At 37.1% G+C, this 72089-nt stretch overlaps 1 protein-coding gene across 3 annotated transcripts; it reads right to left on the bottom strand.

The window, feature by feature from the left end:
- Window positions 1-22610: 22610 nt before the first annotated feature.
- Window positions 22611-58456, bottom strand: TTLL15 (tubulin tyrosine ligase-like 15). 3 transcript variants are annotated; one of them, XM_070113102.1, is made up of 4 exons: window positions 58284-58447; window positions 57053-58224; window positions 56764-56977; window positions 22611-23265 (listed from the first exon to the last, which is right to left on the bottom strand). In XM_070113102.1, the coding sequence occupies exons 1-4, from the start codon at window positions 58299-58301 to the stop codon at window positions 23152-23154; spliced, it is 1518 nt and encodes a 505-aa protein (XP_069969203.1). In that variant the 5' UTR covers window positions 58302-58447; the 3' UTR covers window positions 22611-23151. The 3 variants fall into 3 exon arrangements, with proteins under 3 accessions (XP_069969203.1, XP_014099695.1, XP_069969204.1); XM_014244220.3 differs by having other exon boundaries at window positions 57053-58233; window positions 58284-58446; XM_070113103.1 differs by lacking the exon at window positions 22611-23265 and adding an exon at window positions 28412-28603 and having other exon boundaries at window positions 57053-58233; window positions 58284-58456.
- Window positions 58457-72089: the final 13633 nt, after the last annotated feature.

The raw sequence follows: 72089 nt of genomic DNA, 5'->3' as shown, positions 1-72089 counted from the left end.
ATGGTGTTACATGGGAAGTAAGCGTGGTTGTAGTCCTATTTCGCCCATTTTCGCACTATGACATAGAAACATGAAAAGAACGTTACGCACCGAATTTGGTTGAAATCGGTTAAGCAGATCTCAAGATATGGGTTTTCACCTAAAAATGGGCTGTGCCACGCCCACTGTCTAATTTTGAGCGCGGTTCCTATAAAGTCAATTTATACCATCTCAGAGATAAAATTTAATGTCTCTGGCGTGTTTAGTGCTTGATTTATCGCGCTTTTAGTAGTTTTTAACAGTACCGTTATATGGGGAGTGGGCGGAGTTGCCACCCGATTTCAACTATTTTCACACCGTCAATAGAAGTGCTAAAAACATTTGCTTCGAGTGAATTTTGTTATTATAGCATTAGCGGTTTAGGAGATATGCACATTAAACCTATTAGAGGCGGGACCACGACCACTTTTTAAAAAAAAATTTTAACTGCAGATGCCCCTCCCTAATATGATCCTGTGTACCAAATAACAGTCTTGTAGCTTATTGCGGAGCTTAGTTATGGCAAGTTATTTGTTTTTGATTAATGGCGTTTTGTGGGCGTGGCAGTGGTCCGATTACGCCCATCTGCAATACCAACCGTCTCACGGTACCATGAAACATGTCTACCAAGTTTCATTAAGATATCTCAATTTTTACTCAAGTTAGAGCTTGCACGGACGGACGGACAGACGGACGGACGGACAGACGGACGGACGGACAGACAGTCACCCGGATTTCAACTCGTCTCTTCATCCTGATCATTTATATATATATAACCCTATATCTAACTCGATTAATTTTAGGTGATACAAACAACCGTTAGGTGAACAAAACTATTATACTCTGTAGCAACAGGTTGCGAGAGTATAAAAATAAAAACAGAGTATAAAAAATGTCTGATAGGATTTGAACTTAGGCAAAATATTTCACGTTGCAATAATTAAGTATGCTATAGAAGCAGCGCCACAGACGATATTCGAGCAATTTAGTCTAATCTGTGAACGCAAACAGCTATTGGTGTTTACTTGCTTCAAATGTTCATATGTCTATATGTGAATATTCTTGAAATTGCCTTCCTTCATTCGCATGTCCAAATATATTTGCATATATGTACACATATGTACGTATGTATGTCCCTCAATATGCCTTTTGTAAAATATCAAATATCCGCGCAAGCGACAAAAAACGTAGACGCCATCATCGGCCACTAATATTCAAGCGAACTCGCAGCATATTTTCTAAGTTTTTCATATTACAACGACAACAAATTCATTCATAAGGAACGTACGTTTGCTTCAAAGCAAAGTGCGTTCGTTCATAACTCTGCGCCGCGCTATTTTTTCTGTGCGCCTGGTAAACCACATTTGGTTTTCATATAGAATTCCTACGAAACGCGAAATTAAGTTTATAAAATGAAGGAATGAATAAAATTGAATTTGAGTGGTTTCAGTAAAACCAGAAAAATTCAATTTTACAATTTGTATCACTGAAAATCCTACCCATTCCCCTCGCATTTGTATTTTGCCCACAAGCTGCCTTCTCACAACGATGCTAAAAATCAGAAATTGAAGAATTTGTCTGATATTCCCTTCAGAGAGGAAAATTGGCAACATGACCTATTAGCGAATTAAAATTATATTTTAATTTTTTTCATAATATGCACTAGGCATTAAATTATAAAATTTATATAAAATTGACATTTATATAAAATCATTAACTACTTCTATATATTCTAAGCACACTGCATATAGTACTTTTATATGTTTACTTATTATCATTGTTTCATAGTTTCTTAATTTAGCCCATTTTATCTAAACACGACGCTATAAAATTGCAGCCCAATCGGTAATCGCAATATTTCAAAAGAGCATAAGTCAACTTTCAATAGCAAACCACTGCAAAAAAGACAAACGAGACAACATAGCCGACCGTCATTGTCGTCAAATTGTCCATTAAAACAAATTTTGTCAACTCCGCCAGATGCACACAATTCGGCGTCAATATGTATGCGAGCTCATATGTATATATGTATGTTTGTCGACAAAGTCGTCATTTGGTTTTTTTCAACAACACAATGTCCGCGCGAACTCGCCGTTATTTCGTTGGCTTGCCACCATACACTGAGGCGTGTCAAGTGAGGGCTCATAATATATTAATATGTTGCCTAATTTGTATTGAAAAATACTAATGCATTAATGACTTATTGACGTAATATATTTAATAGATTCGTAAAAATATATGTATATACAAATAAATGCATACCTATAATCGTTTTTAAAATAAATTCGATTAATAAAAACTATCTGAAATAATTATGTGGCAGTGCGCCCCTGACCCCTTCTTGCCTGGGATCGTTTAACTTGTTTCTCGCAAAAAGCAAGAATTTAGGACAAAAGTCATTGCTTGTGCGGTGCAAGAAGAAGCAAGCATCAGCGTACCTGTATTTAAGAATGTATGTGTGATTATTACATTTGTGTTAATATGCATAATAAGGAAATATTCAATAAACCTAAACTTATGAACATATATTCCTGAAATATTTTAATTATCTCAGGAAGAAAATTATGCTATTTAAGTAACTGAATTGAGATTAGCTAAAATGTGAAACAATAAAATAAAATAAAATAAAAATAAAATTTCAGTTTCATGAGTTTTAGGATTCGAACGTATACCCCTTCCCGCTTACGACCTAAGTGGAAACGCGGCCGCTTAGCCACCGTGTCATTGTTATCCTTTTCGCATATTGTGTGGTGTATTTTTCTTTTTCGAAGTTATATTTTTCGATGTTCCCTCATCTTTAATTACAAATTAGTACTCAAAAAAATTTCATTTAACATTTGCTCCTTCTCTATTCAGTTACGTTCTCTGGTACAACCAGATGGTACAACCAGAGAATGTTAATGAATAGAGAAGGAGCAAATGTTAGCTGTACTAAAATGTTAATTACGATGAGGGAACATCGAAAACGCGCAAGTTCGAAAATAAAATGTCAATTTACGCAACGAACTGCACCACTTTATAAGCAAAATGTATACCTATACACACATATGCACAGATGTTCTTTGATATGCGCATAAACAAAACTTAAAATAATAAAAAATCCTGCATATCAGGATTTGATATGCGGTTGACTTTATTTCTTATTATTGGCGATGGTACGTAATGTACCTTAATGAAACTCAGAGAGCATCTTTCTTTTGTTAATAATTTTTAATAATAATAAATAATTTGCCAAAATAGATCAAATCGGGTCAATACGGGTAGTCCTATCTCCTATATACCTAATATAAGTTTTTCAAACTTTATATTGTATATTTCGGTCAACATGTAAGATATCTTAATGAAAATTAATTGGAAAGTTTTCTTAAAAATTATATTAATGGTTTAGCGCTGAATATGAATATAAATTTTTCAGACCTCATAACCTCAATATAATCAATTTCGATCCTTGGATTTCCCACATAAACTCTAAATTTAGCCACTTCGGTTGAGTTTATATCACATATACATATCTCATTTGAGGATGATTTTAATATAATTTTCGCTGATGGGAAGTGAAATATAGTAATAAAACTAATATAAGTTAATAAGATAAAAATTTGATTGTTATCCTTTCACGACTGAGTCCAACAATGAATGTTGAATTCTTTTGCAACATTTTTAATATAAAGCTTTGCCATTACCTGAAGGTATTTCCCCCTATTTGATCCTTGCAATTTGCGTAAATGTTCGGTTACATTGGAACTTAGCCTGGTTTTTTAACTTTTACTAAATGTGACTAAAAATATAGAAACTTGTATAGTGGCAATCACTCAGTTATTACATAAAAACGCTGCTCAAAATGCAACTACAGTCAGGCAAAAGGTTGAAAAAGACCTGAAGCATTTGAAACCTTTTTACTCCACCTATAATCCCAACATCGGTATTAAATGAAAATGAAAATCTAATTTTTAATTACAACATCGGATTAAAAAATGAAAATTTATTTCTTAATCCACGATTTATTTGAATTAATAAATTCGCTTCCCTGGTGCGACCTCTGTTTTTCTATTTGTTTTTATTGTTGCTCAACCGATCAATTTTTCTACTTCTTTTTTTTGTTTTGCCGCTTTTTATAAGGTTTCTAAGCAATTTTCGCCCACAATGCTTTCCGTGTCCCACTAAAGGATACAAACGTATTATATACATATACATACATATTTTTTTCTCCGTTTAAAAAATTGGTTTTAATTGTGAAACTTACTTTTTCTGCGTATTAAAAACTATTATCTTGATTTTTACCTAGTTTATTGCAAGCATCGCAATGCTATCTGTTCTACGAAATAACGGAATACACCTGACATATTTAAATTTAGTGCAACATGGAAGTTACATACATGTGTGATGCCAAATGTAAGTATAGTAAAATTTATTTATCTAATACCCACTACTGTTCGAAGTTGTATGTATGTTTTGCTTATAATGTTCAATAAACACAATCGTACTCTTTATGTTTCAACTGTGAAAATGACTGTAAATTGTAAACGGACGCTTAAACATTTTTGTATACTAACAACCCGATTCTACAGGCTTAGTTTTTGAAAATCAATATATGTATGTGTGTATGTATGTTTCGCTTATTATTTCATAACCGCACTCTTTGACTGCTTTTTACGTTTGATACTGTTAACAGTAAAAACTTGGGGCAATTTCGAATTCTATCATTCTTGGTTAACTATGATTAGCCGAGCGCTCGAGCCTGAAATTATATCAGAGAAATTTATGGTATTGTTATCCGTTCTTTATACGTACATAATAATATATCCAGCAGCAAGCAGTTCGAACGTTAAACCTTCTAATTGCCCGAGGAAAGCGGACTTATGAACAAGCCAGAGACTGGTAGAAGAGCAACAGTTAATAGAAGGACAGAGGTAAGATAGAGACTATACAGCTATAGGTGGTCAAACTTTGATCGCTTTGTCACAGTGTCTCTGAATTCTATTGTAATGACGTTATAGTGTCACTAAAAATAGTTACGAATAAATGTACATACAAACATAAAATGATGCTAAGTAGTGTTGAGAGAAGTGGACGTGTTTGGTAAATGTATAGTTTAGGTCCCCCAACTAAGGAGGACTCAAAAATAATTTTTTTTTTTAAATCGGCTTATTTTGACGCGAATATTACAAATCCGTGAGCGGAAATTGAATTTTTTTAATAATTTATGTATATATTGTAACGGATTTCTCGATAAATCGTCTGCCTGTAACTCACTCTTGAGTTCGATCACTGGATTGTTAAATAAAAGTCCCAATTTAATGGCTACACACTTATCTTTATTTCTAATTAAAACAACTTAACACTTATTGCTCGTTATTCGAGCTTACAACTTCTTGCTTATAGCTTAATTGCTCTTATCACGACAACACTCTAACTAGAACTGTGTTTGCTGCACAATCCGGCAGCCCTTATATAGTAAATCTGTAACAAAACATTGCTTCTAGAACATTCTGGCCACTACGAATTCGCTAACTACTTTACCACTAGAACATTCTGGCAACTACGAATTCACTGTCTAGTTGCTTCTGGCAATTTATCGTCGATTCGATTTTGTTCTATCATCCGTGTTCGTCACAATATTTACAAATATATTTAGCGTACTTTGCACATATTTATCAAGTCACTTAGTTGTTGTTCTTGTTGTAGCGGTAAAATTCTTCAGAACTCCGATCAATTAGCTGTAAATTACCAGTTCAGCGAGTTAAACATTTTCTTGTGAAAAATAAATACTGAAGAAATGAAACAGTCACAATTTCTTTCGCGCCCTGATCGGTCCAAAACTGGGATGTTCATAATTCAATCGCGTCAAACTCCTTTCTGTACTGGTGGCCTTCGGCCGCTCTTCAAAAAAATAACCCTGATCGGTCCAACACCGGAGTGTTCATAATTCAATCGCGTCAAACTCCTTTCTGTACTGGTGGCCTTCGGCCGCGCTTAAAAAAAATAACCCTGATTGGTCCAAAACCGGGATGTTCATAATTCAATCGCGTCAAACTCCTTTCTGTACTGGTGGCCTTCGGCCGCGCTTAAAAAAAATTACCCTGGTCGGTCCAACACCGGGGTGTTCATAGTTCTTTTGCATCAAACTCCTTTCAGCAGCGGAAAATAAAAGAATTAATTTTAATGTATCACAATTTTTTATTTTTATTGCATATGTATTAAAAAAATTTAAAAAACGTTTATTTTCGTTTAAAAAAAAAAAAGTATTGAAAAAATTCACTTGCCGCTTACGGATTTGTAATACTCGCGCCAAAATAAGACGATTTAAAACAAAAATATTCATTTTTTAAGGCCTCCTTAGCTGGGGGACCTAAAATATACATTTACCACGTGTGCTTTTGCGCTCTTGGGTTATTGCTGATAGTCCCAGCTTTCCACTGTGAAGCACATTAGTTTTTGTTTTGGACTAAGCCGGAAACCAGACGATCTAAGTGGATTTAGTCTAAAGAAATAGATAAGTACAAATTTGTTTTGTATAAAATCATTTGCACCTACCTGCCCCTTTGTTTAATAGAATTTTTATTAATTTTTAGTTGTATTTACAATTCCCCTAATTTTTGCTGTTATTCACATCACTTATACACATATACTTTTTCCAATCTGCCGTTTTGTTTTGATGTTCTCCGCTTCATTTTCTCCTTTTCGTTTTGCTTTTGGTTTTGGTGTTGCCAATTATTAATAATATAATATAAGTAAGGTTTTAGCGCTAGGGATTAAACATACCCATCGACAGGTGTCCCCAAACTATTCCCTTGATGAGGTATGGTCTCTGAGAGAATCTTTTTCGGAGGAATTCTAAAATTTCGAGAATGAGTGGATAATTAACGGAAAACCATTTTACAACAAAGAAAGCACATTAAAGAACCACAACAACTCTACAACCTTCATCCGCACCAACCAATATCGAAGAAATCCTTTCGCTGGAGATGCTGAAGCAACTTAACTTCAACAGCACAAAAGAAGTAAGCTTAATAGATATGCAACCAGCATCAGCTTAATTACTATTCTAATAGAGATGGCCTTAATTTTTGGAAAACACATTATAAAAGAACCCACAGAAAATCAATTCATCAAATTATCGCAACCGGCAATCGATAGAGTCAAACAAATTTTCGATAAACCCAAAGATTCAAACGAGGTTGTGGAATTTCGGGGGGGAATAGTTAGCCCGCCACACATTAAAAAAATATTATGTGATGCATTAATATCATACGATACAAAGTAATAGGATATGACACCAACCAATCGCTAAAATTGCGACACGTGTAGTACGAAACTGTGGGAAGCGCAAGGTTAGCAAATTCCATCTCCGTTGCAGCTGCAAACTTAGGTTTCGAGTTATATATAATTAACTGTAACTTTCAGTTCAGATTTTTAATTCAACAAAGGAGCATAGCTCCCAAAAATGTTTTTTTATAAAAAACATAACGAAAGTTTTTTAATTCATATATATATGTATATGTATATATATATATATATATATATATATATAATGAAGAGACGTGTTGAATTCTGGGTGACTTGTATTGCGGTCCGTCCGTCTGTACAAGCAGTAACTTGAGTAAAAATTGGGATACATTGATAAAACTTAGTACACATGTTTCATGGCACAATGAGAGGGTTGGTATTACAGATGGACGGAATCGTATTATTGCCACGCCCACAAAATGACATTAATCGAAAACTTACAAAGGGCCTTCACTATGATCCACAATAGGATACAAGATTGCAATTTTTGAACAATTTGGCTAAATCGGTCTACAACTACGCTTACTTCACATCCCTGTACCACAATTTTTAATTCTATCTGATTCTTTCATTTTCCAGTATACAAATCATGAACCAATGAAAATAGCAGGATAAAACTTTGCTCAAATAGTACTTAAAGTTTTCAACTCAGTATTTAGTAATAGTACTAAAAATTCTCATGCCCCCAGATACCGAATATGTGGCCCCAGTTCTTAATGCGATCTTTTTACCGAAAATATCGGTGAGAAATATTATTGAAATTCGGAAGAAATCCTAGTATGTCTGTATGCCAAAAGTGGGTTGAATACAATAACGAGTTAATGACAATACTTTCCTTAGCCCCCGTATACCCGATAGAAAGATTTTCGGATTTCCGGTTGGCTTTATACCGCATACAAGTATGTCGGTCTCTATGTGAGTTATCTTAATGAAATTTAGAAGCGTGTTTTTCTTCAAAAATAGTACATATTTCTACCTAAAATGGATAAAATCGAATGAAAAGTCATATAACTGCTATCAGGATTTTGAAACATGCCCTTATTATTGGCGATTCACAGTGGTTTCGTCGATAGGTCAAAAATCAAAAAATCCATCTAACACTTTTTAGACAAAATGTATACAATTTGCGTCTAAATTGTCCAATCTTCTTATATACAAACCGGGTTTCGTTAAAAATCTAGCGGTACTTTTAAAAATTGAATTAAAAGCCCGAACACGTGTTTATTTTCAAAGAGCAGTTAAGCTTTGGTGAAATATTTTGAAGCACAGCCCACTTCAAAAGAGTCAGGTAATTGTTCAGGTTAACAAATTAAAATTATTTTTAATAGATTTCGAAGTTAAAGGTATTTATTTTATCTTATGAAATTAATTAAGATTAGAATGATTTGTGTGTTTTGTGAAATTAGTGCTTTATGTCAACTATTTGTTTGTACCTTTTTTGTTCGTCTTTTATTTAATATTGTGTTAAAGTTAGATGGAGAAATTCGCGGATGTATTTATAATCGTCAAAATAGTACTGCCTTCTTATTTTTTCAAGGTCAAATTCGCCGTTAGTCATCTTTCGTGCTGTTGTTTTTTTGTTTACAGTTTTCAATGTTCATTTAATTAATATTATTTAAAACAATCCTAATTATGGAATGTATTTGTTTTTAATTTTCGATTTTAAAGACAATTATCAGTGTGTATTTTCACGGCTGCACATTTTTAATTTATAGTGTACAAAAACGAGTAGCAACACAAATTACAGGAAGTGATCGATGTTGTTCAATATGATATCAAGAATAATGGCTACTTACCTGAATTGACAGAACTTTTTAAGCCGATTGGCTCATATGTAAAAAAAAATGATGGTTTTTGGACTCGTTATGATTGCAAAAAATCTTCAATCCTCCAATGCCAATATAATTGACTGAATGTAAAGGAGAAAATTGTATGGAAATCTATCGAAAATACTTATCAGCTAATAACGAAAAGTATTCGTCAGGGTCATCCAAAGGTTGGTTTTGCGTGGTACTCACAGAAAACAAAGCGACGGCTCACATAGCTCACCTGACCGAAATAGATGAGTCCGCTGATTCTGCTTTGCGCAATGAACCTCAAATGCAAAACTTTTTGGCGGCAGATCTCAGTAATGTAATTTCACTCATAATGGAGTCCGCCATGGCTCAAGCAAATATTGGCTTTTGAAACCTCGTGAATAGCAAAACATCCTTTGATTTATTTCCAAGCTATTAAAGCATAGAAAAAAAAATTATATCCATAGAATATTTCTGTAGACGAATATCATGGCGAAGTCGAGCTGCAAAGTTTATTAGACAATACAGCCTCCAGCATATTGGAGTTTAAAGGGAATGAACTCGAATCAATCACGGGTGATTCAATTGAAATTTACATTAATTAGAAAATGGGGATTTGATGAAAGTACGGGTCATAGTTAGTACAAACGAAAATTGTCAAATAATGATTTAGAAGACAAGAGCTTTATTTGTTACATCATACGTACCTCTCCAACTAATTTCAAAAGGTGACCATACAATAATTTGGAAAAGCCCCGGCCTTCATCAACATGTTCCGTAGACCAGTTCGTTTTCAGTTTCAAAAAGTGGTTAAAAATCGATAGCGTTAAAACTTTAATAATACTTTAAAATTTGAAAATGATCAATACAACTTTTGGTAAGTTGTACAATTCAACATAAGATGGTTTATTTTTTATTTTTATATTCAAGATTTTATCAAATTGTTAATTCCTGTTTTTTGTTTCTATTGTTTTTATACCCTGAACAGGGTATATTATGTTTGTCACGAAGTAACACCCAGAATTAAACGTATACATAAATGATCAGCATGACGAGCTGAGTTGATTTAGCCATGTCCGTCTGTCTGTATATATACAAACTAGACCCTCAGTTTCCAAGCTATCGATCTGGAATTTTGTACTCGTCCTTTTCTTACCAAGAAGCTCCTCATTTGTAGGAACGGCCGATATCGGACCAGTATAGCATATAGCTGCCATAAAAACTAAACAATCGGAATCAAGTGCTTGTATGGATGACTATAGCATACAGCTGCCATATTAACTGAACAATCGGAAACAAGTACTTGTATGGAAAACTTTTTTATTTGACGAGGTATCTTCACGAAATTAGGCATAAATTTTTTTCTAAAGCAGCAATGTATTCTCCGAAGAAATTGTTTACATCGGATGACTATAGCATATAGCTGCCACAAAAACTGAACGATCGGAATCAAGTGCTTGTATTAAAAACTTTTTCATTTGACGATGTATCTTCACAAAAATTGGCATGAGTTATTTTCTAAGGCAACACTGTAATCTCCGAAGAAATTATTCGGATCGGATGACTATAGCATATAGTTGCCATATTAACTGAACGATCGGAGTAAAGTGCTTGCAGGGAATTTTTTTTTATTTCACAAGGTATCTTCACGAAATTAGGCATAAGGCAACAAATTACTCTCCGCCGAAATTGTTCAGATCAGATTACTATATCATATAACGGCCATACAAATTGAACGACCGGAATCAAGTTCTTGTAAGGAGCCTTTGTATTTGTGAAGGTGCAACCAAAGTTAACGTTTTTATACTCTCGCAACCAGTTGCTACAGAGTATAATAGTTTTGTTCACCTAACGGTTGTTTGTATCACCTAAAACTAATTGAGTTAGATATAGGGTTATGTATATATAAATGATCAGGATGAAGAGACGAGTTGAAATCCGGGTGACTTTCTGTCCGTCCGTGCAAGCTGTAACTTGAGTAAAAATTGAGATATCTTTATGAAACTTGGTAGACATGTTTCTTGGTACCGTGAGACGGTTGGTATTGCAGATGGGCGTAATCGGACCACTGCCACGCCCACAAAACGTTATTAATCAAAAACAAATAAATTGCCATAACTAAGCTCCACAACAAGATACAAGACTCTTATTTGGTACACCGGATCACATTAGGGAGGGACATCTGCAGTTAAATTTTTTTTAAAGTGGGCGTGGTACCGCCGCTAATAGGTTTAATGTGCATATCTCCTAAACCGCTAATGCTATAATAACAAAATTCACTGGAAGCAAATGTTTTTAGCACTTCTATTGATGGTGTGAAAATAGTTGAAATCGGGTGGCAACTCCGCCCACTCCCCATATAACGGTTAAAAACTACTAAAAGCGCGATAAATCAAGCACGAAACACGCCAGAGACATTAAATTCTATGAGATGACTTTATAGAAACCGCGTTCAAAATTAGACAGTGGGCGTGGCACAGCCCACTTTTAGGTGAAAACCCATATCTTGAGATCTGCTTAACCAATTTCAACAAAATTCGGTACATAACGTTATTTTCATATTTCAATGTTATAGTGCGAAAATGGGCGAAATCGGACTACAACCACGTCTATTTCCCATATAACACCATTTTCAATTCCATCTGATTCTTTCACTTTCCACTATGCATATCAAGCAACAATGATTATATCGGGGTAAAACTTTGCGTGAATACGTTTAAAGCATTGATTTTCAAACTAGTGGCGAAGACATGTACAGGGGGGCGCGGGCGGCGGCGGTTATCACTCCGGTCGCCCGCGCATACCTACGGCACGCACCCATTGTATAAGCCTACAAGTAGCCAAAGAATCAGCTGTTTTCCTATGTGTGTGAAACAGCCGTGATCACCTGATCGAATATGCCTTTTTTTGAGACAGAGTTTTAAATAAAAGGATGTAGTTTAACAATTTGTTTATGAACATGTATTTGTAATGCAAATAATAATGAAAACTTTCAAGAATATTTTCGAAACAAAAGATTATTATATATTTATTGCTTTTCCTCACCACCTCTGAGGTTGCAATATAGACGCGTTACCGAGCTTTTTTAGGTGTTCGGTTCCTCAGGACTAAACCGGTAACTAAGAATTTAAATATTCAACAGACAAAGAATTTTCACTCACAAAAACATAAACATGTGAGTTAAAAAAGATAAAATTGGAAACATTTAATAATATTTCAATACAATAAATACTAATTTAAATAATACTATGCAAATTTAATCTTTAGGAATGAAAACAACCGAAAAATGTTGAATATGGAATGAAAACATTCTTAAAGTTATAAATTTTAAAACATGACACGGCAACACACTATAGCAGATTTCTGTCATTTGGACGTTTTAGTAGTAGAATATTGGTTGGCAACCCGTACAAAGTGTGACTTTAGTAGCAGAATATTGGTTGGCAACCCATACCAAGTGTGATTTTAGTAGTGGAATTTTCGAGGCAACCCGTACAAAGTGGGATATTTTTGCATGTGTTTAGTGAAAATCTTAGGATTTGTTACTTGTAGATTTATACAATGCACGCACCTCACTCCCCGCCATTGTATAATGCTACAAGTAGCCAAACAATCAGCTGTTTTCCTATGTGTGTGAAACAGCCGTGATCAGCTGATCGAATATGCCTTTTTTTGACACAGAGTTTTAAATAAAAGGATGTAGTTTAACAATTTGTTTATGAACATGTATTTGTAATGGAAATAATAATGAAAACTTTCAATAATATTTTCGAAACAAAATATTATTATATATTTACTGCTTTTCCTCACCACCTCTGAGGTTGCAATATAGGCGCGTTACCGATCTTTTTTGGGTGTTCGGTTCCCCAGGAGGCCTATATTCACCCATATAATATATACACTTCTAAAACAATCTACTTTTCATAACAATTATTCAGGTACATGAATCAGGTACATGAATATTAATTACATTAACAATATAAGTTGAAATATTCAACTTGATTTGAACAAAAACGAAAATAAATATATAAAAATCAGGTACAATTCAATTGTATTCATGAACTTGGTACACGAAAATACTTAGAAAACAAAAAAATATGTAATAAGCGTACAAACCTAATCACAAAAATTCTCATTTAAAATCATAGATCCAGGTAACTATGGTGGTTAATGCGGTCTTCGGATAAACATTTTGACAAATGTAAAAGAATTCAGACTGACAGACATATATGTAAATTCCGACACATATAGGCAGACAAACGGACGTGATTATTTATGTGTAACACACAAGAACTTAATGTTTTTAAAATCACTTTGTTTCACTTTTTTGTTAAAAGCATTTTTTAAGAAATATGTTCTAATTCTAATGAATAGACATTTTATAGTATCGGAATTACAATTTTCACAACTTCCCCTTCTGATGGGAAGGGATACAGCGGTACCTCCAAATCGCAACCAGCAACACACTTTCTTCTAGGCAGCCTTAAAATCATTACACAAATATTAACAAATCTAATATATTAATGTTGTTATACTTACTCCGGCTGTCTCCTTGAATAACTAAAAACACTAAACTGCAATATTTAAAAACTTAATTGAAAACTTAATTTATTATGAGTGAAACTTAATTTATTTCAAAGCTTCTTATGCTTAAAAAAATGTCCGTTGAAATGATTTTTGACATCACACAGTTGCACGAAATTCATAGAATTTACAAACCGTTACACAATAATATATTTGATAAAATTGGAAACATTTAATAATATTTCAATACAATAAATATTAATTTAAATAATAATATGTAAATTTAATCTTTAGGAATTAAAACAACCAAAAAATATTTGAATATGGAATAAAAACATTCTTAAAGTTATAAATTTTAGAACATAACACGGCAACACACTATAGCAGATTTCTGTCATTTGGACGTTTTAGTAGTAGAATATTGTTTGGCAACCCGTACAAAGTGTGACTTAAGTAGCAGAATATTGGTTGGCAACCCGTACCAAGTGTGATTTTAGTAGTAGAATTTTCGAGGCAACCCGTACCAAGTGGGATATTTTTGCATGTGTATTAGTGAAAATCTTAGGATTTGTTACTTGTAGATTTATACAATGCTCCCCGCGTCGCACGCGCCAAGCGAACACGTGAACTTTTGTTGTAAAAACAAACAAGCGACCTGCTATTATTGTGTATTAGAGTAGTGACAGTGAACGGTTATTTCTGTTGTTTCGCCATGAGTTCGTTTCTATAAATAAAAGTTGTTTCTATAAATAAAAGTGGTATCGACCAGCCGCAGTGTATCATTTGTTATGAAGTATTGAGCAATGATGCCATGAGACCATCCCGTCTGGAACGACATTTGTCAACAAAACACAGTGCTTTAAAAGACAAGCCGAAGGAGTTCTTTACTTCAAAATCTGCAAGTTTGAAGCGCATGAAATTGGATAGTACTGGATCCTTCGCTCAGTCATCTGAGAAAGTGCTCGAAGCTTCATATGAATTGTCACTACTCATTGCAAAAGCCATACTATCGGTGAAACTCTCGTCAAACCCTGCTTATTGAAAGCAGCTGATATCGTTCTTGGACCAGAAAGTAAACACAAATTTTCACAAATACCTCTTTCTGATAACAGTGTGAAACGTCGCATTGATGATATGGCTGAAGATATAAAAAATCAGGTAGTGGAATCCGTGAGAGAATCAATTTTTTTTGCAATACAGTTGGATGAGAGTACGGATGTTGCGCAATGTTGTCAACTGCTAGTTTTTGTTCGATACATACAAAACGAAACAATCAAAGATGAGTTGCTATTTTCAACAGAATTAACGACAACTTCGAAAGCAATTGATATAATGACGGCAGTCTCTGAGTTCTTTGATAAACATGAACTGTCATGGAAAAAGTTGATAGGTGTATACACAGACGGCGCTCCGGCAATGTTTGGATCTCGTTCAGGATTCATACAGTTGGTCAAAGAAAAAAATCTTAACGTAATTACAATTCACTGTTTTATACACCGTCAAGCCTTGGCAGCTAAAACACTTTCAAATGAACTATATGAAGTCTTAAAATTATGCATTAAAATTGTAAATTATGTTAAAAAGAGTGCATTAAACATGCGGCTTTTTACGGCTCTCTGTGAAGATTTGGGCACAGAACACAAGACATTGTTATTTCATACAGAAGTGCGCTGGCTCTCAAAAGGAAATATGTTGTCAAGATTATTTGAACTGCGAGATGAAGTAATTCAATTTTTAGAAATTCAAAAACAAAGTGAATTATTTTTGGAATTTAAGAAACCATGGGTCCAAGTAATATTTGCTTATCTATCAGATATTTTCGATTCATTGAACACTTTGAATTTGAAATTACAAGGCGGAGATTCGAACATAATTTATCATCGGGATGCTATCACGGCATATACTGAGAAGTTGCAACTGTGGAAGCGCAAAATTTTGGCGTCCAACTATTCCTGCTTTCCTAAACTTTTTGCGATCACAAAAGAAGCAATCTTTAAGGAGGTTTTGAACGAAACTGATACCAAGAATAAAATATCAAACCATTTGCAGCACCTCACTGACGAATTTAAGCGCTACTTTCCCGACTCGTGCAATAATATTATTTATCGATTAGCGACCGACCCTTTTCACGTCGACATAGACTTGCTGCCAGATACTATACAAGAGCAAACTTTGGAATTAAAAAATGATTCTGCTGCCCAAAATGATTTTGAGAAGATGGAGAAGGCACAATTCTGGGTTAAATATCTCAAAGTTTATCCCAGCACAGCAGAGCAAGCATTAAAATTGTTTTTACCTTTTTCAAGCACTTATTTGTGCGAAAAAGCGTTTTCAACATTACAATACTTGTTTTAAATAAAATGATATTCGAACTAAATCCTTTGCGGCTAAAAGAAATAAATATGAAAGCATCTTAATATTTATGTCCCAGTATCTACAAGTATGTGAACAACAAAGGAATATCTCGAGCCATTCATAATTTCGTTGATAATTAATCATGAGCCTCGTTAAGAAATGCTGCAATCCATTTAACAAAAAAAATCATAAAAAAGTCATTAAAAACTTACTTTTAATAACAAAAAACCGCGCTCATGATTTTAAAGATTTTATTGGGAATTATATGTGCAATTCATGTGAACGGACTATTTATTCAGGCCGAAAACCTGAAATTCTTGGTGAATTATCGGTGAATAAATGTCCTGAAGTCAACAAGCCTGAGAAGTCAAAAGATGTTATCGAAGATGACGAAGAAAAAGATCCTACTTTTCATTGCAAACCGGAAGATAACAAATTAAAAATTGATAAGGTTAATAAGTTTTTAACGGAAATTGGTGAACCTTCAATCAAAATCAAGAGAGTCTCAAGTAATAAAGAATTTCAAAACATTTTAACAAATGTTGTGAGTAAATTTACGGATAATATTAACAATGTAAATAGTGAAATTGATCCAAAAGAGCTTTTACTTAATAACTTTAAATCTGCTTTCAATGGTAAAACTAGTAGAGCTGATAAAATTCAGGTTTTGACTACGCTTCCTACAGATTGGTCGATTAAAATGATAAGGAAAGAGTTTAAAGTTTCCAAACGAATGGTGAGAACTGCAAAAAAATACGACAAGAACGAGGATTCGCATCGCAACCTATGATTAAGAGAGTAAAATCTCTAAACATTGAAACCCTCGATCGTATTGAAGCTTTCTATCTATCCGATGATGTCAGCCGCGTAATGCCTGGTATGAAAGATTATGTTTCGGTGATTGAAAATGGGAAGAAAATCCATAAACAAAAACGACTATTATTATATAATGTTCACAAAATACACAAAAAATGTAAAGAAGCTTATCCTGACGAAAAGATTGGACTATCCAAATTTCAAAAACTCCGACCTCGGGAATGTATATCTGCTGGCAAAAATGGAACTCATAATGTGTGTGTGTGTAAAATCCATCAAAATTTCAAATTGCAATTAGCTGGATTTAAAAATGAATTAAAAAAGAGGGGACAATTATTTCAGAAAGCTCAAATGATTTAATTAAAAGCTCTGTTTGCCAAGAGTCTGCATCATTGTGTTACTTTTCAAAGTGTACTAAGTGTCCAGGAAGTGATAGTATTATAAACAAATTGGAACTATTGCTTAATAACCATAAAATAAATGAAATTACATACAGCCAATGGAAAAGTACTGATAGGTAAAGAAATTTTCACTCAAATCTTCTCCTTTTCTTTTAAAATTTTTGTAATTATTGTCATCAAATAATTTTTATATTCACGCCACTGAGTAATTTTGTGACGCAATCTACATATTAATAATGAAATTATTAGATTTTATATGTTTAAATTGTTAATTCTTTTGATTATCCATTTTTTTATTATTATTTTATTCAGTTAATTTATTTTGAATTTTTTAGAACTGAAATCATTGAAGAAACGAAGACAAAAGAAGATTTTCTTTATGATTTAAGACAAAAATGGCCTGAATTGTTGAGACATGATTTCCTTGCACGATCTCAAGCGTCATATTTTACTGACAAGAAAAAATCTGTTGAGGATGGAGAATTTATCGTTTGCCTTGATTTTTCTGAAAATTATACTTTTACTGTTCAAAATGCCATCCAATCTCATCATTGGAATACCAGTCAGGCTACAATTCACCCTTACGTTGTGTACTATAGAGAAAATGAAGAAATGAAACATATAAACTACGTGGTAATTTCGGAAAAAGTTTGTCACGACGCGAGCTCAGTTCACCTTTTTAATTTTAAATTGATAGAATTTCTAAAAAATAAGTTTGGAGCGGATAAAATAAAAAAGATTTCCTATTTTTCGGACGGAGCTGCTTCTCAGTACAAAAATAAGTATAATTTTGTGAATTTAATAAATCATAAAAAAGATTTCAACGTGGACGCGGAATGGAATTTTTTTGCTACTTCTCATGGGAAAGGAGCATGTGATGGTTTGGCAGGAAGTTTTAAGAGGCAAGCTTTTCGTGCAAGTCTTCAAAGGGAAAGCGATAAGCACATAACCAATGCAACTTCATTATTTGAATGGGGTAAGAATGCATTTAAAAAAATTAACTTTGGTTTTTGCTCTCAAGAAGATCATGACTCCCATGAGAAGATGTTTAAATTCGAGTGCAAAGTTTTCGCCAAAGACATTAAAATTGTTACCAATAAAGTTAAAAAAAAAGAAATAAAGCAATACGTATAAGTTATAAGAATTAATTTAAGAATTATTTAACTTCTTTTTTTTATTTATGAAAAACTATTTAATTTATTATCTTTCATTTGTTGAAATAAAATTAATCATAAAATAACGATATTTTTAATTAAAAAATGAAGTATTATATTATTGGATTAGGGAATTCCCGTCTTAAGTATTTCTTTGAAACTATTAAGCGGGTAGGTATTATGCATATTGTTCTACCACATTCATGCTAATTCACTGCAAGCAAAATGTGAGACCATCATCCCAACATACAAATGAAATATGCAACACACTCTAAGTGTTGCGTTGCCGAACCGCTATACCTGGAGCGCTATACTGGCAGCGCTACCGCCCGTCGGATTTCGTTACTTTAATGTTACTATAATGGTGCAAAATACTAAAAAAAAAAATTTTAATTTTTGAGGGAGAAGTCATTAAAATTTTCATTTCTTAACTTAAAAGTTAATTAACAATTTGAACAAAAAAAAATTATTTAAATTCATACATATTTTTTCAAAGTAAAAGTTTTGAACTATAACTCCTGAAAATTTCATTAAAAAATCACCAATAGTTTTCTAGTTATTAATTTTTTAACTAAAAGTAGAAAAAATTTTCAATTAAAAAAAAATTGTTGTTAAAATTAAAATTTAAAAAAACTGAGCAGGGGATTACTTGCTTATGATGACTACTTTATGAAAAAATACTCACATTCAAGTGGAAAATGGGGGGTCCACTTGACGTGTTTTTACTCAACTGCCATCCACCATAACGGCAAAACATGTCACGCCTTAAGCGAATCATCCTTTTCCAAATGTTACATGTGGGGCAAATCCAATGAATATGATTAAATTAGCTAAATGTTTAAAGCAAGACGCGAAGAGAGAATATTTCGAATTTGTCTTATCCCCACTTCATGCAAAAACACGCTTCTTTGAATACTTTTTACATCTTTCGTATAAGTCTGTCATCAAAATGTGGCAAGTTAGAGCTCCGGAGCAAAGAGTAAAAGATTTGGAACGAAAACAAAAATTCCAAGCGCCATTTTGTGAAAGACTGGGAATAAACAAGAACATGCTTACCCAAAATTGTGATAATAGTTAATTAAGTATGAACGAAAATTATCTTATTAATTTTGTTAAGTGTAAAATAAAGTAAAAAACCAAACGTCTAAAATGTATTTACTGAAAAAGTTTATTAACCAGCACGCTAAGCCAACAATTTGAAAGTTAATTAAAGCTTAATGAAATAAAAACAATAGACGTGAAGAACATTGGAAAAGATTTAAGAATTATTATACCATAAAAATATTTCGTATGTTATAAATATAGCAATAATTGTTTGTATCGCAACATTAATTATTATATTTTTTGTATACTGAAAAAAATATTGTAGTATTAAACTAAAAAAAACTCAGGAAAGTTCTAACTTCAACTGTGGGCGAGATGATATTCCCTCCCGCACAGGAAATCACTGTGAAAAATAAAACTAGCATATCTTGAAAATTATAAAAAAAAAGCATTCCATAATAGCAAAAGAAATAAATTAATAAATTCGATATGTATTTACATACTTACATTACTGCAATCATAAGTACTTATAAAACAACGGACTCCATAGTACGACAGAGGAAATAGGGAAGCGTATGGATAGCTGCGTTCCAAGAAAACAAGCTAAACATTCGCTTAGATCTTCTGAATTGCGCAAGTTTCTACCTACGTACTACGTAAGGATCGCGATTGGGATAATGTTCGTTGTTGTAACGGTTATCTAGTCCCCGTTTAGATGGTAAGTTATAGTATGGTTGTCGTCGAGGTCCTCTAACGGGAGGCCCAGGAAACAAGCTGTTTCGACGGGGTCGGACCATAGGGAAATGGGTGTTAGATAAGGGGGGTTCGTTGGGCATGCAAAGAGATGGTTAGTATCATGCCAAGACTCATTGCACGCAGGACATATGTTTGGAATGTCGGGGTCTATTCTGGATAAGTAGGAGTTTAACCTGCTGCAATATCCAAAACGAAGTTGCGCGAGGGTCACTGTGGTTTCGCGAGGCAACTCGAGCTCTACGTCTGCTATGGGTGGGGGTTTGACTTCTAGTACGACATTCACTGAGAGGGAGTCGATTAAGGTGTTGATGGCTCCATTGTGAATGGCGGTTAGTGCTTGTCTAAAGTTCGTTGCGTCCAAGTCTGGTCGGCGTACTGCGCACTACCCTGCGGAACTCCCTCTTTAATTCTTCTAAGTTTGGAGTTTTGACCTCGAACAGTACTGCCGACTGTTCAGGTAGTTCATAATCCCCCGCTTCAGCCCTAGAGGGAGTGTGGATTGTTCTATGTCCTCAAGTAGCGTTGTGAGGTAGACTGTGTCAAAAGCTTTTAACAAGTCCAACGCTATGAGGATCGTCCTCTCGCAGGGTGGCTTCTGTTTTAGGCCATGAACTATCTGGGTGTTTATGACGCTAAGTGCTGTGGTGGTGCTGTGCACTTTTCGGAAGCCATGCTGATGGTCTGCTAGACTCAGGTGGTGAGTGAATGTCGGGAGAAGCAAGGCCTCAAGTGTCTTCACTACTGGGAAGAGGAGAGTTATCGGATGATAAGACTCCCCTTTGTTGGCGGGTTTCCCAGGTTTCAGTAGTGGGACCACTCTTCCGACTTTCCACACATCGAGTATTTGAAGAGTGGTCATCGACAAGTTGAGGACCTTGGTGAGATAGTTTACTCCGGCGAGCCTAGGTGTTTTAGCATCAGCATGTTTATTCCGTCAGGGCCAATGAATTTTGACGATTTGGCCTTGTTGATAGCACTCTGAACCTCCTCATTGGTCAAAGTAAGTTGTGCGCGGTCTTTTGGCATTTTGCGCAGCCGTCGGGTAACACATCGTTTGGTCTTGTCAGTAGAAGGCTAAAATAGCTCGCGCACTTCTTCGGGTCCGAGGAGGCATGGCGTTTGCTAGTACAGCTGCTTCGGCTGGGAAATTAGGGCGCAGTTCCGCGATTCTTCCAGCCGGTATGATTGATGAGAATTCTGTGTAGCCGACCCAGTTAGCTTTGTTAAAGTTAACAAAGGTGCGGCTGTCCACAGAAATAAAGTCGGGAGGCTTTTCGATCGAAATAATTATGGGCAGATGGTCTGATGCGAGAGTTAGCATAAGTCACGAGGTTCTGCTATTTATCAGACGAACGCTAGCGAAGGTAATATCTGGCGAGCTAATATAGGCGCCCATAATTCTAGTAGGGGCTTCGTCATTCATTGTGCAGGATGTCGATGTCCCCCAGGATGGAATGCCAAAGATCGTGGTGCGCGTTAAAGTTGCCTAGCCCCAAGCGGTTTAGGGCGGATTGGTCAGATTGGGAGTCATGCTGCCTGTGTGAGCTCCTTAGAGTCGTGGAGGTCCTTTCTTGGCCGCTCGACTGGAGTTGCGGCGCAGTGCGCGAACATGGTACAAGTTACACAGCCGTAGAGGCAGGTGTCGCAGTAGTGCGTTGGCAGCATGGGGCCACGTAACTCGTGGTCCACTCCCTATGAGTCTTAAGGTCTGAGCAGGTCTTAAGATGACTCCATCCATTGCATGTGTTGCACCTAACCGAGGTGTAGTAGTAGCCTTTTAGCGACAAACTTAAACTAAAACTTACCGAATCCAAACAGGGTTAGATAACAGCCCTTGGCCCGATAAAATCCGGGTCAACTCCGGTAACGTAGAACCGGCTGTTGGGGGAATGGTGGGTGCTTGATAATGGCATATGCTAGCGCTCGTTTCATCCCGGTTGGAAGAATCGAAGCAGCACTTTTAGTAAACGAGCGCGGCAAATGGTGAGTTAACTCTGGACTACTGTCAAGGGCTTGTTCAATCCAAAGAGACATGATGATCGGGTTGATATTCAATTCGATAGCCATGCCTCCTCGAGCCTGAGGCACTTCCTAGGGAGCTATTTTAGTTTACACTGCACCCTTCAAATGACAAGGCCAAAAGACGTCAAAAAGGTTTTCCATACAAGTACTTGATTCCGATCTTTCGGTTTGTATGGCAGCTATATGCTATAGTGATCCAATATGAACAATGCATTGATTAGATTAAGTATCAGTTGAGTATCGCAGTAGAACATAGAAAAGCAATATTGGTACAGTTATTTAATTGCTCGAACATCCTCTTCATCTTGCCATCTTGTTGAATTATGTTAATTTAATACGTAACAAGCAATCGTTAGCTGAACAAAACAGCGGTGCAACATGTTGCAGAAGTATAGAAATCAAAAATATTGTAAAATAATATCTGATATTCATCAAACTTTGTGAGGCATGTAAAATATGTTTAATAAGTTGTTTACACTTTTTTAATATATGATATAACTACAAAATAACTCCATACTTGGATATATTGCAACTATAATGCTCTGAACACAAAGACCACGGCGCGACACGACTGCATGACAGTGAAACTTTCTGGTCGGCAAATGTCCGCTTGAAGCCAGCTTCTTAAACATTTTGAAGACGGCACGGCATTGTTGCCGTACTAAAACCTTCCACTCCAATATTTTAAATTATCAATTGTTATTTCAAATAATATATATGTGCTATTTTTTGCTTTTATTGGTCAAATAACATTAGATTTGTTAGAACATATTAGTGGTAACACTAAAGCTGCATTGTCGTCGGCAAAATTAGAATTGATTTTAATTTAGTGACAGCGAAAACTGCAAGCCTGCTGCCGTGAAGTCGTACTACTGTATTGTAATGTATTTTAATTTTTGACAGATGCTACCTGTCGCCTGTCGTAGTCTATGTGTTCGTGCTTTAAGACTTAAGTATTTTAAAATAAAATTTTCTTAACTAACACCAACTCCGGTCATCTTTACATTTTTGATAGAACCATCGAGTGAGCCACCCATCTCGCGTGGAAAGATTTTGTATTTCTACTTTTATTTTGAATTGGTCTGGGTTAACCTAAAAAAAAATAGAGAGAGAACATATTTTACTCGATCAACGTCTGCAACAATTTTTAAATACAAATTAATAGCATACAAATCGACGATATTTCTCGTAAGATTTCTAATCTAATATATAAAATTCTCGTGTCTCGGTATTTGTTTCCACACTCATCCGAAACGGCTGGCCCAATTTTTACGAAATTTGGAAACGTCGGGTAGGTCTGAGAATCGGCCAATGTCTATTTTTTATACCCCTAAATGTTCATCTCAAATATAACTTTTTTTGGAAAAATTTTATTCTTTTAATTGTTGCACGATTTAGCATTGAAAAATACACACAATTCTTAATTTTCACACTTATGCGATCAACCCCCAATTTTTTATATTATCCTGTTAAATCCCAAGATCTACAAAATGGCATTAGAGTATAATAATTGCAGTATACTATAATTTTCATGTGTAGTTCTATGAACCAATCATTTATCCCCTTGTCACTTTTCAACCAGCAAACATCACGGATTACGGATGAAAATAAGTCGGCTTATTTTATTCTCATCAAATCAATTTCATTTTAATCCCACAGTGAATTTAACATTATTTCTTAATGCATCTCCAAAACCAACAACACATATTTTTCACGAACGAAACAGCGCTTGATTGTACTATATATCTACCAAAAACTACACTCACCAATTTTTTTGAATCGTGTAATCGTACGGATGTATTTGATGCCTTTGCATAAACACTACTCTATTTAGTAGAATCGAAAAAATGGATGTCCCGCAAGCAAAACACACCCGTTGATGCATGCTCTGGTTGATTCAAATCAAATAATTTGGGTCGTGTATATACAGTTATATACAATCCAAGCAGACTAAGTGCTTTTATCTGTGACTGTTGTTTGTTAATGTCAACGGACCATTGTTATTTCAAGATATACATAAAGTAAATGTATCCAATGTATAAAGATTCATGTCTTGAACGAAGCTTGCTAGAAGACAATCATTGGAAACGTATTCTTGCTGAAGCAGCTTTATACTGCACACGATTACCAATTCCCCTACTATTTCCTATAGTCCCGGCGACATGTTTGCCGGCCCGATCACAAATGTTGTGGGATAAATATGAAGATTCGATTTTGTAGATAAGCTGCCATTAAACATTCAAAATAACCCAGATGATCTGTGCAACATAAAAACATGGATGAATGCACAATGGCACATATACACTTATGGACAAAATAATAGGTGTACGTTTAGCCGGTACTGTTTTTTAGGCAAATGGTGTTGTAACTGTTACTTTTTTGATACCGTTACATTTTTACGATGAAGGCGAAAGAGTAGTGCGTAAGTATCAACAAATTGCATTACTATTTTGTTAATTTTGCGTTTGAGTGACAAGTTATCATTGCTATTGTTGGCCAATATAATAGGTGTAAGTAATAGGGTTTAAAAAATAAGTGTTATTTCGAAGTATTATTCATATTAATGTAGGTATTGAAATATTTGTAATTTTATATTTCTTTGAACACCATAAACTAAAAACAAGAAATTATTTAGAATAGATCGTAAGAGCCAATGTACCGATGTAGAGTATCGACTGGTAAAATAATTGGTGAAGAAGGAAAAACGTATAAATTCATTGCAAATACGTTAGGGAGGTCGAAAAACTTTGTAACTAATGCTCTAAAGCAAAAAAATGAAAAGAAAACTCGTGGTCGTCCAAGAAAACCTGGTCTGATTTATTTACGACGAATTGCAGCTGAAGTTGGACTGAATGTTAGCTCACGGACACTTTGGCGTCGATTAGTGAACGGTAATCTACCGGGGCGTAAAGTCAGAAAAATTCCTCTTCTAAGAAAGATTCACATACAGAAGAGAAAAGCTTTTGCTTTTTAAAAATTGGTACGGTCCCACTGGAGAAAAAAGTGGCGAATATTTTATTCAGTGACGAAGATAAGAACTGTCCATCACCCTAAAGGCAAGGAATTTGATTGTAGATACACCAAAATGACAATTAAGCATGGGGGCGGAAACATAATAGTGTGGGGATGTTTATCCTGACCCATTGAGAACAGAGACATTTTGTAAAAGGTGTTGCTACAATATGCTAAAGAAAACATGCAGCTGATATGGAGTTATCAACAAGATAACTACCCGAAACATACATCGCTGTTGGTATCTGAGTGGTTCAGGGATGCAAGTGTGACCTGTATGCAATGGCCTAGTCAATCCCCTCATCTCAACCCGAAAGAAGACTTGTAAAGTGACCATAAGAGGAGATTGGCAGCCTTTTCTTTTCAAACTAAGGAGCAAATGTGGCGAAAAGCAAAGGAACTTTGGGATCCTACCCCATTAGGAACCTGCCAAAAATTAATTCAATCCATGCCGAATAAAATTGGAAAGCCAATGAAAAACCACGGAGGATATACAGGTGATCAAAAACCCATGGACCGAAAAAAAGATAACTTGAATTTTTTGATTTTATTTAGAAAAAAATATTTACACCAATTATTTTGACCAATGATATTTCTAATTTTGAAAAAAAATTCAGTTTTAAAATTTGGAATGAAAGATTTTTGACATACTTATGTTTAATAAAGTAAAGCGTAAATCTCTCTAAAACAAAATTGTTATTAAATAAAAACTGTGTACACCTATTATTATGTCCATAAGTGTATATTCGCTTGAGGCATTATTGAAATCAACGCTTGCTTTAAATCATTGCGTCTGTGGCGTAATGTTAAAAAAGTACAACTGACAGTGAACATGAACTTTTATATTAGAGCTCTTGGTATTCGATAACCGTATAGGGCATTGTTCGAATAATAATATTCAGTTTGTATTATCCGGATAGTCATAAGTTGTCGACTATTCGATTAACCGCTCATTTTAGCCTATTCGGTTAACCGTTCGTTGCCGACTATTCGAATATTTCGTATCTATAGTACTATTATGTTAATATTCGCACTTTAGATTAAACAAGTAAGAAAGGATTAAGTTCGGGCGTAACCTCACATTTTGTACTCTCGAAGGGGAAAGTCATGTATGGGAATTTCGTATATATTTTAATTAAAAGTAGAAAGTATTGCATTCCTTATTTACAATCACCGGTAAATATTCTCTCCGAATTTCAATACTAAAACTGACTCATTAACCGATATATTCAGTAAAAATTCAGCCAAATGACCTGGGGTTCAGATATTTGATATCTGGGTCCTTGAAAAGTTATAGCTCGATTTCAACAATTTTTGGGCATAAAATAAATACCTTAAGGGCACTACTTGTTCCGATATATTCATTGGTGTTTGATTTGTATACTTGAAGAGAAAGAATCAGATGGAATTTAAAGCTGTGTTATATGGAAAGTAGGCGTGGTTGTTTTCCGATTTTGCGCATTTTAACAATGTATGATGGGAATGGTTGAATAACCTACCAAAGTTGGTTGGATAATTCCTGAGATATAAGTATTCACCTAAAGTAAAGCGGGGCCACGCCTATTGTCCAATTTTTATACCTGCTATAAAGCTATTCCCCATCATCTTGGTTGTGAAATTGAATGCTTGTGGCGCATTTATCCAGTGAGTTATCGCACTTTCAGTAGTTTTTAACACAACCGTTATATAGAGAGTGGGAGTGATTATTATCAGATTTTACTAATTTTTTGAGTGTATGAAAAAGAGCTAAAAAAAACTTCTTCTCAGTTTGGTTTGTTAGTTTCAGCCGTTTGAAAAATAAGTACATAAACTATTTAGGGGGCGAAGTCACGTACACTTAAAAAAAACATTTTGTCAACAGGTGTCCCTTATTACTGTGATCCCCTGTACCAAATTACAGTTATCTATCGTAATTTAGTGCTTAGATATGGCACTTTATAGGTTTTCTATTAATGGCGTTTTGTAAGCTTGGCAGTGGTCCGATTACGCCGATCTGCAATGCCGACCTCTCTCGGATGCCAAGGAACATATATAGCAAGTTTCAACAATATTCAACTTCATTGTTCGACGAAACCGTGAATGGATTACACTCAAATTTTGTATTTAATAAACTTATTTTGAAGGTCATATGTTCACTGAGTTTTATTACTATATTTTACTTGCAGTCAGCGAAAACTATACACTAAAATCATTCTTAAATGATATATGTATATCTGGTATAAACTCAACCGAAAATGCAAAATTTATTATATTGAGTTGATAAATCAGGATCAAAAGAATCAGTTAAAAAGGATCGGAATTCATTATATTATATTAGGGATATGAGGTTTAGAACAAGACCAATTCCATATACATATATTGAGCGCTAAACCATTAATATAGTTTCATAACTTTTAAGAAAACTTGTCCCCTTAATTTCATTAAAATATCACACATTTTACACATCATGTAAAACGTCGGAAATCATTATATAGGGTATATTGTGGCAGTTAATTTGCATTAATTTTTGAAATTGTTCAGGCACATTTCAGAACTTTTTTTCAAGCAATTTTAAAAATATATAACTTACATACCTACTGGCATATTCGGCAAAAGGCTTGTAAGAATAAAATCATTATATGTAGTATATGAGAGTTGAAGTGATTCGTTGCCTAAATTCATACATTTTCGGGATTTTTCCTTATTCCAAAAAATTACTCAAAGAATTTGTAAAAAATTTTATGTTAAAAACAAAATAAAGTGCGCGGTGGTACAAAATGTTCTCAGAGGGTTGAGAAAATGTGAACGCCGAAGAGCGTGCCGGACGCCCGAGTTTCATATTGTAATAATTCACCACATATAATTTTTATAGTTACATATTATAAATAACTCACGCTATACCTATATATTGTAACGTTAACGTAACTTTACTTTAGTTAATAACTTTTCTCTCTCATTTATGATCTTCTTTACTTCTGCTTTACTTTACTATAACTTCCAAATAACCTCTGGAAATGAGGTACTCTCGTTTGAATTCTTCTTACCGTTGCATATTTTAATTAGTCCTTCAAATCATTCTTGTGTTCGACATATTGTATAAGCGAAAAGTTCCTTGTAATATATTTAAACTAGTGGACATATTTTTATAATATAAATATACATACACTGGCCAAAGTATTCGACATATGCATTTTGTTTATTTATTTTTGAAATATTCCTTAATATAAACTAATAAAAGACCAAAAACCAGTGTTTTTTAAAGCAATAATTTATTTAGTTTGTAACTTGATGACTTTTATGATAATAAAAACAGCAAAACTAACGCCTCCACCTCCGTGTTTCACAGTTGCCACTGTATTTCGCTTTTCCAGCTCTGTGTTGGGTTTCCTGTATACAATTACTTTGCCATCACATCCAAAAAGATTAAATTTGCTCTCATCTGCAAAGATCACATTACTCGAAAATTCAGCGGGCTTGTTTATGTACGTTTTTGCAAAGCTTAATCTTTCCAATCTATTTTTTTTTAGAGATATGTGGCTTTTTGCGCGCAACTCTTCCCCTGTAGTCATTAATTTTCAAATAATTTCGAATGGTTTGGGGTGTCACATCAACCAACGTTAGTCTGTTTTACAAAAGACCTTAGGTCGACCACACCTTGGTTGATTTTCAACCGACTTCTTATCTTTCCATTTTTTTAATAATATAATGAATAGTTGTACGTGGCCTTTCAACTAATTCGGCTATTTTGCTTTCGGTTAATCCACTTTTAAAGTACGCAGTCGAAAAAAAAAGAATCGAAGAAAACGCAAATAGTATAATTTAACTGAAGTTAAAGCAATGTAAGATTTCTAAATAATTTCTTTAGACGTTTTACTGAAGTAAGACGAATAATACAATAAAGTCGGTAAATTACATTATACTATGGTAATGCAACTGTCTTTGAGTGACATCATTAAAGATGATCAATCAATTCAAATATTTAAAGGCGATAACTCATATGCATTATCATCGTTTATAAGAGAAGTGGAGGCAATACAAGCTTTAGTGGGAGAGCAAACTTCTCTGCAATCATACAAGTATATTCATCAGCGAGTGATCTTAAATAAAAAACAAGGTTCTGCTCTTCATATTTTACGAGCGCTGGGAGCATCACCAAAAAACTTCGGAGTAAAAGTCATATTACGAACTCTTTAAATGTGCACACACAATCATCCACAACAATATTGTAAGTTATTATATGCAGCTTTGTAATATATGTTGTAAAATCAACGAGAAAATTGAATTCGACGATGAGAAGCCTATGGAGCATCGTAAAGGGGGAGTAGAGAAAGAATCAGGTGATGGATGTAAACAAAGCTACAGCTGAGAGGGATTCATGGAGAAACGTCAAGTCCGCCTAGGGGTTGAGTTTCTATTGACAGCCAAGATGTCCGACTTTTAACCGGAAAATGGTTGCATCTTGCTATTTTCTTTTAATTTATGAAAAAGTTGTTGAAAAATATTGGTTATATGAAAAACTTTAATATGTTTTCAAAATAAAATAAGTTTATTTTAATATATGTTCTTAAAGGAGCGGCTATTATTGGCAAATTTTAGAGTAATTACGATATATATTTATGCCTTTTTTTAACTGTGGTAACTTAATAAATATTCACCACAGAAAAATGTAAGGTGCAATTAAGCAACCATGTCAAATAACGGGATGCAGAAAATGCTTATTCAACGAAACTGAGGGCAATGTTTATAAATTTGCAACACAATCTTCGTAAAATAATGAATATTTAATATTGCTCCTGATAAAACTGCTCACACAGGAATTTTTATCAATAAGCAGGCGAGTATTAGTGCGTTTGACTAAAAGTTGTTTATAAATTCAAATGCCAGTATTGCTATTGAGCATTGCGTAACAGTGTTGCGCAAGCTAATTTTAAATTACTTTTAAAAAAAGAAATATATCTACCGTATTTTATACCCTTATACCATGTTTTATACTATAAAGATATTGCAACTACTTTATTTTAGGAGTCTATATATTTAAAAACTAAATTTAGAACTATATAACAATATGGTAATTTATTTATGTAAAGAGTTATATGTAAAATATTGTACATATTATAATGGCTACATGCTGAAATACAGAGACAACTACCTGATATACCTACCGTATTTTATACTATAAAAATATTGCAACTTCAAAAAATAATTTATTTTAGAAGTCTATATATTTAAAAACTAAACTAAGAACTATATAATAATATGGTAATTTTGTATGTCAAAAGTTGTAATAAACTATTGTACATATATCCACCATTAATTGCTGATATATAAAACGTAAATAAAATTTGTGATTAAATAAATCTATACTTAAATTAGAGCACTAGTAACATTTCTTGATATAAGTACAATGATACATTTTGCTTTATTGTTTAAATGAATTATTATCACTTGTATGGCAATGATAAGTTTTGCTTTTTTGATTATATAAATTATTATTACTTATAGTATCAAATTCCGTTACAATAGTTATTGCTTCCCGTCCACTCATAGTTAAATTGAATTTTCAGTTTGCCCATTAATAAGTTATTTAAAATGCTTAAAAATATGCCGCATATTTACCTATATCAACATGGTATAATATTATATATTGTTGGCATTAAACATCAATTAATAACCAAAATTTAAAATATTTATAAATAATTATTTAGGCGTTTTCTGCTATACGCAACCCGTTTTAACCCCTCGCCACCCTAACTCACCATGGCCACCATGTTGGTTTTATTGTGAACGTACACCTCAGAGGTGGCGGTTGTGAATGGGACTTTCGCTACTCCCTTATACCATGCTATGGAGCATCGTAAAGGGGGAGTAGAGAAAGAATCAGCTGATGGATGTAAACAATGCTACAGCTGAGAGGGGTCCATGGAGAAACGTCAAGTCCGCCTAGGGGTTGAGTTTCTATTGATAGCCAAGATGGCCGACTTTTAACCGGAAAATGGTTGCATCTTGCTATTTTTTCTTAATTTATGAAAAAGTTGTCCAAAAAATATTGATTATATGTAAAATTTTAATATGTTTTCAAAATAAAATAAGTTTATTTTAATATATGTTCTTAAAAAAGCGGCTATTATTGGCAAATTTCAGAATAATTACGATATATATTTATGCCTTTTTATAACTGTGGTAACTTAATAAACATTCACCACAGAAATGTGTAAGGTTCAATTAAGCAACCATGTCAAATAACGGGATGCGGTAAATGCTTATTCAACGAAATTGAGGGCAATGTTTATAAATTTGCAATATAATCTTCGTAAAATAATGAATATTTAATATTGCTCCTGATAAAACTGCTCACACAGGAATTTTTATCAATAAGCAGGTGAGTATTAGTGCGTTTGACTAAAAGGTGTTAATAAATTCAAATGCCAGTATTGCTATTGAGCATTGCGTAACAGTGCGGAAGCTAATTTTATATTACTTTTTAAAAAGGAAATACATCTACCGTATTTTATACCCTTATAAAATGTTTTATACTATAACGATATTGCAACTTCAACAAATAATTTATTTTAGGAGTCTATATATTTGAAAACTAAATTTAGAACTATATAATAATATGGTAATTTTGTACGTCAAAAGTTGTAATAAACTATTGTACATATATCCACCATCAATTGCTGATATATAAAACGTAAATAAAATTTGTGATTGAATAAATCTATACTTAAATTAGAGCACTAGTAAAATTTCTTCATATAAGTACAATGATAAATTTTGCTTTATTGTTTAAATGAATTATTATCACTTGTATGGCAATGATAAGTTTTGCTTTTTTGATTTTATAAATTATTATTACTTAAAGTATCAAATTTTGTTACAATAGTTATTTCTTCCCGTCCACTCATAGTTAAATTGAATTTTCAGTTTGCCCAATAATAAGTTATTTAAAATGCTTAAAAATATGCCGCATATTTACCTATATCAACATGGTATGATATTATATATTGTTAGCATTAAATTTCAATTAATAACAAAAATTTAAAATATTTATAAATAATTATTTAGGCGTTTTCTACTATGCGCAACCCGTTTTAGTCCCTTGCCACCCTAACTCACCATGGCCACCATGTTGGTTTTATTGTGAACGTACACCTCAGAGGTGGCGAAACTATTGTGAATGAGACTTTCGCTACTCCATTATACCATTCTATGGAGTATGAACCACAAAGGCTAAGTTTATTTTATGTGCTTTTTTAAATAATATTGACATTAACCGAGTTCAGTCATTATAAAATCCAAAGTTACAAATATTAGAGATGGCTTTCAGATATTAGAAGAAAATGGTTAAGTTCGCAATGAAAGTAATACAAATTTAAGAGATTCTAATAAATGTAATAGAAATCAATATAATCAATATTTGCAATATCCTAATTCAATGTTTTCTTGTACTTTTCCAATACAAAATCAAGTTTATAATAAGCAATCTAATTCACAGTCCTTTTATAACCAAAATATGAGTAGACATACAAATTTTCGGAGGTTTTCTAACCTTATAATAATAATTATTTTCCAAACCATCCTATACATACGAAAAATAGTGGTAATCACCGTAATAACCAGGCACAACCTTCTTCTGTTCAATATCACTACAGCAGCAATGACGTGAATAATATGTCACCTATGGAAATAGATCATTTACAGGCAGATGCACAGTGCGGTTCTTGGGTTCGTGATAATGATGATAATTTAAATTTTTTTACAATAGCTTCAAGAAATAACTATAGAAAGCGAAACAATTATCATTAAATAATAGACCTTATATTAAATAAGAAATAATCACAAATGTTCTTTAGAATTTAATGAAAATGCAACTATGACTTGGAAACTAGTAGATTTCAAGGGTAAATATTTTAATGCAATTATTGGACAGAATATATTGACACCAATGCGTAGCGTTATAGACATGTGCAATCAAACAGTTACGTTTAATGCCAATGAAGTAAATTTTTAACGGCCAAATCTGTAGTTAGAAGAAATCATTGTTGATAAGCAAGTCCTTCACAGTTTATTTCGCGGATTAAGCAAAGAAGAAGAAAAAGTTTTAAAAAAAATTCTTATCATCTATAGAGATCTTATTTACGTAGAAGGACAAAATCTAACAAATACTAGTATAACGAAACATGAAATTAAAACAGTATCAGATAGATCGGTATATTCGAAAATATATCGTTATACTCAAATTCACGAACATGAAATATATAGACAAATTGCCTATTCCTTTATGGGTTTTTCCAAAAAAGTTAGACAGTTCATGTGAAAAGAAATGGAGGATTGGATAACCGTAGATGACAAATTTCCTATACCAAATATAGAAAATATTTTGGATAAACTATGCCGAGCGCAATATTTCACTACAATCGATTTGGCAAAAGGGTTTCAACAAATTCTTGTTAAACAAAAAGACCGGATGAAAACTGCCTCCATACGGAGTATTTTCAACCGAATGCCGTTTGGGCATGTGCGCCTGCCACATTTCAAAGACTCATTAACACTCTGTTAAAAGACCTAATTAATAAAATATGGTTGCAAATTTAAAGATTCAAATCAATAAATATAAGTTCTTTGCAAAAGAAACTTTATACTGAGGTCATATCTTAACAGCTGAAGGCGTTAAGCCAAATACTACTAAAGTATATCAAATTTTAAAATTAGAACTACCTAAATCTGTGAAACAGATTAAATCGTTTCTTAGTGTAACCGGTTACTACCGGAAATTTATGAAAGATTTTTCAAAGGTAGCTTACCCCATGATAAGATACTTGAAAAATGGGGTTAAATTAAACATACACGATTCAAATTATAAAAACTCATTCGAAAAACTCAAAAAAATAATTACAGAATCGCCGGTACTTAAGTACCCGGATTTTAGGAAAGATTTCCAGCTCGTGACAGATGCAAGTTTGGGCTACGAATTATTTTCGACCATACCTGTACGGTACTAAGTTTTAAATCCTGTCAGATCATCAACCATTGAAATGGCTTTTCATCAAATCGCAAAGAAAAATGAGTGCAAGGCTACATCGATGGTTAATCAAATTAAGTGAATTTAATATAAATATGTCTTACATTAAAGGCAAAAAAAACTGTAGTAGCGGACTTCCTTAGCAGAATTAATGCAGATACTAACGAAATTAATATATTAGATGCCTCTACAGATTAATATATCAAACGATTTGGAAACAATTCACTCACAATCTGAAGACTCATGACCACATCCCAATTTTGGAAACTGGTGCAGATAGGTTTAAAACCCAAATTTTTTTAACAGAACATAAAACTAAAGATACGGAAGTAAAACATAAAAATAAAAAGATTTATATAAACGTCTTTGCCTTAGAAAACAAATTAGAAATCATTTTTTATAAATTATTTAACAAAAGGGAAAATAGGGATATATACCGAGCTAGACAATCAGTATAACATTTTACAAAATAAAATAATAGAATTGTTTGGAGGATTTAGAAATCTCAAATTCGTTCGTTGATCATACCATGCAAAAGATACCGTAACAGAAGAAGCCTTTAAACTAATTAATAATTATAATAAAAACGAAACTGGTCACACTGGTATTGATGAAAATTATTTTGGTTTAAAAAAGAGAATTTATATTCCTAATTTGAAATTTGTTAACCAAAAATACATTAATAATTGCTCTACTTGTACCAAATCTAAATTTGATCGAAATCCAATTAAAGCCAAATTCCTTTTAACTTAAACTCCAACAGATATAAAACAAATATTACATATGGACGTCTACACAAATACAAAGTCAAATTTCCTGACATTTATTGATCGTTTTTCAAAGTTTGCTGTTGCTTATTATCTTCAAGATAGAACCAATCAAACTATAATAGAAAAAATTAGACTTTATAAATCTCAAAAAGAGCATTTCACTAAATTAATTTGCGATTATGAATTCAAAAGTGTAAACATAAAAGATTATCTAAAAATATAAAATATAAATCTTCATTTAGTGAAGTCTAACAACCACACTGGCAATGCCGATATCGAAAGTTTTCGAAAAAATTATAGTATTAATGAAAGAACAAAAATCCCTTAGTGTTAAAGAAAAAATTAGCAAAGCAATAGAATATTACAATAATTCATATCATTCAGTAACAAAAGATAGGCTAATAAATATTGAACTAGAAAAGTGTAATAAGAGGAAAGTTTATCAAAATATTTTCAAAAGAAAACATAAATGTATAAATAAAAGAAATAAAAATGGAGAATTTTATTAAGAACAAAGGCCTGATGGATACATAAAAAATGACAAATCTTCACGACATAAAGAACAACCGAAATACACAAATTCTAAATTAGAAAACATTCGTAGCTCTAATATTAAGAGAAATTTGAAATTCGAAAACACTATTCGAATTTAAGATATACAAGTATCTTCAATTCTAACGATGGAGAAGTTACATATTATAATAAATCACCACATATATTTTTTATAGTTACATATTATAAATAACTCACCCTATATATTATATATTGTGACGTTAACGTAACTTTTCTCTCTCATTTATGATGTTCTTTACTTCTTCTTTACTTTACTATAACTTTCAAATAACCTCTGGAAATGAGGTATTCTCATTTGAATTCTTCTTACCGTTGCATATTTTAATTTGTCCTTCAATTATTGGACATATAAGCGAAAAGTACCATGTAATATATTTAAACTAGTGTACATATTTTTATAAAATAAATATATATATATAATACAGTAAAATTGTGTTTTTCTTAAATATATAACTCCCGAGCACGTCAAAAATAGACAATAAATAAAATTAATGTAGTGAGGAAAATAGTATTGGTCATTCGTCGAATCACCATTAGGAAAATTGCTCAGGAACTAAATATATCGATTGGCTCGTGCCATTCGATTTTAAGCAATGCTTTGGGTATGATTCGGGTCGCAGGGAAGTTTGTGCCATAAGTGCTCAATATTAACCAAAAACAGTCCGACCCGAATCATGAATTTAGGGTTATGACGACATCAACGAAATTTAATAAAACTTCTTTGATCCATTTTTTGGAAAAAGCAAAAATGGAAGACGAACCCGCACGCGTCCAAGCAAAAGGGCTGTCAGAAATTGACAAAACATTCAAAATTACTGACCTTGTCAGCATAAGTAGAGGTTTTGAGTACCAACATAATGCGACAAAATAATCGAAAATAGAATACACGAAGCCTGTGAAAATTCAAAATTCGCGATACTTTTTGAACAAGCCTCGTATATTACATGTTTACTGATATATACGGTATCAAGCAAACGGAGTTTGAAACTCTTTTATTAGATTTGTGGTTAGTATTGACCTAATTTTATCTAATTTTAGCAATACCACATATTATTAACAAAAGAAGATGCTTTCTGAGCTTCATTAAGGTACCTCACATACCATCACCAGTATATCTGGAGTAAAGCAGCCGGATGTTTCAAAATCCTGCATATCTGTTATATGAGGCATGAATAACATGATACGAAACTCCCCTTTTTGCTTTCTGAGAGATATCATGAACTTTCAGTGCTGCCAAAGAACACCACGAGTTCATGAGCAACTGAACAGATGACAAGCAAAAAAATAAACTGCCAGATAAAATCCCGTTAAAAATCAAAATACCGCTGACATTAAAAACATAAACATAATTCAAGTATTTACTTGCAAATTTGTCCGGCATAATAAGTAAGCAAAGACACAAACATATAACTAAAATTAAAAGTCAATGAAAGAGAAACAAAATAAATACAAACAAACATTTTTACACACATATGTAAGGGCACATACGGAAAAACATGTTTTAAAATCTTGCATAAAAGGTGATTATTTGGTAAATAATTAAGCGAAAAGTAACACCAATTATTACAAAAAATACATTTACGTAAACAAAAAAACCCTCAAAAGAAAAATTAAATAAATAAATAAATACATACAAGTCCGTGTATTAGGGTGTACCTTTATACAAAACATTCGGACACAAAAAATTACAAATTAAATAAAAGTGCGGTTCAAAAAAAAAATATATATATACAAGATGCGTTCCAAAGTAAACAGTAAAAAAGTAACAACGTAAACTCTAGTGGCGCCATCTATATAAGGAAAGCGTTATGCAGACGTGGAGGACATTCAAAAGGCTTGCACCGGCATACTGGCGGCCATACCGGGCAACGAGCTAAAACACTCGTTCGACATGCTTTTGGACCGTGCCAAAAAGCTGTATTAAAGCAGAAGGAGACTATTTTGAATAAAATTAATTGATTTTGCCGATAAAATCATTTGTTCTGTCCTTTTTTTAAAAGTCCTGTTTACTTTGGAACACACCTTGTATAATATATACAAACAATATATATAATATATAATATTTAATAATGCAAGTTAATGCGAGACCATATTAATGAACTCTTTTACCATTATAATATACATAACAAATACTTATTTACCGAAAGGAGTAATATACTTTATTGCTTTATTCAAATCAGTATGCACTGAGAAAATTTTAATTCGTTTTGACACTTATTTAAACATATAAATAAAATGATAAATGTTGATAAAAAAACAAAATACACCTGGAGCTACACGCTCAAAACAGGTTGCTAATTTTATTTCAGAAAGTGACAGGCTAATAAGATACTGCACTAGGTTTTCATCTTCACTTATTCAAGACAACTCTGAATCGTTATTAGAAATAAAAAAGCAAAATCTTAATCATTTTTGGACTCGTCTCTAAGCGGCTTATGACGCCATAGCAGAAACTGAGTCATCAGATCTACCACAAAATTTTAAAACCTCGGCTTTCGTCAAGTATGAACACTGCTTAGACCAGTTCGAAACTACAAAAGCTTTGATCTCCGATCAGTTAAAGCTAATAAAAGCTATTGCACCCACTCCACATCAGCGAGTAGAGCTGCCACAAATTCATTGTCAAGAGGCAAGTTCAGGCATCCATCTCGATTTGCCCGCATGTGACACAAAAACATTTTATGGAGGTTATGAAGAATGGCTGTCCTTCCGGGACATGTTTACAGCCGTATACATCAATCATCCAAAATTATTACAAACACAAAAATTGTATCACCTCCCATACACAACTAAAGGTCAAGCAGGCGCAATAATAAAACAGTTCGCACTAAATGACGACAATTTTAATTTGGCTTGGGAAGCTCTGAAATCTCGATATGAAAACAAAAGAATATTGGTCGATAAACAAGTAACGACACTAAGAAACTTGCCTAAGATTCAAAAAGAAACAAGTGAAGAATTTATCAAACTTCAATCCACTGTTTCAAATTGTTTGTCGGTTTTATCGACACAGAATATTCCCCCAGACAGCTGGGACCCTATACTGGTAAACATATGCACCGCCGCATTACCAGAAAAATCGTTACTTTCGGAACAATCGCTCAAATCGCTGAAATAGTAGGTAAAAAAGTAATTAAAACAAAAATTAATCAACACGACCTAAAAAGAAGCTTCAATAGACCCCAAGCGAGTAGTAAAAACAAATTAAACAGAAGCTTGTACAAAACCCAATCGTTCACATCCGAACAGAATGAACATACGTCATGCGAACTATGCACAAGAGGGCATAATCTACAATCTTGCGAGAAATTCAAAAAATTAAAAATTAAAGAAAGAAACTTTTTCGTGAGATCAAAAAAATTATGTACAAGTTGCTAGTCACATGCGCATACATATCAAAATTGCAAAAGAAAATTCTATTGCTTATATTGACACAAAAGACACCACTCAATGCTTCATTACAGCAAATTTCTCATTTCATCCCAAAGAAGCGCTTATTCAAAAAGAACCACAGGTTTAGTAGTAACAACAACTCCTAAAAATTAAAATCCCAAAAATTGCCAAAAGACACCATGTTGCTCCAAAGCACAAAAAACTCAAACGCTATACAGCGAGATACAAAATAGAGTGTTATTACCCACAGCAGTCATCTCTATCGAACACCGAGGAGAACTCTACAAACTTAGGGCCTTAATAGACCAAGGATCACAACGATCATTCATAGCGTCTAGGGCACAAAATAGGCTACAAGTGCCGACAAAACAAGAAAATTTTGAAATTACGAGAATGGGCGGAAGAGTAGTCCAAAACTCTAGCAAAATCTGCCACATTACCCTAATATCCCCCGTGGGTAAACGGATAAGCGAATTGTAGCAGAAGCTATAGTCCTACCGTAAATTACTAACAAGCTTCCAAGCTATCACATAAATAGCAAGTATTGGCAAAAGGTATCATACCTAAAGCTAGCAGATCCCAACTGCAACACCCCCGCTCAAATAGATATTCTAATAGGCAGCCACCTTATACCGAAAATAATATTTGAAGGTGTCAACCACGCTTCCAGCTCAAAACACTTTATTTGGTTGGATTCTAAGTGGACTAGTTCCAGAACCAGTTTCCACATCAACAACTCAAGTTGACGACAATTCAAAAGAATGCCTTAAATCACAATTAAGGAAATTTCGGAAGTTAGAAAAACGCCCCCTCCCCCAGAACTCCAGAAGATCAGTATTGTGAAGACTTCTACAAAGCCACAAATACTCGATCAAATTATGGCCGGTACGTCGTTCGACCAGAAAACTTAGAAGAATGAAAAGGTGCAGGTTCGACAACGATGATTTGTAAAATTTTATCGAGGAGTTCACCTCACACGCAGTAGAAACAAATAACATTTCTCGCTTTTATAACAGCGGTAAATCTGTACATGTGTAGCTGTCTTAACATTCCCTAAGGTGAATATTGAAGATAATATAATATAAATGCCAAACTGGGAATATTGATATGCCATTTGAAATATATTCCCTTTAATTGAACTATTATTTATTTTGTTTTAAATTATTTTATGCTAATTCACTTTTACTTTATTGTGAGTTATTAGTAATCATTTAAAAATATTTTGATATATTCCTTAAAATAATTTATGTACTTGACACCATTATGGAGTCACAAAAGTACAGAATTGTGTTTTACCGCCGGCTTTTTCATATCATGTGTACATGTAAAGAAATATGAAAGAAAAATATTTTTAAATTTGTCTAAAAACCACATACATATGTAGATATCTACACGATCAACCAATGACCGAAGCTCACGTTTTTTGCTTTCATGTCAAAGAGTCAATCTGTCGAAGGACAGACGCGACGACAAAGCGTCACCACATTGTGTTGTTAATAGAAATTCCGAGATGTGCCGAAAAATAGACGAACGCTAGCCGATTCTCATCGCTTCCTTTGCCGCTCTAACAGCTTTGTTTGAAGAATTGTGAAATATTTTAAATCGACAAAAGCTGTGTTGCCACTTTTGTCACTTTTTTCTGTGTTTTGTGGGTTTGTGGGGTTGTCACTTTTCCCTTCTTGAGAGAACATCAGAAAGTTGTTCAATTTTTGATTTCTAGATTTTGCCATCGTTGCGAAAAGACGCTTGTGGGCAAACGCATGCTCGGGGAGATGTGTAAGGCGTTTGCTTTTATGAATGAAACGACTTAGCTTATTACATGTGCGCCAGCGTTCATGAATGAAAATGTTGTTGTTGTGTGATTTACTACAAATTTATGATTTGTCAATTGGGCTGCCATATTGATTTCTGACGCTGCTCATGCTATTTGAGATAATTGTTGTTTTTATATAACAATTTTTGTATTTTTTTTTGAAAACGTTGAAACCAATCGTGCACTCTGTTACGGGATAGGCAATCATCGCCATAAACTTGTTTCATCAATTGAAACGTTTCGGTAAAAGTTTTACCAATTTTAAAAACAAAATTTAATGTTAGCTCTTTTTTCGAAGCTCATTTTCGCACCGATGACAAAAACATACTGACACTTAAAACGCAATAACTTCACTTCCAATATATGAAATGTCATGAAATGTTTACTGGAAGTCGATAAAGGGTAGCAGATTTTAACGCACTAGTCGACATATAGATGGCGCCACTAGAGTTTACTTTGTTACTTTTTTACTGTTTACTTTGGAACGCACTGTATGAAAAAAAATAATCATGCATATGTGAAGTGGCTTTTATATTTTTTGTTTCAAGTATTGCATTTTTCTGTTTATGTTAGGAGATACGTATTTCTGCAAGAGAACGTTGTTATGAAGTCTCATTTATGTTAAATAACAGTGAATACTACAGGAAATGGTGAACTCCCTGATCTCAATTTTTCAGCTGTTAGCCGTCCAATCGAGCATCATACAAAACTCAATTTGCACCTTCTGGTTCATTTACGTTGTTGTTGTTGTTATAACGATTATCTAATCCCCGTTTGGGTGATAAATTCTAGATTCGTTGTCGTCGAGGTCATCTAACGGAAGGCCCAGGAAACGAGCTGTTTCGACGGGGTCGGGCCATAGGGAAAGGGGTGTTAGATGAGTGGGGTTTGTTGGGCATGCAAAGAGGTGGTTAGTGTCATGCGGAGACTCATTGCATGCAGGACATGTGTTTGGTATGTCAGGGTCTATTCTGGATAGGTAGGAGTTTAACCTGCTACAGTATCCAGAACGAAGTTGCGCGAGGGTCACTCTAGATTCGCGAGGCAACTCGAGCTCTGTGTCTGCAATGGGTGGTGGTTTGACTCGTATTACGCCATTCACTGAAAGGGAGTCGGTGAAGGTGTTAATGGCTCCACTGTGAATGGCGGTCAGTGCTTGTCTGAAGTTAGTTGCGTCCGAAGTCTGGTCGGCGTGCTGTCTGATGTCGTCGACGTAGTCAAGGAAGGACCTCTTGATGTTCCTAGGAGGCTGCTCCGCTGCAAGCAGGCGTCTGCAGGGGTGGTTTCTGCGAAAACATCCCAGCAGAAACTGCTTGGAGAGGAGCTCGTTATGTTCCTTAACCGGAAGCATACGGGCCTCGCTATGTAGGTGTTCGATTGGGGACATCAAGAGGCACCCCGTGATAGTCCGGAGTGCAGTGTTCTGACAAGTCTGAAGCTTCTTATTCTGCGTGTCACCACATCCAGGCGACCATATTGCGGCTGCATAATTGAGGACCGGCCGGCCGATTGCCTTGTATGTTGCCAACAACGTTTCTTTGTCCTTTCCCCATGAGCTGCCGGCAAGCGACTTGAGGATTTTGTTGCGGCTCTGTACTTTGGCAGTTATCGCGGTCGTGTGAGGAGTGAAAGAGCACAGACTGTCCAAAGTGACGCCTAAAATTTTAGGGTTATTTACTGTCGGAATTTTTGTGCCATCGACTGAAATGTTCAGGTCCAGTCTGTACTCCTTCGTCTAATTGGTGAAGATGATCGCTGTGGATTTAGTGGGGGAGAGTGTTAAGTTCCTTGCAGAAAAGAAGCGAGAAAGATCGGAGAGGTAGCCGTTTACTTTTGAACACATGCCATCGATTCCATTGCCCGACGTCAATATCGTACAGTCATCTGCGTACGAGGTCATTGAAATTCCCGCTGGTGGCTGGGGGAGTTTCGAAATGTAGAAATTAAACAGTAGCGGGGAGAGGACACCGCCCCGCGGAACCCCCTGTTTAATTTTCCTGAGTTTGGAGTTTTGACCTCGAAATAGTACGGATGAGTGTCGACCGCTCAGGTAGTTCATGGTCCACCGCTTCAGCCCTGGAGGGAGCGTTGATTGTTCCAGGTCCTCAAGTAGCGTTGCGTGATTGACTGTGTCAAAAGCTTTTGACAAGTCCAACGCTACGAGGATCGTCCTCTCGCAGGGTGGCTTCTGGTTCAGGCCATGAACTATCTGGGCGTTTATGACGCTAAGTGCTGTGGTGGTACTGTGCACTTTACGGAAACCATGCTGATGGTCTGCTAGGCTCAGGTGGTGGGTGAATGACTGGAGTAACAAGGCCTCAAGTGTCTTCACTACTGGGGAAAGGAGAGTTATCGGGCGATAAGACTCCCCTTTGTTGGCGGGTTTCCCAGGTTTCAGCAGTGGGACCACTCTTCCGACTTTCCACACATCGGGTATTTGAAGAGTGGATATCGACAGGTTGAGGACCTTGGTGAGGTAGTTTACTCCCGTTGGGCCTAGATGTTTTAACATCAGCATGTTTATTCCGTCAGGGCCGATGGATTTAGACGATTTCGCCTTTTTGATGACACTCTGAACCTCCCCAACGGTGAAAGTAAGTGGTGCGCAGTCTTTTGGCATTTTGCGCAGCCGTCGGGTAACACATTGTTTGGCCTTGTCGGTCGAAGGGTGCAGTATAAACTGCCGGCTAAAGTAGCTCGCGCACTTCTTCGGGTCCGAGGAGGCATGGCCATCGAATTGGATTTCAACCCGATCGTCATGTTTCCTCGGATTTGACAGGGCCTTGACAGTAGTCCAAAGCTTACTCACACCGGTGGAGAGGTTGCAGGACTTCAGGTGCTCTATCCATTTTGTCCGCTTATGGTGGTTTACCATTTGCCGAAGCTCCAAATTGAGATCCCTTATTCGGGGATCACAGGGATCGGCATGGCGTAAGGTGTCGCGCTCATTTGCTAATACAGCTGCTTCGGCTGGGAAATTAGGGCGGAGTTCCGCTATTCTTCCAGCCGGTATGAAGCGAGCTGTAGCAGCAGCGATCACCTTGCGGAATTGACGCTCGCCAACGATGACGTCCGTAGGAATGGATAGTGCGTTGAAGGTGCTCTCAGTAAATTCTGTGAAGCCGACCCAGTTAGCTTTGTTAAAGTTAACATAGGTGCGGTTATCCACAGAAATAAAGTCAGGAGGTTTCTCGATCGAGATAATTATGGGCAGATGGTCTGATGCAAGAGTTAGCATAGGTCGCCAGGTTATACTATTTATCAGACCACCGCTAGTGATGGTAATATCTGGCGAGCTATTACAGGTGCCCATAATTCTGGTGGGGGCTTCGTCGTTCATTGTGCAGAATGTCGAATCGTCTATCTGTTCCGCCAGCTCCATCCCTCTACGATCGTTTGACAGGCAGGAATGCCAAAGATCGTGATGCGCGTTAAAGTCGCCTAGCACCAGACGGTTTTCACCACGAAGTAGCGCATCTATATTCGGGTGATATCCTGTTGGGCAACATGTAACTGGGGGGATGTATATATTAAATATTTCGAGCTCGACATCGCCTGACCGGACAGCTATACCCTGACATTCTAGGGTGGTGTCCCTGCGGTCGATGTCAACATCGATTAGACGATATTGCACGGTGTTGTGCAATATGAAGGCTAGGCCTCCACCATTATCCCGCTCGCGATCCTTACGTAAAACGTTGAAACCTGCACAACTCAGAAGATCTGAGCGGCTGTTTAACTTGGTTCCTTGGACCGCAGCTATCGTTACGCGCTCCCGGCTCATAAATGCAGCTATCTCCTCGATCTTGCTCTGGAGTCCGTTGCAGTTAAATTGTAAGAGTCGCGTTTGTCGCGGGTGTCCAGTCGTGATCCTGGGGGTGAGTGGGGTGCGTGTAGGTGGTGGTTGTTGCAGCTGTGCTATCCGCATGGGCGGTTGTCGCACTATGGTGTTGATTGGCGACGCCACTGTTTGTGAATGCGGGGGCAGACTCCCACAGCATGGGGCAACATACGACGCACTCCACTCTCGTGTGGTGCGCAGGCCAGAACACGACAGAAAGTGACACCAGCCAGTACAAGAATTGCACTTGACTGATGTGACATTCCGGCGTATAATGGTCTGACACACGGAACAGACTGTGCGAGGAACCAGGAGTTGCTGTGTGGTTCTCGCACGGGGATTGGAGCTGGATGAAGGTTTGGGGGGGGAGGTTGGTCAGATTGGGAGTTATGCTGTCTATGTGAGCTCCTTAGGACCGTGGAGGTCCTTGGCCCCTCGACTGGAGTGGCAGCGCAGTGCGCGAACATGGTGCAGGTTGCACGGCCGTTGAGGCAGATGTCGCATTATTGCGTTGACAGCATGGGGCCACGTAACTCGTGGTCCACTCCCTGTGTGTCTTAAGGCCCGAGCAGGTCGTAAGATGGCTCCATCCATTGCATGTATTGCACCTAACCGAGGTGGAATTTGGATGGAGCCTTTTTGCGCATACGCAGCAGTAGAATACCTCGGGGCCCGGGTTGGACTCGATGCCAGCACGGGTCAGGAGGATACGGAGCAACCCTGCTGCTAGGCGTTGCTCCAGTGACGACAAACTTAATCTAAAACTTACCGATCCAAACAGGGTTAGATCGTCGAAATAACAGCCCTTGGCCGGATAAAATCCGGGTCAATTCCGGTATCGCAGAACCGGCTGTTGTGGTTCATTTACGTTCTCTGGTACGACTACCACTAAATCCACAATTTTCCAACACTCCACAAATTGGCACAAAAACCAAGTCAGAGCTTCTTCTGACAACCCTAGTGTTAAAAACACAAATATATATAATTTAACCAAATCATCCAAATATATAACTAAATATTCCAAAAGAAAATTTGTTGTACACTAATTTACTTAAATTCGAAATGGGCAGTACAACATAAAAACACAGGGGATCTAATGGAATGCGATATCTGACCAGTTTTCATATCCTTCTGAGCCAATATCCGCATTATCCGCAATAACAATTTCGACCCCGCAGGATGGCTTTCGCCAATTATGATACAAGCGAAAATCCTGATTCTTCTTCACTTAAAAAAATGATCACAATTCTCAAATAATCTAAACGATATCTAAATCTCCTGATTCTTAGCCACAATCGCCTATATCCATATATAATATCGTCCGCAGCATAATTGTCCTAGAAAGTCGAAAAATCGACACCTCTTTTACTATAGTTGCCTAAAATTTCATAATTATACAATTCTAAAATAAAGTTAAGGGATCAACATACTTCTAATGTGATATTATGACGCACCCAGACTTACAAAAGGCAAAGGTCGCACCTATCGCATCTATCTAAGCGCTGATCATATGGGTAATTTATGAGAAACTTGTAAAAGTTGCAAATCTCATTTCCAAAGCGAAAATCACAATTCTCTCTCGCAAGATCCCTCTTCAAAGGTTTCAAAGGAGCGTCCATGTTGGTCATATCGGAGGCAGGCGTGGAGTTGCCAACAAATAACAAACTTATAAAAGAAACAGCCGCAAATATAATAAGTACGAAAAGCAACTGCAGCCTAATAAACCCGCAAAATAAAGTTGCTTATCTAGAGCACCTACAGAATGCATACAAAATATGTTTTTAAAATCAAAGCCGTTTTATACCCTACAGGTCAACATGGATATAACATTACTCCATCACCATGTGACCCCCCCGCGCCCTAGGTTACTTCAGCAGCAGCACGCCGAAATACATACATATACCATTTCCGTAAGTATGTGTAAAACTAGGCAAAATATTCGCCTAGGGGGCCCATGATGGTTAAATGAGTTAAGCCACACCCTAATAATATACACTACGCCTGAGAACACCACCACACGACAACACCCCACACCGCCTACCAACAAAAAGGATGGACAGCAGGACAGCCTTCCTCATTCGCTAAACCACTTTTGCTTATCGTGTACGGGCCTGAGCGCCACATCAACATTCGTTGGTACACTGCGCCTGGATGAAGTCGGCTACGATCACGCCTACTTCCCATATAAACCAATTTAAAAATCCAGCTGAATTGTTCACTTTTCAGTATGCAAATAATAGTTATATGAATATATCGGAATAAGACTTTGCACAAATAGTGCCTTTCAGGTATGCCATCCCGCGTCTAAAAATAGTCAAAATCATGACATGGTCAGTCATTTTGAATGTTTTGTTAATTTCTGACAGCTCTTTTGCTTGGGCGCGTTTGGGTTCGTCTTCGATTTTTGCTTATTCGAAAAAATGGATCAAAGAAGTTGTATTAAATTTCGTGTGATAACGTAATAACCCTAAATCCATGATTCGTCACCAGTTATGACAGTGTGGAGCAGATCTGGGTCGTCGCGGACTGTTTTTGGTCAAAATTTAGCAATTTTGGCAAACTTCGCGGCAACTTCAACGCAATATAATTACATAAAATTCGCATTTTCGGTTGAGTTTATATCAGATATAGGTATATCATTTAGGAATGATTTTAGTATAATTTTCGCTTACTGCAAGTAAAATATACTTGTAGTAATAACACAAAACACCATTAAAATAAAACCTATATCTAAGCACTAACTAAAGATATACAACTTTAATTTGGTACAGCGGATCACAATCACGGATCATGAGGAACACCTGTTGACAAAACTTTTTTTTAAGTGGGCGTGGCTCCGCCCCCTTAATAGTTTATGTACATATTTTCCAAATCGATGAAGCTAACTCAATCAAACTTGAAGAAGTTTTTTAGCTCTTCTTCATACATATAATATATTATATGGATAAATGCGCCACAAGCATTAAATTTCACAACCAAGATGATGGGGAATAGCTTTATAGCAGGTGTAAAAATTGGACAATGGGCGTGGCACCGCTTTACTTTAGGTGAATACTTATATCTCAGGAATTATCCGACCAACTTTGGTAGGTTATCCAACCATTCCTATAATAAATTGTGAAAATGCACAAAACCGGACAACAACCACGCCTACTTTCCATATAATACAACTTTAAATTCCATCTGATTCTTTCTCTTCAAGTATACAAATCAAACACCAATGAATATATCGGAACAAGTAGTGCCCTTAAGGTTTAATCTTATGCCCAAAAATTGCTGATTTTTTACTGAATATACCGGTCAATGAGTCAGTTTCAGTATTGAAATTGGAAGAGAATATTTTTGGAATGCCAGCATGCCTTTGTGTCAAAAATGAATAAAATCGGGTTCATAACCCCTACTTAGGCTCCATGTGTCTTCTTCCTAGTGATTGTAAATAAAGAATGTAATACTTTCTACTTTTAATTAAAATATATACAAAATTCCTAATATCACTTGCGAGAGTATAAAATGTTCGGTTACACCCGAACTTAGCTCGTCCCTACTTGTTTTATTTATCGTTTAATTAAATTGTAGTTAGACACACCACGCTGATATTAACAAATCATATACATTTAGAATATAATTTAGTTAACCTGGATTTAAGTACAGATTTTAAATTTATGGTTTATATCAAAGCATAATAATCAAAAATAATAATTATATATTTATACTAAGAATATTTTCAAGTTTTGCTTCAACTTTACATCAATTATGGAAGAGCTAAGTTTATGAAAAATTTTACATTAAACAAGAAAAGATGTTAACTTCGGTTGTACCGATGCTACAATACCCTTCACAAATAAAAAAGTTTCCATATAAAAATTTGATTTTTATCGGTCTGCTAATTCTATAGTGGTCCTTACTTTTTAACTATAACGTCTGCTTGATCTTTAGGTTTATATCGGAGGTTATACAATTTTTGTTCTTGAAGGACGGTCATTGTTCACAACTTGCACGCGGGCACCTTGATATAAATGCATGAACTTGCTTTATTCCACTCTCGAATGTGGAACAGGTGCAATTGGCTTTAATATCCTAAATTAAGTGGAAATCATAATCTTTTTTTTTGATATTGTGCTAAACAATCTTCGTAAGCCGAGAATATAAAATTTTCTGATTGATCTCAGTCATAGAAGATGCAGTATCTTATTGAACTGTTACTTTCAGAAATAAATTTAGCGATTACAAACCCTTTGCCCCTTTTTGTTGCTTTGTAGGAGCTTGTTTTGGGCGTGTAGTTTTTGCAGGTATATATACCTTATTGATATCGAACTTCTGGCTGAGTTCATATCGCATACATCAACCAATATATGAGTTATCTTAATAAAATTGAGTAAGCGTGTTTTTCTAAGAACACTGTATCTTTGTGCCTAAATAAAATCTAGTGAGAACTTAGCCTAGCCCCCATATAACTAATATCAGGATTTTCAAACATTCAGTTGTCTTCACTCCTTATACATTGATAATGGTATGTGAGGTACCTTAATGTAACTCAAGAGAGCTTTTTTTTCTGTTAAAAATATGTGGTATGGACAAAAATAGATAAAATCGGGTCAATACTACCCTTATCTTATTATTAAGGATATACCTTATATAAGATTTTCAAACATTCGGATGTCTTTATATTGCATATATGGGTCAATATATAAGATATCTCAGCAAAATTAACTAAATGTATATTAGATATACAATAGTTTAATGCCGAAAATATTTGCAATTGATTGATGTTATTTGCGTTTTTCTAACAAACCTTATGCCGAATATGTCAGTCAGTGTGTGACTAACTTATTTAGAAAATTGCTTGAAAATATGTTCTTGAGTATACCTGAGCAATGTCAAAAGGTGATGTAATCTGCCAGATCTTTTCTGCCCAAAATATACCCTAAATAGTGAATTCCAACTTTAAACCGTTTAACCTGCTCAAAATGTGTGACATTTCAATGAAATTAAATTAAAGTTTTCTTGAAAATTATGTGGTTTACCGTTGAATATGAATATAATTGGTCTAGACCTTGGTTCAAATCTTATATCTCTAATATAAAGAATTACGATCCTTTGGTTGAAGTTTTCCACATCAACTCAATTTACCATATGTATTAAATTTAGCCTCTTCGGTTGAGTTTATATCACATATATCTCATTTAAAGATGATTTTAATATAATTTGGCTTACACGATGTAAAATATAGAAAAAATCAACGTTGTGCGGTCTAAATCTTGAATGGCGTCGCATTATGGCCGATTCGAATACAACTTTCTTCGCTTTGCTTGACAATTCATAAGAACGAATCAAAGAAAACAAAACGTATGACCGAATGAACGTTTTGCTTTTCGTGCCCCAAAATATGGCGACTGTTGCTTTGCATAGCGTAAAAAGATGAGAGTTGGCCATCATTTTGCTTTGCTTTGATTTACTTAGTCTCGAAGTGAACGAACTCATACAAGAGTATACATCGAACTTATCTGTCAAAGCAAACGCCTCAAGCAAAGCGAAGCAAAAATTATATGTGAATCAGCCATATAACATAGTTATATAAATATATAATCTTTCGCTTTGTTTACAATGCATGTAGATACTGCTCCAGGGGGTTACTTGGTAAGGCGTTCTGCAAGTGAAAATAAAACTCTGTAATGCGATAAGCGCATTTGAAATTGGGTTTAGCGCATGCGTTTTTCCCCTTCGAAAAGACGGCACTCTGTATTGCATAAGCGAATGTCAAAACTGCCAAACACAACGGACAAACAATGTAGGTTCGTAGAGTTAGCTGTTAAAAACTTCGAACACAAATAAGGATTGACTTAAAAAAACCAAATTCAAATTTCCAACAGTATAACTAAAAAAGCAAATGTCAGAAATTGAACAACGCGACCAATAAACATATTGAATTTTAATTCTGTTATTTCAAATCATTCATTCATCGAATTCTGATAGTTATTTTTTAAAATCAATCATATTTATATTTATTTAATCCACATAATTTATAATCCATATTTACACCTTTTGTTGTAGTTTTGTTTTCATGTTCCTTCGTTTCGGTCGGCCACTAATGCCAAGTATATTGGAAATGTGACAACCCAAAATCCGTACAACACTGTTTACATGCGAGATAGTATCAATTGCCCTTAGCAACGAAATTCACTTTTGCAACTCATTGCTATTCGCAACGCCTTACACATTAAAAAAATATAGTTTAAAAAAAACTGTCAGTAATATTGAACGAAAAATACTAGTATTATTGTGAGAAAAGTGTAGTATGCTAGATATACGAAAAATATGGCACAAACCATCCCACGCTTTTCTCACAATAATAGAAGTATTTTTCAGTCTGTTAGATTATATAAAAATTATTTTTATACTCTCGCAACCTGTTGCTACAGAGTATAATAGTTTTGTTCACCTAACGGTTGTTTGTATCACCTTAAATTAATCGAGTTAGATATAGGGTTATATATATATAAATGATCAGGATGAAGAGACGAGTTGAAATCCGGGTGACTGTCTGTCCGTCCGTCCGTCTGTCCGTCCGTCTGTCCGTCTGTCCGTCCGTCCGTGCAAGCTCTAACTTGAGTAAAAATTGAAATATCTTTATGAAACTTGGTAGACATGTTTCATGGTACCGTGAGACGGTTGGTATTGCAGATGGGCGTAATCGGACCACTGCCACGCCCACAAAACGCCATTAATCAAAAACAAATAACTTGCCATAACTAAGCTCCGCAATAAGATACAAGACTGTTATTTGGTACACAGGATCACATTAGGGAGAGGCATCTGCAGTTAAAATTTTTTTTTAAAAAGTGGGCGTGGTCCCGCCTCTAATAGGTTTAATGTGCATATCTCCTAAACCGCTAATGCTATAATAACAAAATTCACTGGAAGCAAATGTTTTTAGCACTTCTATTGACGGTGTGAAAATAGTTGAAATCGGGTGGCAACTCCGCCCACTCCCTATATAACGACTGTTAAAAACTACTAAAAGCGCGATAAATCAAGCACTAAACACGCCAGAGACATTAAATTTTATCTCTGAGATGGTATAAGATGACTTTATAGGAACCGCGTTCAAAATTAGACAGTGGGCGTGGCACAGCCCACTTTTAGGTGAAAACCCATATCTTGAGATCTGCTTAACCGATTTCAACCAAATTCGGTGCATAACGTTCTTTTCATGTTTCTATGTCATAGTGCGAAAATGGGCGAAATCGGATTACAACCACGCCTATTTTCCATATGACACCATTTTAAATACCACTTGATTCTTTCACTTTCCACTATGCAAATCAAGCAACAATGATTATATCGGCGTAAAACTTTGCGTGAATAATACGTTTAAAGTATGCCACCTTGTGACCAAAAATTTTCTAAATCGAACCAAAACTGTTCAAGCCCCTAAGTACTAAATATGTGGACCCCAGTGCCTATAGTTGACCTTCTACCGAAAATATCAGTCAATCCACAAAGAAATCTCAAACGAGTATACCATTTGACTTTGCGAGAGTATAAAATGTTCGGTTACATCCGAACTTAGCCCTTCCTTACTTGTTCATATATATATTTATTTTTAACTTTTGTTTAATGTGCTTTAAAAGCTTTTTTTTAGTATTTTAAACCATACTTATTTTTTAGCCACATGTGGTGTTTTCACTTTCTTTAAGGATGTGTTTGAGTAAATTTGTTATTCAAATTACAGCATGGATAGTTGATGCTTTAAGCTGCATAGCTTTATGGTCGTTGTGCGATTTCACCTATTTTCATAGCGTGTGATAAGAATGGCTGGGTAACCCCACGTACTAAATTTTGATAATTCTTACACCTCCTTCTTCCATATAACATAAAGCTCTTCCCTCCTATCTTGTTTAAGAAATTTAATGCTTGTGGCGCATTTATTCAGTGACTCGCACTTTTAGTAGTTTTCAGCATACTCATTTTAACAGCGTATGAAAGTGCTAAAAAAGACTTCCTTCCAGCAAATTTGGTTGAGTTAGCTTAAGCGGTTTGGAATATATGTACATTAAACCGCCCACTTAAAAAAAAATTTTAGCCAACAGGTGCCCCTTGTTACCGCGATCCCCTGTACCAAATTACAGTTCGGAATTTTAATTTAGTGCTTAGTTATGGCACTTTACAGGTTTTCTTTTGATGGCGTTTTGTGGGCGTGGCAGTTGTCAGATTACGCCCATCTGCAATACCGACCTTTCTTGGGTGCCATGGAATATATGCAAATTTCATCAAGAAATCTCACTTTATACTCAAAGTATCGCGTGTACAGTCAGACGGACTGAAAAAAAGGTGGACAATTTGTTGAGCTCGTGGAGAAAAGTGCCGAAGCTAGAGGAGGCAAGACACAATTTGGAAAAAGTAAAAAATTAAAGGACCGTGGGAAATGTTTCGAACATAAGAGTCGATACAATTTACTATTCTTTGGAGTACAATTTTTGAGTAAAATTATATTTTTGAAATGTTTTGCTCCTCTTCACTAATTTGTGTTTTATCCACTGCGTAAACATATGCTACAACGACAACAGTGTTCATAATATTTAAAAGAAAGATATGGTAGCCTGCGCCAGCGCAAAGTTAAAATCATTTAAACTGCTTTTTGATAACTACCATCTGCTAAAAAAAGGAGAGTTTGTGGTAATGTTCCTTCATCCCATTTAGTAAAAAAACAAACTGCTTCCTTATTAAAACGAAAATGACTGGTGAAACTGCACAGTAAACATTATTTAAATGCCATTTAATTGTCAATAAAACTTTGGCTTACCTAGTATTATCAGAGAACGTAAATGAATAGAGAAGGAGCAAATGTTAGCAGTACTAAAATGTTAATTACGATGGAGGAACATCGAAAACGCGCAAATTGGAAAATAAAATTTCACCACAACTATCAGGGTACGAAACGAACTACACCACTCTATAAGCAAAATGTATACACATACATATGCACAGATGTTCTTTGATATGCGCATAAACAAAACTTAAAATAATAAAAAGGAAAATAATTGACTTATGAAAAGAAAATATAAGTAATGAGGGAAATAATATGAAAATAGAACTAAAACATCATTTAATAAAAAAGAGTTATAAAAATAAAAAAAGAGTATATAAAAATATGTGATAGGATATGAACTTAGGCAAAATATTTCACGTTGCAATAAACAAGTCTGCTATACAAGCAGCACCACAGACAATATTCAAACTCTTATGTCTAATCTGTGAACTCGAACAGCTATTGTTGTTTACTTGCTTCAATGTTCATATGTCTATATGTGAATATTCTTGAAATTGCCTTCCTTCATTCGCATGTCCAAATATATTTGCATATATGTACACATATGTACATATGTATGTACCTCAATATGTCTTTCGCAAAAAATCAAACATTCGGGCAAGTGACAAAAAAACGTAGACGCACCATCATCGGCCAATAATATTCAAGCGAACTCGCGGCATATTTTCTAAGTATTTTATATTACAACGACAACAAATTCATTGATAAGGAACGTGCGCTGCTTCAAAGCAAAGTGCGTTCGTTCATAACTCTGCGCCGCGCTATTTTTTCTGTGCGCCTGGTAAACCACATTTGGTTTTCATATAGAATTCCTACCGCAAATGCGCGAAAATAAAAATGAATGAAATTGAATTTGAATGTCTTCAGTAAAATTGAAGAATCAGCAAAATTTCAATTTTACAATTTGTATCACTGAAAATCCTACCATCCCCCTCGCATTTGTATGTTGCCCACAAGCTGCTTCCTCACAACATTTGCTAAAAATCAGAAATTGAAGAATTTGTCTGATGTTCACTTCAGAAAGGAGAATTGGCAACATGACCTATTAGCGAGTTTAAATAATATTTATATTTTTGCATATTATGCACTATATATGGCATTAAATTAAAAAATTTATATAAAATTGTCATGTATATGAAATCATTAACTACTTCTATATACTCTAAGCACACTGCATATAGTACTTTTATATGTTTACTTATTATCATTATTTCATAGTTTGTCGATTTAGCCTATTTTATCTAAATACGACGCTATGAAAATGCAGCCCAATCGGTAATCGCAATATTTCAAAAGAGCATAAGTCAACTTTCAATAGCAAACCACTGCAAAAAGGACAAACGAGACAACATAGCCGACCGACATTGTCGTAAAATTGTCGATTCAAACAAATTTTGTCAACTCCGCCACGATGCGCAAAATTCGGCGTCAATATGTATGCGAGCTCATATGTATATTTGTATGTTTGTCGACAAAATCGTCATTTGGTTTTTTTCAACAACACAATGTCCGCGCGAACTCGCCGTTATTTCGTTGCCTTGCCACCATGCACAGAGGCGTTCTAACTGAGGACTCTTAGTATATTATTATGTTGCTTAATTTGTATTGAAAAATACTGATGCATTTATGAATTATTTTCGTACTATAATATATATTATATATATATATAAATACACATAAACTCATACCTATAATCGTTTTTAAACTAAATTCGATAAATAAAATATATATCTGAAATAATTATGTGGCAGTGCGCCCCAATCCCTCCTTGCCTGCGATCGTTCAACTTGCAAAAAGCAAAAAGTGTGTACAAAAGTTATTGCTTGTGCGGGGCAAGAAGAAGCAAGCATCAGCGTACGTGTATTTAAGAATGAATGTGTGATTATCACATTTGTGTAAATACGCATAATAAGGAAATATTCAATAAACCTAAACATATGAACATATTTTCCTGAAATATTTTAATTATCTCTGAAAGTAAAATATGCTATTAAAGAAATTGAATTATGATATGCTTAGACTCCAATTAATAAAATAAAAAAAATTAAATAAAATTTTGAGTTTTATGTATTTTACGATTCGAACGTATATGCTCGTATTCGGATTGAGCTTAACTCCTTCACGCCTACGACCTAAGCCACTATATAAATGGAAACGCGACCGCTTAGCCACAGTTTTATTATTAACATTTGTTTAATAAGTATATTGCTTACGCAACGCACATACAAAAGTTGGAAAAATTGCATATCAAAGGTTATTTTATTATGAATTCTGGGGTTTTTGCCAGTAATCCTCCTTTTTAATTCAAAAGGCTTTTCATAATTATAAATTTGTCATATCATAGAAATTGAAATCATAAATCTAAATAGGTATGCGCAACGATTTTTCATATAGGAATATTCGTTGTGTCTATTTATAGCATTTCGCACATTGTGTGGTGTATTTTTCTTTTTCGAAGTTATATTTTTCGATGTTCCTTCATGTGGAATTACAAATTAGTACTCAAAAAGTTTTCAGTTAACATTTGCTCCTTCTCTATTCATTTACGTTCTCTGGTATTATGAACTTAAAATGTCAAATTTTCCCCTTTTAGGTTGGAAGAACCAGTGAAACTTCGACTGAAAATATTTGAAGCTCACCACCACACACCAAAAAAGTTTGGTTGATAAGAAGTTAAATTGCTTTAACTTCAATTCAACTGAGTGGAGCTGAAAACCGTAATAGGGGTATATGCCAGTGATGAAAAAGTACGCAAAATTGTGCATTTTTCCGCCCTATTAGCTCTAGTCGGCACTTTACGCACAATTGACTACTTTTTGGAACTATTCGTCGAAAGACGAAAATACGTACATACGTACACGTATATCTAAAACCTCTTCGTAGTAAAAAGTGGTAAAGCAGTTAATTACGAAAATAGAGCATTATCCAACTATTCAGATGTAGCAAGGTTACAAGAATGAGTTCAACGAATATTTATTTGGAAATTTTTTTTCGTATCGCCGAGGAATTACTGGCACTACTTCATTCTTCGGCTTGTGTTGAGCGGATACTTTCTATACAAAAGTTAATCAAAATAACCTTAGAAACTAATTAGTTATGATGACATGTGTCGCTTTTATTTGAACTAAAATTTCTTTTTTTATAGAAAATTTATTCGGACTGGATTAATCTCGGCCCACTCAACAGCATTTTGCACATTTTCTGCACTAAATTCGACACAATTGAAAATTATCAAATACCATCCCTGGTATATATCTTAATTAGAAGTGCATGTGTAAAACAACATATCTACTTCAAAACATTTCTGGAGAACAATTCTCTCACTTCAATGCAATTCGATTCACACATAAAACTTACCATTGCTTGCGGGAATATTCTCTTCATTTCCATTTTATGTAAATGTTCATAATGCGCCTTTCTTAATATATTCATTTCCGACGCTTTCAAACAGGATAAACAGAGATCACACTCTGGTTTATTGCACGACTTATGACACGTATATTTAGCACAATCATTCAGATTTACGGCAATACTTTTATCCGATGTTATTTTGTCTTCTTCATCAAAAAATCTACATGAAAATATATAAAACGATATATATATATTTAAATGTAAATATTAAGAAAAACTTGAAGAATAAAATTACCTTTTAGCAGATAGAAGAGGTGATCCAACCCCAACTAAGTTTAAAACATTGTATAAAATTTGTTGGTATAATAAAGCATTAGGTTTAAAATGTGATGATGAAAGATTAGGTGACATATTAACCTCCATGAGATGAACTTGTAACTTATCATCAACAATTAAATCGAAACGTAGGAGCTCAAAATATTTTCCATTTTTAAAGGGTTGCATTGCTTTTGAAATGTTATTTATTTTGGATAAGATAGTCTGACGTACAACTTCTTCAGCTTGCACCCAAATAACAGATGGGTCTATTGATTGATCTCGTACATATGCATCGAAAGAAGATCGCATACTTCCCCCAAATCTTTCAAAATACTTTACCAAAGAAGGAACTTTCCACGTGGGTAAATAGTCATTTCCAATGACATATTTATCAATATTTTTAGCATTAAATGGATAGTATTTTTCCGGACAGTAACGAAACAAAATGTCTCCTGTATACATATATACTATTAAGGGTTCAACCGACGTCAGTACAATATAAACTCCAACATCGAATTTGTGTCCATCTACTAAAAAAGGATTCTTAACATATTCTTGTAAAAAACAATCAGACGCGTTCAAGTTTATGGAATTTAAAGGTCGAATTTTAATGGATCTGTGTTTATTGTTCTTCTCCATAAATATGGAATCGGGATTGTCCCTTGCAAATTTTATAAATTCTGCCTGCTGCTCTGGCAAACGGAAAGCTTTAGGCATGAATGGTAATGAGGCAGTGGATAGATCAACCTTGCTGGTAATGAATCCTATACCAGGAAAATGGTTAATAATTTGATGTGGTAAAATATTTTTCATCCTTGTTCCCATTTTATGAAAAGGGTATTCATGTGCCCAGAGTAAGTTCCAACTCTCATCATTAATAGAGGTTTGTTTATATCCCATTTGTTCCAATATTTCTATTACATGATAAAGATGTATATCTGATGGTGTAAAAGGGGGATATATTGCAAATTTGTGATAATTATTAACTGATGCTTCAGTGGGCTGCGATTCAATGATTATTTTAGTTTTCCATAATTTGCTATCCAGAATTCCAAATTCTAATAAGACGGCAGTAGTAATAGTTATTAAAAGAAACGCCAAGATTATCCGAATAGGAACTGATCTAGACGACTTTGGTTGATTGCATGACTTCACTTCCTAAATTAATTTCTATTTACAACGCAAAATAATATAAAATCAAATAATACCTCACTATCCAGCGCCATCGTGTTATTTATTCAAAATTGGAAAATCAAAAAATGTATCTCTTCAAAACAAAGTAGCAAAACGGAACCATAGATAAAATTATCCGAAACTCCTCTCTTTGCCTTTCGAGAGAGCTCATGAACTTTCAGTGCTGCCAAGAAAAACCACGAGTTCATGAGCTACTGAACAGATGACAACCAAAACAATGAACTACCACTAAGAATCCCGCAGAAATAAATTGCGAAATCAGTGGGTAATATGTGAGATCAGATTTTTTGTTGACTTTTACGTATATTTGTAATCTTTATTTAAAAAGTTTTAATATAGTTTTGTTTTTAAGAAAGAGCGAGTATTTTCTCGCAGAGTATTGTTTTGCTTAGCAGTACCAATTGAATAAATTATCAAAATATATTTGTTAATTGAGTATATAAAAAAGAAATAAGGATCATGTTTAGGTTATTTAAAACTTGTGTGTTTTGAAATATTAAAATATTTTGTTAAACTTAGTTTTAAAAGTAAATTTTGAAAATCTTTAGTGACTAAAATATACACGTACATATATTTAGACGTCATATCGGATATCTAGCTCGTTAAACTAATTTTAATTATGTATATTTTTCCGGAAAATGGAAAACGAAAAATATCCAAGAAATACATTAAAAAATCTCAAAACTTATTTCTTTCTTTAGTGGTACCACTGTCAAATGTTATAAAAAATGTGTACTTTTACAGCGCTCTCTCGAATCAAAGAGTTTCGGATCATTTTATCCATGCGATAAACTGCCAGAAGCAACTAGCATGAGCAAGAAGTTGTAAGCTCGAATAACGAGCAATAAGTGTTAAGTTGTTGGAATTATAAATAAAGATAAGTGTGTAGCCATTAAATTGGGACTTTTATTTAACAATCCAGTGATCGAACTCAAGAGTGAGTTACAGGTAGACGATTTATCGAAAAATCCGTTACAATTGGTGTCAGAAGTGGGATTGTCAAATAAATTCCCACGGAGATAATAATTTGAAAATGGCCAAGTTTAACGATCTGAAGATTCCACAACTGAAAAAGAAGCTGGGGCAACGTGGTTTGCCGACAAATGGATTAAAAACTGAATTACAATCACGGTTGAGAGAGGCCATGGAGGCGGAAAACATTAATGTTGAGGAATATGTCTTTCACATGGAATTAGAGGAAGAAACAACAAAGATAGAAGAAAAGGAAGAGGCTCAATGCTCGTCAAAGATGGTGGACATAAACATGATTTTTGCTGCAATATCGCATATGGGGAAAGAGCAGAATGCACGTATGTCTGAGATGTCAACGCAAATATCGACACAAATGTCGCAGTTAGAATCGCGGTTGTCAACGCAATTGGAAGAGCAGTTCGCAACGCAAGATGCACGTATATCAGCAGAGGTGTCCTCACAGTTGGAAGAACAGTTCGCAGCACAAGATGCACGTATATCAGCACAGGTGTCCTCACAGTTGAAAGAGCAGGATACACGGATATCACAGGTGACCTCACAAATAACAGAAGTTTCGTCACAGATTTCGGAAGAGCGGGATAGAATTAAAACTGTGGATGAATTTAAAGATCGCCTCCGCGAGCTACAATTAAAACCTCCATCCTTTGATGGCACTATTCCGTTCCATGTTTTTAAGCTTCAATTCGAAAAGACGGCATCTTCAAATAATTGGAATGCTGAAGATAAAGTAGCTGCATTGTTCGTTGCATTAAAAGGATCTGCAGCGGAGATATTACGGGCCATTCCAAACTGCGAGGCGAGTAGTTATGAAACGTTGATGGGTGTATTAGAAAGACGGTATGGAAGTGAGCACAGGAAGCAGATCTTTCAAATCTAGTTGCGAACGTGTTCCAGTAAGAGTACTTAATTAGTGCAAGTTACCGATCAAACTCTCCAAAGAAGCTATATTAGGATATATAATATTAAAATATATAAGTCAAGAGATTGAGGCCGTGATAAATACGTCTTGAGGAAGATTTCATGGACGAAAACGATATATCGAGTGAAATTAACGAATGGACTGAGGAACTAGAGGCAAACTATCAAACTATGGCTAAACAACTGCTTCTCAGATACTCATCCATATATATGAAAAAGACGATGCCAAACCAGGAAAAACCAAAGTTGTGAAACATTTTATTAACACAGGTGATGCAAGATCAATCCGCCAGGCTCCTCGAAGCGTTCCTTTAGCAAAACCTGAAGTTGTAAGCCAGACCATAGGAATGTAGAGCAGGTTCGCCTCCACGGGGTGCATCCTGGGTAACGCTAAATGACCTGCGGCCTTCACGGCCTTTATAACTCCTACGGATTTGACCTTTGCTCGACACGGACTTAGCTTGAACTCTTAGATGGATCGGTTTGAACCCTGGGCTGGTGGTCGTGGTATTCTGTCACCTGAGTATGTAGGGGTGACACGCTGCAGAAATGGCTGATGGGCTAATACCAAGGCCGCCTCCGTCCCGTTAAAACCATGGCAGGCCTCAGAGTACGTTCCCCTCCTGTCATCATTAAGTTGGTGTGGTAGGTGTTTGTTGAGATGACTCCTTCTTTGCGCTGGTCGGCTCTGAACGCACTGCTTCATAAAGGCGCACGTCAACCCTCGCCTTGGCCTCGTAACCGAGACAACCTTGGGACCATTTATAGGCGACTACCTTTCCAGAAGACGGATAGCGGCTCTGAGTGGGGACCCAATTACAATGAATGCTAACAACTTTATAACCAAGGACGATGGAGGAAGCGGGTCGAAACCGACCTCTTCAAAAGTGGACAGTTCCCTGGGGGGCATCCCCACCTATGGGAACGAAACCGTCTCCGCCTAAGGGTGAGAAGAAAAATTCCGGGGGTGCCCGGCTTACCATCACTAGGGGCGGTAATGCGGGGGGAGTGGGCAGGAATCTGCCGACTGACACCTTAGGCAGGGCAGAAGTGTGCGGCGGAATCACCAGCACTAGCAGAGGAACCTCTGTTAAGTACATGGGGGGCGCGGGGACCTCGGCGAAAGCTAAGGGTTCCGGGGGGAAGCGCCTGACCACAGCTAAAAAGCTGAAGTCGGACCGTCGGCTGGCTACCAAGATTTTGGAGCGCTACGGTGGCAAGCAGGCTGACCAGAAATTTGATCAGCATGCTAGCACACTTGAGTGGGCCAAAAGGGTGCTAAGCGACGTCAATGACGCGAAGGTGGGGCCAAGCGAACCCCACACCTCGATGAAGCGACAGAGGTCGCAGGAGGGGGAATCCTCCCTCGGCAAGAAGCCTCGAGTCGGAGTGGCACCGATGTTTAGCGAAATCGCTAAACTCGCCAGCTCAATAGAGCTCGGGGTATACGATAGCAGCAGGGGAGATGGAGCCATCTCCCATGATGAGTGGAAGCGGGTAGCGGCTGCTATCTCCGCTGTGTTCATGAAGGTGGTCAGGGGAAGCCCTGGACCACCCCCTAGATGTGAGAGTGCCGGGTGGAACCTCGGCTTACACAAATTATTTTTAAGCTAAACATGTATAATAATATCGATAAAATAAATAAAAAATGGTATTCATTTTAAAAAAACGATTTATTTTCATACTCCTCAATACAGTTGTAATTCATTCTATATAATATAAATTATAAGCGTATACAACAAAACTGTTGCTCTAATTATTAAACTATATAAAGAAATCTCAAACGAGTATACCATTTGACTATGCGAGAGTATAAAATGTTCGGTTGCATCCGAACTTAGCCCTTCTTTACTTTTTATACTCTCGCAACCTGTTGCTACAGAGTATAATAGTTTTGTTTCCCTTACGGTTGTTTGTATCACCTAAACCTAATCGAGTTAGATATAGAGTTATATATATATAAATGATCAGGATGAAGAGACGAGTTAAAACTGGGGTGACACTTAAGGTGAAAACCCATATCTTGGGATCTGCTTAACCGATTTTAACCAAATTCGGTACATAATATTCTTCTCATATTTCTATATTATAGTACGAAAATAGGCGAAATCGGATTAAAACCCCGCCTATTTCCCATATAACATCATTTTAAATTCCATCTGATGTTTTCACTTTCCAGTATGCAAATGAAGCAACAATGATTATATCGGCGTAAGACTTTGCGTGAATAATACGTTTATGGTATGCCACTTTGTGACCAAAAATTGTCTAAATCGAATCCAAACTGTTCAAGCCCCTAGGTACTGAATATGTGGACCCCAGTGCCAAGGCGGCAAGATCCACAAAGAAATCTAAAACGAGTATACCATTTGACTTTGCGAGAGTATAAAATGTTCGGTTACATCCGAACTAAGCCCTTCCTTACTTGTTTATTATGCTATTATCAAAAATAGGCTTGTACAAATCGTTTATTATATCACTCATTTTTTCAAATTAAATCCTAGACTTATTAGAAACTCTTTATTCGATGGAGTTAAATCATTTTCATGGTGAACAAGAGACTTTTTTTTAGAGCGTAGAGTTTTTGTTTTTGCAGCCAATGCTGCTTCATAAGGGCGTGCGTCAACCCTCGCCTTGGCCTCATAACCGAGACAACCTTGGGACCATTTAAAGGCGACTACCTTTCCAGAAGACGGATAGCGGCTCTGAGTGGGGACCCAATTACAATGAACACTAACAATAACAATTTAACCAAGGACGAGGGAGGAAGCGGGTCGAAACCGACCTCTTCAAAAGTGGACAGTTCCCTGGGGGGGGCATCCTCACCGATGGGGACGAAACCGTCTCCGCCGAAGGGTGAGAAGAAAAATTCCGGAGGTGACCGGCTTACCATCTCTAGGGGCGGTAACGCGGGGGGAGTGGCAGGAATCTGCCGACTGACACCTTAGGCAGGGCAGAAGTGCGCGGCGGAATCGCCAGCACTAGCAGAGGAACCTCTGTTAAGTACATGGGGGGCGCGAGGTCCTCAGTGAAAGCTAAGGGTTCCGGGGGGAAACGCCAGACTACAGCTAAAAAGCTGAAGTCGGACCGTCGGCTGGCTACCAAGATTTTGGAGCGTTACGGTGGCAAGCAGACACTTGAGTGGGCCAAAAGGGTGCTAAGCGACTTCAATGACGGGAAAGGGGGGTCGAGCGAACCCCATACCTCGATGAAGCGACAAAGGTCGCAGGAGGGGGAATCCTCCCTCGGCAAGAAGCCTCGAGTCGGAGCGGCACCGAGCTCGGGGTATACGATAGCAGCATGGGAGATGGAGCCATCTCCCATGAAGAGTGGAAGCGGGTAGCGGCTGCTATCTCCGCTGTGTGCATGAAGGTGGTCAGGGGAAGCCCTGGACCACCCCCTAGATGTGAAAGTGCCGGGTGGAATCTCGGCTTACACAAACTTGTAAGGTGTGCCGACGAACGGTCGGCATTCCTTTATAAGGAGGCGGTAGCCAGGGTGGGGGAAGTATGGAAGGGAGCAAGGCTCGAGGCGGTGACCAAATCGGATCTTCCGATGCGACCTCGTGCTCGTGTCTGGCTTCCGGCCGAACCCTCTACCCCGACCGAAATTGAAGAGATATTGCGGTACTGCAATCCATCTCTTCCCACCCAGGACTGGAAGGTGGTTAGGCTGGAGAGGACCGAGGAACCATATCGGCAAGCGCTGATACTCCTAAATAAGAAGTCCCTCGCTCCTCTCAGCATTGCAAAGGGGGCAATAAGCTATGGCTTCGAGAGGGTCGTCCTCAGGATTCTCCCAGATGAAGCCAGGGCTGATGGCCCGTTGCCACCAGCTGAGGTGGAAGAGAGTGGGAGAGCGACCCACTCTAAAATGGACATCGACCCCATCCTCTCGGATACGGTGAGCACGGGGGGCGGATCGTCAGTCGATGATGGATCCGTCTTCAGTCTCGACCGTCTGTTCGAGGCTGCTGGGGTCGATAGTACGGATGAAGGTGCGGAACTCGCACTGCTGGAGAGGAGTTTGGAGGATGAGGATCCTCCAAATTAACCGCCAGCACTCAAAGGCGGCCTCCGCCGATCTAGTGCTTCGTCTAGGACGGGACGAAGCCGACGTTGTCCTTATCCAGGAACCGTGGCTGAGCAGTAACGGTATCTCTGGTCTAAGGAGCCACAAGCTCCTGGCGGCAAACAGTACAGGTAGAACCAGAGCCTGCTTGTTGATCAGAAACGAACTTAACGTTTTTCTTTTACATAATTTCAGCAACGAGAATGTCGTCGCTGCTAGACTGGAGGACAGCGCTGGAGAACTCTATCTTGTCTCAGCCTCCATGCCGCACGACGACGAGGTGGAGCCACCTCCGTACCTGCTGAGAAGAGCTCTGGCAGAGGCCAGGCGCAAAGGGGCCGGAGTCTTAATAGGCTCGAATGCAAATTCAAGGCACACCGTCTGGGGGAGCCCGGACATTAACACAAGAGGTGAGTCACTTTTTGATTATATTTGTAGTGTAGATCTTTCTATATGTAACAGGGGGAACAGCCCTACTTTAGTTACTGCTAGCAGGGCGGAAGTCCTTGACATTACGCTAGCCTCTAGGGAAATCGCTCCCTTGATTTCGGAATGGAGGGTTCTAGACGACCATTCATTCTCGGATCATAGATATATTGGTTTCAGCTTAAAAGCCTCACGCCCGGAACTCAAAACCTATAGAAATTTTAGGAATACCAACTGGGTCCGGTACTGCAGGAAGCTTCTCAGCTCTTCCACCCGCACCCGACAGGGATTCGATCCTATCGACGGATGCGGTCGATGAGCTCGTCGAGATTTTCAGCTCTGTTAGTAGAACTACTCTTGACAGCTCCTGTCCTCTGAGAACTCAGAAAATCAAAGGGAAACCCCCTTGGTGGACTTCGGAGCTAACGGAGATCAGATCTTCGAGCAGAAGACTTTTCAACAAAGCCCGTAAAAGCGGCTCTAGCGACGACTGGGCGTTGTACAAGGCCGGACTGGCCATCTACAAGTTCGAGTTGAAGAAAGCCAAGAGAGCTTCGTGGAGAGCCTTCTGCGGCAGTGTAGAGGGCTGTCATGAGTCCTCACGATTCAGGCGCATTCTTGCAAAAAATCCTACTCCAGTGGGGTATCTAAAAAATGCAGATAGTAGTTGGACAACGAGTAGCGAGGAGTCGTTGAAACTACTCCTGGATGCACATTTTCCACTAAATCACTCTGCTGAAGAAGTGTCACTGGGGGAGCTGCAGTAGGGCTGTACAGGCTTCTTGGACCTTCTGGACCAAGCGTACGATCAAGATGTCATTGAGCTGGCTGGCCCCCATCTACGCGAACTGCGTCAGGCTTATGGATCTGCTTTGCATGATGTAGTGTCATGGCTGAAGATAGCTCTCAAGCACAAGGAATTTGCTGTGGGCACCTTCCTCGACATCGAGGGGGCCTTCAACAATGTGCGACCAGAGGCAGTGGTTAAAGCCCTCGAAAAGTTTGAGGTGGAATCTAACCTCAAGCACCTTATTTTTAGTCTTTTTTGCGACAGAACTGTCGCAGCGGAGTGGGGTGGTGCTAAGGCTACCAGAAAAGTGAATAGGGGAACTCCGCAGGGGGGAGTACTCTCCCCACTGCTCTGGATAATGGTGGTTAACGACCTACTTATAGAACTCGAGACCCAAGGCTGTCGGGTGACAGCATACGCTGATGATGTGGTTCTTATGGTTAAGGGAAAGTTCCTGAATACCGTTTACGAGCTCACCGAGGGGTACCTGAACGTGGTATCTAGCTGGGCGAATAGAAGCGGCCTAGCCGTCAATCCAAGTAGGGTAGGTAGGTTGAGTGGCTGTCCAATGACGCACCTAGGCCTATAGGAGGCCCATTGTGATACCACCGGGACTAATGTTCCCTCACTCTATCGTCTCCTCTCTGAACAAACCTGTGCTCCTGATGAAGTTCATCAGTACAAATAATTTTATATTAGCAACTTCTGATACGTCGACAAGGAATCCACGACCGATAGTTGCGATTCTTTTCCTATATAGAGCTTTACATTCGCATAGAAGATGCATTACAGTCTCCTCTTCCTCTACTTCTTGACAGCTTCTACAATAGTCATTGTATGGTACACCTAGCCTACTTGCATGTCTACCAATTAGGAAGTGACCTGACTCCTATCAGAGTTCTTATATCATTCCTTTTAAATTTTAGTAGTCGGTTTGTGCGACTCACGCTCCATTCCTGCCACGTTAGTCTGCTGGTTGTGCAGGTTATTGATTGTCTCCACCGAGACTCAGCTATATATATAGCATGTTCGCTGATTAAGTGTTTGCAAGTTGCCAGAGGAAGAAAGATACCCTCTTTTTCAGGGGTTAGTTGCAAAGTAGTGCCTATTCTGGCTAGATCATCTGCTTCGCAGTTACCAGGAATATCGCTATGTCCTGGAACCCATTGCAGGTTTATTGTGAAGTAGGATGTCAGATCCTCTAATAGATCAAGACAATCTTTCACTAGCTTGGATGAGACCATTGGAGACTTGAGTGATTTCAAGGCCGCTTGGCTATCCGTGTATATATATATACTCCTTGTTGTGAGCACACTTTTTGTCAATACCACTAGGCTTTCTTTAATTGCTGTGATCTCCGCCTGGAAGACACTGCAGTGGTCTGGCAAACGGAAGGCGATATTGGTGTTTAATGTTGCGCAAAAGACACCACCTCCCACTCGATGATCCAGTTTGGATCCATCCGTGTAGATGCTAATTTCGGTATTCCTGTCCACCTCGCTCCTTTTCCACTCCTCTTTTGTGGGGAAGGCAATATTGTGGACCGAATTTAGCATCCGTTCTATTGGATTGTGGAAATCCGTGGTTTTGGGTAGGAACGGGAATATACTGAGTATCCTTGAATGCCCCTTGTTGCATGCGACTAGTTGGGAGGATTCCCTCAGTCTAAGAGCTGACTTTGCCGCCACTTGTTTACAGAACAGGTCTGTTGGCAGTAAATGTAGAATGACGTTAAGAGCCTGGCTTGGCGTTGTTCTAAGAGCTCCACTAATGCATATACTGGCTGCTCTCTGTATGCTTTCCATACGCTTTACCGCGTATTTCTTTTCCATTATTGGCCACCATACCAATATACCGTATGCCATGATTGGTCTGACCACTGCTGTATAGAGCCAATAAGTTACCCGATGTGTAAGTCCCTATTTGGGGCCCACCATCCTTTTACAAGTGTAGAGTGCTGTGGCTGCCTTCTTCACCTTAGCATCCAAGTTTTGTTTCTAAGAAAGCTTCCTGTCTAAGATTAGTCCCAGGTAGCTTGCCTTATATCCAATTGTTAGTCTGCAACCATTTATTATTGGCGCCGTAACTTCTGGAGCATTATGTTTTCTGGTGAACAATACGAGCTCTGTCTTACCAGCATTTAAATTTAATCCGCACGATACTGCCCAGCGATTTATATCTTCCAATATCGTTTGCATAAGGTCTGCGAGAGTATTCGGAAATTTGCCTCTGACCGATACTGCCACATCGTCAGCGTAGGCCACAACATGAACCATCTTCTTTTCTAGATCCATCAGCAACTTATTCATTATCAGGACCCAGAGAAGTGGGGATAACACGCCTCCTTGAGGTGTACCTCTTTGGACAGATCTGCACATCGTTGACGCTCCCATCGTTGAAATTATTGACCTGCTCGTGAGCATCTGTTCAATTAATTTCCTGAGAGGTTCAGAGATGTCCAGATCCTTAAGCGCACTCAGTATGGCCCTAGGCTGGATATTATTGAAGGCTCCTTCTATGTCTAAGAAGTCAAATAGAGTGTATTCTTTGACTTCCAGAGATTTTTCAATCTCCGCCACCACAGTGCTTAGTGCTGTTTCTGTGGATTTTCCTTTAGAATACGCATGCTGCGAACCAGCCAACTTTTCTGGTTTCAGTTTATTTCTTATATGTAATTCTATTAGTCTTTCCAGGATTTCTAAAAGGAAAGAGGAGAGGCTAATTGGAATGAAGTCCTTTGGACTTGTATGCGAGCTTTTGCCTGCCTTTGGTATGTATATTACCTTGACCTCCCTCCAAAGCGAAGGGATGTAGTTTAATTGCAGCGCCCCCTTAAGAATGGCAATTAGCCAATTCATTATGTAATTCTGCGACTGCTGCAATTGAGCCGGGAATATACCGTCTGATCCCGGCGACTTGAAGGGCTTAAAGCTGTTTATTGCCCAGCGTACGTTGCTTTCTGACACTATGTTTATGAGAGTGGGGCTCATTTCTGCTCCACTGTCTTGAGTATATTCTGCAGTATGGCTTTCAGAGCTGCCTGGGAAGTGGGTATCCATTAGTAGCCCCAAGGACTCTTCCCTGCATACCGTCCAACTTCGGTCTGGCTTCTGAAGATAACCGATACTATGCACCGATTGTGCCATTATTTTCCTAAGTCGAGACGCTTCCGCCGTGTTCTCGATGTCATTGCAAAACGATTTCCATGAATTTCTTTTTGCTCTCCTAACTTCCTTTTTGTATGACCTAAGGAGGTTGTAAAAATAATCCCAGTCTGACTCGCCTTGGGATTGCTTAGCTAAATTGAACTGCTTTCTGCATTCTTTCTGTAGCTTTTTAAGTTCTAGAGACCACCAGGGGGGCCTTATTCTACCCCTGCTTCGTGTTATTGGACAAGCCACTTCTAGTGCTTGCCGGCACGATTCCGTGAGTCTTTTAGTTCTTCCGACACAAGTGTGATATCCAGCACTTCTTGTCGGTTTCTTGTAATAAATGTTGGAGTGCTTCCTTTATTACACACCAGTAATTTAGTACCTAGTAGGTAATTAAAGAGACACCCACCTCTGTCGTTTACATCTGTGCTGCCCTAGATTGTGTGATGCGCATTTGAGTCGCATCCAAGTATCGTCATGCACTTGGATGCCTCGCTATCCCGTACCATCAGAGGTGGCACCAGCTCCTGCCCATACGGCATATAGCACGACACTAGCCGGTAACTGCTTGAGCCCGTTTCCCAGCTTACTGCTGCTGTGTCGTTGTTGATGTAATTATGTAATATAAAAACATTAAGGTTTTTCTTTGCCATTATGCAGGCTCTGATTTTACCTTCACAGTTAGCCATCAGCAACTTATAGTTCGGCGTCCTCAGTTCGCAAATACGCCCTCCATTAACCCATGGCTCCTGAATGAGGATAAATACAGGCTGTTTCATTGCCACGCGGTTAATTAGGGCTGCTGAAGCTAGTTTGCTATGATGGAGATTAATTTGTAGAAGACGCATTAACTATTGTTATATCTGCGTCTTCCTGAGAGTCGCTTAAAAGCTCTTTCTCAGTATACAAGCTTGAGAGTCTGGCCGCAAGCTCAGACCCGGAAGAAGAACACTCACCTTGCTCCATACTTTCCGCGTCGCTCGAGGACTCCATAGGATCTTCCTCTACTTCGCATAACTCTTTCCCCGATGCCAGATGGTCTGCAGCATCGGCGTCCGACTTGTAAGGCGTTATCCTTACTTTCGTGAACCCGTAATTTATCTCCCCGCCACTTTTCGCCAACGGTTCGATGGATTCTTTCGTTAATAACAGCAGAATCTGCATCATGGCCCTTTTAGTCTCCACGCCAGATTCTGCTACGCTGTCCTCAAATGTCTTGACATACTTCCACCCTTCCGTGGGTAGGCTCGGGTTGCAGGCTCTTATGAGCTGTATAGTTTGGTCCGGCTGTGATGGTGTAGCCGGAATCCATACCCTTGCCCTCTGGATGGTATGTCCTTCTTGTCCACTGCTACCAATTTTGCCCCGGGGTATACCTCTCCCACCTTGGCTATAGCAGCTTTGTATAGAGCGACCGATCTCTCGTCATCGCAAGCAATCATTTTGATCTGGCCCTGGTACCAGCCGGCATCTGCGCATGACGGTGGCGGACCCGGATTGCTTAATAGCACTTCCAGCGTCACATTTGTCAGCGGAGCCTGCACCCATTTCCATTGGGCTCTGGGGATTCTTCCTTCGGGATCTCCCTCATCCAGAACGCCAATGATAATTCGGTTCCGGGCCACTTCTGCAAATGATTTTGCGGGCGTTACACCCTTGGTCTTTGGTCTCTTAGCTGACGGCTTTGCCTCTTTAGCTGACCTCTGTCGCTTGGCTGCCTGTACCGGCGGCTCCAACTTGAAGTTGGGTATGACTGCTCTCGCGCAGTCAATCGATGCTTGGAGCTCCTGCGTTAGCTCCTCTTTCGTTGGCGGCTTTAGCTCTACCAACCTTAGTAAGTATGCGGCGCGTCGTCTCTCCACATATTTTGCCTTTGACGGTTCCTGCATGCTAAATGCAGGCCACTCCCTGGCAGATGCACTTCCGGCAGCAGCCCCTTTGGCATCTCCTCCCTCCCCCTGCTTCTCAGCCGTGTCTTGGCCGCAGGGTTTGGGTCTGGCTGCCTCCGGCGCTACCACTTTCTGTGGGCCAGCTTTAGCTTTTGCCCCTTTACTAGTGCTTGTCTTGTCTGCAGGACCAAGCTTCGCTCCTGTCCTCTTCGTGTTTGTTGAGCTCGCTCCAAACGCTGATCTTTTATGGGAGCAACTCGCTCCCTCCGGCTTTTTTCCTGGAGATCCGGGCTCTCTCCGATTTTTTGTTTTCGTTATTTGTTGTTTTTGTTTATTTGCGTTTTGGTTCATTGTTGGTCCCACGAGTGTGGGGGAAAGTATGTCCACTTGCGCATAGCCCCCGTTGCGCAAGTAAGGCTATCTTATTACGGAGGGCGCCAGGTATCCGTAAGCTCCGTTCGATACTGGGCTATTTAAGGGCCCCCAGCCAGGTTGATCCTCGGCACGGGTCGCATGACACCTTGATCCAGCCCTTTCAACCCAAGTAAAACCGAATTGGTTTTATTCACTAGGAGGTATAAGATACCTCTCCCCTCCTTCGGGGGTTCACTTCTTCAACCTGCTGAGAAAGTGAAATACCTTGGGCTCATCCTCGACAGAAAACTTTCCTGGAGGCCAAATATTGAGGAGAGAGTTAAGAAGGCTTCGGTCGCCTTATACTGCTGCAAAGGGGCTATTGGGAAAAGGTGGGGACTCTCACCTAAGGTGGTGTTTTGGCTCTACGAAATCATAGTTAAGCCAATAATGTTCTATGGTGTGTTCGTCTGGTGGAGGGCGCTCGAGAGGTCCACACTGGCTAAAAAGCTTGAAAGGGTCCAAAGAGCGGCGCTCATCGGAATCTCCGGTGCACTGCGGACCACACCGACACTAGCTCTTAATGCTATTTTAAACATAGCACCTGTGGACATTGCCGGTAGGTGCATTGCCGCGAAGTGTGCTCTACGGCTCAGGGAAGCTGGGCTTTTGAAGAGGTCCGAACAAGGACACTCCGAAATTCTTTCCTCCTTCAGCGGCATCCCGGAAAATATAGATCACTGCGTCACTTGAGGCGGTTCCTTCTCCGCTCATATTCCTACGAGATACATGTGGATGGGAAGAAGCCGTTGGAGAAGAGGCGCGGTGAGCTTTCTCACGGATGGATCGAGGCTAGGAGGGGGGGTTTTCTGCAAGGAGCTCTCCGTCAGTCTTAGCTTCAGGCTACCGGATCACTGTAGTGTTTTTCAGGTGGAAGTGGCTGCTATTAAGGCGGCGGTAGAAGTACTGCTGCGTAGTGCAGCCTCGTTTGTAGAAGTGAGCATTCACTCTGATAGTAGGGCGGCAGTACTAGCTTTGAGCGCGCGTACCGTGCAATCAATGCTAGTCAAGGAGTGTCTGTCCTCTTTAGAGATAGCGTCTGGCTATTTCAACATCAGGCTCGTTTGGGTGCCTGGTCACAGCGGAATCGCTGGAAACTGCAAAGCCGATGAGCTAGCCAGGGGGGGCACCTTTGCCCCGCTCACATCGGAATGGGATTGGGTTGGA

Source organism: Bactrocera oleae, chromosome 2 (assembly GCF_042242935.1).
Source record: "Bactrocera oleae isolate idBacOlea1 chromosome 2, idBacOlea1, whole genome shotgun sequence".
Classification (NCBI taxonomy): domain Eukaryota; kingdom Metazoa; phylum Arthropoda; class Insecta; order Diptera; family Tephritidae; genus Bactrocera; species Bactrocera oleae.
This window is presented reverse-complemented; position numbering and strand designations above follow the sequence as displayed.

Bases quoted from the DNA above. Each gene is read 5' to 3' on its own strand.
- TTLL15 (XM_014244220.3), bottom strand. The intron at 56,978-57,052 runs GTAATTTTATTC...ATTTTCATGTAG, and splicing joins CCTCTTCTATCTGCTAAAAG to ATTTTTTGATGAAGAAGACA. The intron at 23,266-56,763 runs GTAAGTTTTATG...ATTTTTTTTTAG, and splicing joins GAATATTCCCGCAAGCAATG to GTTAACCCAGACCAATTCAA.